At 49.7% G+C, this 71039-nt stretch overlaps 1 protein-coding gene and 1 long non-coding RNA gene across 2 annotated transcripts; one reads left to right on the top strand and one right to left on the bottom strand.

Moving 5' to 3' along the window:
• Positions 1-40114: 40114 nt before the first annotated feature.
• Positions 40115-49529, bottom strand: LOC122727676. The gene is made up of 3 exons (XR_006353178.1): positions 49422-49529; positions 44070-44218; positions 40115-41395 (listed from the first exon to the last, which is right to left on the bottom strand). It is a non-coding gene; the product is annotated as an uncharacterized LOC122727676 (long non-coding RNA).
• Positions 49530-52545: 3016 nt separating this feature from the next.
• On the top strand, positions 52546-69571 carry SOX10 (SRY-box transcription factor 10). Its single transcript, XM_043965029.1, has 4 exons — positions 52546-52759; positions 53536-54041; positions 62299-62564; positions 67681-69571. The coding sequence occupies exons 2-4, from the start codon at positions 53629-53631 to the stop codon at positions 68391-68393; spliced, it is 1392 nt and encodes a 463-aa protein (XP_043820964.1). The 5' UTR covers positions 52546-52759; positions 53536-53628; the 3' UTR covers positions 68394-69571.
• Positions 69572-71039: the final 1468 nt, after the last annotated feature.

Raw genomic sequence — 71039 nt, 5'->3', positions numbered from 1 at the left:
TCTGGACCAGAGGCGGTCCTTACACACTGCTTCAAGCTGATTGGTTATCATCATCTAAATCCATTGGTTCACTGGACTTGAAGGTGGTCTCCAGTTGAGTTCAAAGTCTTTAGCTTCTGAGAACAATACCTCCTTAAGGGCCAGTCAAGTGTGATTACAATCTAATTGACTTGAAGTAGGCTAATTAGCAAAGTCAATCACTCTCACTTAATTCAATCAGTTTAGATTAATCTCCAGGTGGGCCTTTGAGTATCTGCCAAATCCCATTATTTTCTCACATCTCCTATATCCCTATTGATAAGATAGAGTTCTATACCCAATTCGCTGTGTGTGTGTGTGTGTGTGTGTGTGTATTCTTCCCTCTTTGAACTAATTCTGATGAGAGTGAGGTTCAAGTATTGTTCTCCACTCTGCCATTTTTCCTTCCACTGTAAAAGTTCTTTCTTTGTGTGCCACTTTAATATGAGAAAATTTCCCCTATTCTACCTCTCCCTCCCCCTTCTCCCAGTGCATTCCTCCTTTTCACTGCTTCATTTTTTCCTTCCTTTCTTCCTTTTTTTCTTTTTGAGACCATCCCAACATAATTGATTCAAATTCATGCTTCTTATGTAGACTCCTTCTAACTGCCCTAATAATGACAAAGTTCTTAGGAGATACATGTATCATCTTCCCACATGGGAATGTAAATGGTTTAACTTTATTGACTCTCATGATTACTGTTTCATGTTTCCTTTTTTTTATATTTCTCTTGAGTCTTATGTTTGAGTGTCAATTTTTTTTATTTGTCTTTTCATCAGGAATGCTTGAAAGTCCTCCATTTCATTAAACTTCATTTTTTTCCTTTAAAGATTATACACAGGCAGCTAGGTGGCACAGTGGATAAAGCACTGGCCCTAGATTCAGGAGTACCTGAGTTCAAATCTGGCCTCAGACACTTGACACTTACTAGCTGTGTGGCCCTGGGCAAGTCACTGAACCCTCATTGCCCCGCAAAAAAAAATATATATATATATACACGGTTTTGCTGGGTAGGTTATTCTAGATTGCGATTGTAGAACTTTTGCCCTCTGGAATATCATACTCTAAGCCTTCTGCTCCTTTAATGAGAAGAAGCTAAATCTTGTGTGATCCTGACTATGACTCCATGATATTTGAATTGGTTTTTTTTTTTTCCCCTTGGCTGCTTGCAGTAGTTTCTTCTTGACCTTGGAGCTCTGGAATTTGGCAATTATATTCCTGGGAGTTTTCAATTTGGGATCTCTTTCAGGAAATGATCAGTGGATTCTTTCAATTTCTATTTTAGCCTCAGGATCTAAGACATCAAGGAAGCTTTCCTTTATAATCTTGAAATATGATGTCTGGGGCGGCTAGGTGGCGCAGTGGATAGAGCACCGGCCCTGGATTCAGGAGTTCCTGAGTTCAAATCCGGCCTCAGACACTTGACACTTACTGGCTGTGTGACCCTGGGCAAGTCACTTAACCCCATTGCCCCATAAAAAAAAAAGAAAAAAAAAAGAAATATGATGTCTGGTCTTTTTTTTTTGATCATGGTTTTCAGGCAGTCCAATAATTCTTAAATTATTTCACTCCAGTCTATTTTTAGGTTAGTTGTTTTTCCAATGAGAGAATTCACATTTTCTTCTAATTTTTTGCATACTTTTGACTTTATTTTATTGTATCTTGATGTCTCATGGAGGCATTAGCTTCCACTTGGCCGATTCTAATTTTTAAGAAATTATTTTCTTCAGTGAGCTTTTGTACTTCTTTTTCTATTTTCCCAATTCTGCCTTTTATGGAGTTCTTTTCTTCAATGAATTTTGTGCCTCTTTTACCAGTGCTGTTTTAAAGGTGTTATTTTCTTCAGTTATTTTTTGTCTTTGTCTCTTTTACCAAGCTGTTGATTCTCCTTTCAAAATTTTCTTGAATCACTGTCATTTCTTTCCCCAATTTTTCCTCTATCACTCTTATTTCTTGATTTAACTCTTCCAGGAATTTTTGTTGGGCTTGGGTCCAATTAGCATTTTTCTTTGAGGCTTTGGTTTTAGCTGTTTTCACACTGTAGTCTTCTGAATTTATTTCTTGGTCTTCCCTGCCATCATAGTAGCTTTTTATAGTTAAATCCTTTTTTGTTGTTGTTTGCTCATTTTTAAGTCTATTTGTTGATTTTGAACTTTATGTTTTTGTTTTTGTTTTTGTTTTTGTTTTTGCGGGGCAATGGGGGTTAAGTGACTTGCCCAGGGTCACACAGCTAGTAAGTGTTAAGTGTTTGAGGCTGGATTTGAACTCAGGCACTCCTGAATCCAGGGCTGGTGCTTTATCCACTGCACCACCTAGCTGCCCCGATTTTGAACTTTATGTTAAAGGAGGGCTTTGATCACTTGGGAATGAGGAGGCATTATGCCAAGTTTCAGACTTTTTGTGCTACTGTTTTCTGAACTAGTTCTGGGAGCACAAATTATTAGTGCTTCCAAGGTGGTGTAGTCCTGGGAGAGGTGTGGTCACTGCTTTCTTGGTCTATGCTTTGGTCTTTACAAAGGAAGGGCACCTGGTCCCTTTCAGCTACATGGGCCAGCACTCCTCTTTGCCTTAGAACCATAACAAAGGCCCCAGCTCCCTTGTGACTGACCACTAGTGACCCTCTCCACCCTAAAACTGTGACCCAGAACTGTCTAAGAGCAATAGAATTGCCAATCAGTGACAGCTACACCCCGTGTCAGCAAAGGGTCCCCTATAATCTCTTTCTGAGCAGTTGTCTGGCCCCCTTACTCTATCAGGGCTCCTGTTGACATGGCCACTTTCAAGGCCTACCACTGATGCTACTGCCACACTCCTGGCCACATTACATATAAGGATAGTTTTCAACATTTGTTTACACTGGATTTTTAGTTCCAAATTTTTTTTCTCCCCCCTCTTTCCCTCCCTTCTCCCGAAGTTGGAAAGCTGTCTGATATAGGTTGTATATGTACAGTCATATCAAACATATGAAGAATTTTTTTCAAAGTTTTTTGGAGGGGATTGTTGGGAGAGTTCATCTGGGTTGCCACCTCTACTCTACCATCTTGGCTTCACCTGTTGAAGGACTGTTTTTTGGCCTTTCTTTTTATCCCCAATGCTTAGAACAGTCCCTTGCACATAATAAGAGTCTAAAAAATGCTTGTGGGTTTGACTTGACTTGCCCACACTCATCTAGCTAGTGTCTTAGACAGGATTTGAACCACCTAGTTGTTGTCTCTTTAGGTAAAATGACTGGTCCAAGGTAGGGTGCTGTAAGCTGGATCAGTTTTCAAACCCAAGCCCTCTGGTGCCAAATCCAGGCTGTTTTCACAACAAGACTCTACCTTTCCACCCCACCCAAATCACTGCTAAGGTCCTGTGCCCTAAAACCTCTAAACTTTCCTCTCCCTTGACTAAGCTAATTAACCCTACTGATGGGTTTAGTGGATGCTAATGAGTTTAACATACTCTCCCACCCCAGGATCACTTTATTTATTTTTTTATTTAAAAAAAAATTTTTTTTTTAGGTGAAGCAATTGGGGTTAAGTGACTTGCCCAGGGTCACATAGCTAGTAAGTGTTAAGTGACTGAGGCCAGATTTGAACTCAGGTCCTCCTGACTCCAGGGTCAGTGCTCTATCCACTGCACCACCTAGCTGCCCTCTCCCAGGATCACTTTAACACATCATTAAACAGGAACCTTCAATTCCTTGACCCATAGGAGACATGAATGGTGGACATCTCAGACATAGGAATAGATATGTGGGAATTCACAGTAGCCCAACAAAAGGCCTGAGTGGGGGCTGGTGGCTTGGGCAATCACAGTGAAGCCAGGCATAGGAATGGAGAGGAGAGGGAAGAGGAGAGGATTCTTTTGTAGGAAAAGGGGATGGGACTTGGTGACTGCCTGTTTATGGGAGATGAAGGACGAGTCAAAGATGACTCCAAGGTTCAGGGCCTGAGTGGCTGGGAGAACAGTGGCATCATTGACAGGAACAGGAAGGCTGGGAGGGGGAGATACTAGAAGCTCTTTTTGGTTTTGTACATGGAGTCCTAAGACTCTAATGGCCGGCAGGAATCTGAATGATCAGAAGGAAGCACCTGTCCTGGACTCAGGAGCTCTGGGTTCAAATCCCATCTCTCTTGTTTGCTCCCCGTGTGACCTTGTGATTTAAATTCTTTGAACCTCAATCAACAAACCTTTTTTGAGCACCTACTATGTGCTGGCCACTGTGCTAAGCCTTGTTTTCCTCATCTGTAAAATGGGAAGAGTGGGGGGAGGGGACTAGGTGGCCTCCATGATCTCTTCCAGCTCCAGATCTGATGTCCCTCTGCTTCTACTCCTTCCCCACAGAACCGCAACCTGTAAAACAATGGTCGCAAGCAGTCAGAGGCACAGCTGGGACTAGAATCTTTTGGGTCACTGTTTTTGACACAGGTTAAGTTAGATGTCCAGGTAAGATCTGTCCAGTGGCCCTCCCAGGGGGCCTCTTGCTATTGTGTCAGTCCTTATACACACATGTGTGCATGCACACACATACATGCAAACGCATATGTAAACACACATGTACACACATTATCCAGGTCCCCAACATGGTTCTCCACTTAACCTGTGCCCTCACCCCTTAGCAGTGAACCCTACCCTTCCTGTCCTGTTCCCCTCTCTTTCCAGTCCCAGCTATTTGGCCCCCAGATCAGCAAAGGCACCAATGTGTTCACTGGAGTCTAGAATGAGGGTGACACCCACCCGGAGCAGAATCAGGATTCTTGCTGCCCTGGTCTGACCACAGTTGGAATCTTGTACTCACTGGAAGCCGTCCAGTGGAGGGTGGCCAGGGTGATGAGCAGAGTGCGAATCATACTCTACAAGGATCAGTCTAGGGCCCAGCTTCTTAAGCTGTGGGTCAGGATCCCATATGGGTTCACATAACTGAATGTGGGAGTCAAGAAAAATTTGGCAACAGTAAAAGGTTCTGTCTGCCTATTTTCTATACCTATATACCCGGGATCATGTAAAAAAAAATATCAGGAAAAAAGGGGTCGAGAGTGGTAAAAGTTTAAGAAGCCCTGGGCTAGGGAACTAGAGATATTTAGCCTTGAGAACAGATGTCTCGGAGGGGCATGAGGGCTGTCTTCCCAATACTAGGAGGGCTGCCATGAGGAAGGGACGATGCTGCACTGGTGATGCAAAGACAAAAGTGAAGTCGTTCCCACCCTCTAAGAGCTTCCATTCTAGGGAGAGGGGGAGAAAATTCCAGGGTAGGATTTGCCCAAAGGGGGCTGAGAGGTAGGGTCACAGAATCTCAGCTCTAGGAGGGTTCCAATGTTCTAGGTTCTCTAACATTCTAGGCTTCTAGGTGTGGCTCCCATGCCTCATCATTCTCTCCATCCTGAATCTTCTCCCTCCCACTCCTTCCTAATTCACTGATCTAACAAAGACCTGGCCCCAAGCCCTCGACTCTCCCTACAACACTACAGCATCTTTCTCTTGTTCACCCCCAGCCCAGCCCAGCCCAGTCCAGCCCAGTCTGAGCCATTTACTGTCTACATCACTCACTGGGTCCTTAGCACACTCTTCCTGCTAGAATCGTGAAAAATCTTTTCATCTATTGGTCTCTTCCTTCCCTCACTCTGCTCCAGACTATGAGTGACTTGAGGTGAAGGGCTGCCCGGGACAGGGAAGATGCTGGGGACCCTGCTTTCCTGGGAATCATCCCAGCCACCCTTTGGTCCCCGCCTCTTCTGCTCGACACAGGATGCGCCTTCTCTCCCGGCCTCCTTCCTCCGCCCTCTGCTCCCTCAGCACCCCCAGGGCCAAACTGCCACATCCCCTTCTTATCCCAGCAATGGCCTCACCCACAAGAAGGCTGTCTGTGCCGATGTGGATAGGGGAGGAGATTGTGTCTGGTTTCTCCCCAGCCCACGCAGAAGATTAGGATGAACGGTGGTGTTATGGGAGGGCAACCGGTATCCTCTCTCCAAACGCCCTCCCTCTCTCCCCACTCCCCTCCTGACATCATGTGTGCAAACACACAGGGACCATTCTGAAATCACTCATAGACCCCTGCGCGCTGCTTTCACCTGTCCCAGAATCGCAGACTCTCACAGCCGTAGCCTCAGCAGGTTCCTCATCCAACCTGTACCCAAGGAGCCCCCCAAGATTCCTCATAAGGTGTCATCCGGCCTGGGCTGCAAGGCCTCTAAGGAAGGGGAGCCCACTGGCCACCCAAGCATCCCTCCCACACGCAGAACAGACACGTTCATTCCTCCTTCCTCATGCAATTCCTGCCCCCTCCCCGACCCAAAGATCTCCATTTCTCCCTTATTATTATTGCTCAGTCATGTCCAACTCTTTGTGTTCCCATTTGGGGTTTTCTTGACAAAAATACTGGAGTGATTTGCCACTTCTTTTCCCAGCTCATTTTACAGACAAGGAAACTGAGGCAAAGAGAGTTAAGTGACAGTGAGTGTCTGAGGCTGGATTTGAACTCAGGCCTCCCTGACTTCTGGCCCTGTGCTCTATCCACTGAGTCACCTCATTTCTCCTGCTTACTTCTGTAATTCTTTCCCATGGTTCATGCTCCGGCTCTGAGTGAAGCCTTTTCTGACTTTTCCACCCCAGCATCTCTCTCCCTCCCCTACATTCCTGTAGCCTTTACTGTTCCTCTGGACCCCTCATAGCACTGAGCAGAGGCCCCTGGACCCTCAGTTATCTTTCATTCACCTCTCCCACCTCCCCTAACTGGATTGTGCATTACATTGGAGTGAGAGCAATGACTCATTCAACGCTGCCTCTCCTAAGGTGCCCGGTCCAGGGTCCTGCCCACCATGGGTGACCATCATTCACTGATGCCTCTGTCTGGTCCCACATTCCCCCCTCCCCATCCCCTGAACTTTATTTCATGTTACGGTCTTCACCGGGCCAACGGAACCAAAGTGAGATAGTTCATCCCCACAACCTCAAAAAAAAATCTGTACAGCAAAGTTCATTTTGCAAAATCTTATGAAAAACCTTGTGGCACCTCAGAAAGAGTTCTACTATTGGAGTCAGAGGGCCTGGGTTCAGATTCACCTCTCTGCAACCTCCAGTCATCATAGCTGGCATTTAGAAAGCACTTAAAGCTTGCAGGACTTTACAAATAATCTCTGATCCTCACAACAACCTTGGGTGGTAGGTACCCCCATTTTACAGATGAAGAAACTGAGACCCAGGGTAAGTGTCTTGCCCAAGGTCACACAGCCAGTAAGAATCTGAGGCTGGGTTTGAACTCAGGTCTCTCTGACTCCAGGCCCAGCGCTCTATCCACTGTACCAGACTAGGTATGTGACTTTGGGGGAGACACCCTCCCCCCGCACCTCATCTTCCTCTTCTGTAAAGTGAAGTAGGGAGGGGGGGTTAAACTAGATGATCTTGGTGATGCCTCCCAGCACTCGATGGATAATCTCATGATCACTCTTGCTCAAGCCCCCAGCTCCGGGCTCACATGGAAGACTGCCTGACATGCCCGCCTGGTTCACACACTCCTCATATGACCCATATAAACCCCAACGGCAGGCCCATCTGGGCACATGACCTGCCCAAACTGACTTGGGGCTCCCTGTCATACCACAGCAAACGTTCTTCTCCCCTCCCCCCAGATGCTGACTTTGAGATGGGGGTGGCATGGGGGCTGGTGGGGAACAGATAAAACAAGGAGATGAGAAGGGGCTTCAGGGAGTGTGGGGGTGGGGGGCTGGGAAAATCTCTGCCCCCAGCCAGCATGGAGGGGATCTGGGGAGGGGAGGGGCCGGGCTGTACAGCTGCAGGCCTGCTCCCCAGTGGGCCGCCCTGGCTCAGAATGCCCTCTTTGTTCCCAAGCTTTAAAGGGTAAGAGAAGCACTTCTGCATGGCAAATAACCCCCAAATGGATTTCTCTAAAACACCCAATTGTCTCAGCAGGCCTGCAGCTGCAGGGAAGTTCCAGAGAGAGGAGGGGAGGGGGTGGCTTTGGGGTGATCCGGGGCTGGGGGCTGGAGAGAGGGCCATTTCATCTTCCCACCTCCCTCCAAGGAAGCAGACAATTCTAGGATTGAGGAGCTGGAAGCAGCCCAGAGGCCCCCGGCCACCCCCCTCCCTTTACAGAGGAGGAAAGGGAGGCCCTGGCAGGGAAGGGACTCACCCAAGGTCAAACACATGCGTTAAATGGCAGCCCTGGAGCCCAACTCAGAGCCTCTCTTCTTAAGTTATCGTCAAACAGAGTCTCATTCAAACCAGGAGGGAAAGCAGCTCAGGACGCCCAAACTAAGGGCCATCCCAATGCTGAGATGTGGCATTCTAAGGTCCCTCTGAGGGTCTGGCATTCTCTGTTCTAAGGGCCCTTCTACTTCTAGCATCCTCTGTTCCAAGCTTCCTTCCAGCTCTGACATCCTACGATCTCAGTCCCAGACCTGACACTACCCCTGCCACCACAGCCCTGTCATCCCTTGTTCCAAGGCCCCTCCCAGCTGACATCCCTTGTTCTAAGCTTCTCCCAGCCCTGACATTCCTTATTCTAAAGCCCTTCTAGCTCTGACATTCCCTGTTCTAAGGCCCCTCCCAGTTCTGACATCCCTTGTTCTAAGCTTCCTCTCAGCTCTGACATCCCTTGTTCCAAGGCCCCTCCCAGCTCTGACATTCCTTGTTCTAAAGCCCTTCTAGCTCTGACATCCCCTGTTCTAAGGCCCCTCCAGCCCTGATGTTCCCTGTTATAAGATCCCTCCCAGATCTGACAGTCTATCATCCTTTCTGTGCTTTCCCATGAGGAGCAGGTTCTAAGACAGGACTATCTATCTCCTCCTTGATGGGACCTCCCAGGGAGGCTCAATTAGAGGGCAGCTGGCCCTTGGGGCATCTCTCTGCCCTAAGGCTGTCTCCACCCAATGGCCCAAAGCCAAGTGTCAGCAGTAGAGGCTGTGGGTGTAGACTGGGAGTCAGAGGACCTGGGTTCTAATCCCAGACCCAACATTGCACGGTGTGACCTTGGGCAAATCTCTTCAGTTTCTTACTCTGAACTTAACCCCAGTGCCTGAAAGATCAACCTTCTGCTGCAGATTGTGACCTCTCCGTGCCTGCTTAAATGCCATGAGCTATCATGGCAGCCCCTGATGGCCCAGCCGCTGGGTCTGGGGCCCTCCGCACACAGGCTCCTCAATCCCTTTACGGGGCCTGCACTGGAAACCTTGTGGTGCCCATCAGAGGTGCTGGCACAGCTTTGGAGAAGCTGAGGCCACCGTGGGGAAAATCATTCAGCCTCCTGAGCCTCAGTTTCCTTCTGTGTCCAGTGAGAATAATCATCAATCCATTTGTCTATGAAGACAAGCTCAGAGCTGTGCCCTCAGTGGAAAGATAATGGCGCAGGGAGTCAGTGAACGTGGGTTTGACTCTCAGTTCCACTTCTTGACTTACTGCCCTTGTGACCCTGCCCCTCTCTGTGCCCCAGTTTCTCCCTCTGTAAAATAAAATAAAGAGACCAGGTTGGATCAAGGATCTGTCAGCCAGGTTAATGAGGCCCTTCTCAGAATCATGGTCTGAAATGCAGCAAATGAAACTCACTGGATTCTTACTGAGCACCTACTGTGTGCCCTGACCTCCATAGGCATTTCAGAGGATGCAGAGATGAATTATGCCCATAAGACTGCAAAGGAAGCCAAAGGTTATCAAAAATAAGGAAGTGATTTTTTCCATCCAAATTCATGGATTCCCTGAAATCAATCCATGGACCTTAGGGATCTCGGGAACTGGGAGGAATAGGATAACCTTGAAGGTCCCTCCCCATTCGCCTTCTCAGACGCTCTGATCCCAAGGATCTGGGGGCGGGGCCACAGTGAAAGGCTAAGAGAAGGGATTCGTCTCTTCTGAGACAGGAGGTCCAGACGAACAATGCACGGGTCTGAGCAGATCACTCCTTCCTTCAAAAAAACTTTTGGTGGCTCCCTATGGCTTTGGAGTAAAAATAAAGTAAAATTTGGCAGTAAATGTTTGGTTTGTAAACCTATTTTATATGCCTATATGCCCAGGGTGGCAGAAAATTTTCTCAGGTGAAAAGGGGTCATGAGCAGAAGTTGAGAAAGCCCTCCCTGCTCTAGACAAACTTGCCTATTAGTTGTGCTCCCAGCTGGACACCTGAGCTCCCACCTCCAAGCAATAGCCCACGAAGCCCCTTCTGCCTGAAGCACCCTCCCTCCTCATCTCTGCCTGTTCAAATCCTTCTCTTCTCTTCTTTAGGGGCCCCACCCACCAGCCCCCTCCTCTATGAAGCTGAAAATGCTCTCTCCTTCTTGAAACTTCTCTCGAGTGCTTTCTCTGGAATCTGCCATACTTTATTTAGTCAATAAAGTGTCTTACCGTGTCATTCAATGCCCATCTACTCCCTACAACTCCAATGGTTGGCTCCCTATTGCAGTCCTGTTTGGCGTTGAAAACCTTCATAACCTGGCCCCCTCCTACCTTTCCAGTATCCTTTCACCCTACTCCCTATCATGTGTTCTTCAGTCCAGTGACACTGGCCTCCTGACTATACCAAGACCAAGACCCTCCATCTCTTGGCTCCAGCATATTCTCTCTCTCTCTCTTTTGGTGAGGCAATTGGGGTTAAGTGACTTGCCCAGGGTCACACAGCTAGTGAGTGTCAAGTGTCTGAGGCTGGATTTGAATTCAGGTCCTCCTGAATCCAGGGCCGGTGCTTTATCCACTACACCACCCTAGCTGCTCCCCACTCTCCCCCTTTCCCAAAACTTTGTAGCCATTTCCTTTGGACTGTTCTTTTTCCTTCCTGGGCAAATGTGTGGCTAGAGCACTTGAGGGAGTCACCACTGGAGATGAGCTAGGATGGAAGAGATTGGCCTTCCCCAAGCTGGGGAGTCTATAGTGGAACTTGGAAGTCAATAGACCAGCTTGTGACCTAAACAAGTTATGTCTCTGGATTTCAGTTTCTCCATCTGTAAAATGAGGACATTGAACTAAATGGTCTCCAATTTCCTTCTTAGCTCTGACATTCCTTATTCTAAAGTGCCTCCCAGCCCTGACATTCTATGAGTCATTGAGGCTCAGTGGGTGGTTCTGGTGACAATAACTGGTCATCCTTCGGTCCCCTTTCCCCACCTCAGCCATCTCTCAACAGACGGTGAGGAGATCATGTGATTTCTCCCCAAGGGACTCTTGGAAGCTGTCTAGCTCCGAGCAGGAGCAGGTCACAGGATCTCAGCTGATGAAGCATCCCCTAGAGGTCAGACTCCACTGGGCACCGAGTCATATGAGAGACGCGCCAGGTCCCCAAAGCATCGGAGTCAGGGACAGTCCCTTCCTAGAGCACCTTACCTACTTTCAGGGGTTTGAATCAAGGTTCAGGTTAATGTACCTATTCACAAAGACAAAGGTGTGTGTGGGCACAGCCCAGTCACATCTCTCTCTGCTCATCAATTTCCCAACGCACACACCCCTGTCCCAATAAACCCCACACATACACACATCAATATCCTAATGAACCACCCACATACTTAAGGGTATAGAACAGAGAATGGTAGAACTGGGAGGGACTTTAGAACGTGGGATGTCACAGGAGACTTTAGAAGAGAGAAGATCAGAATGGACAGAAACCTCTAGTCCCTTCTTGCCATCCCAACCACATGCAGCCTGGCTCCACCAAGTAAGCTGAAATGGGGTTGGTCGTGCAGAATGACCCTGAAGGCGGCCAATGAACATTTATTAGGCACCTCTGGGTGCCTGGCACAGCTAAGCACTATGCATACAAAGAAAGGGCAGAGACAGACCCTGCCCTGGGGAATCTCCCAGTCCAATGGCAGCCCGCGTTCATCAGCCCAGTGGAGCGAGCTGCTCAGTCTAGATGTACACAATGATGTCTCTTCTTAGCGGGGTTTCCTGTTGACGCTGGGCCTGCTAACATTGCTCAACAACTGAAATCGAACCAAAATTAATCAAAGCCACAGGAAATGAATATTAGAGCGCCCCCTCCCCCTTCCTTCCCCCTCCCCCCCCCAGCAGCTGGCACGATGGGTGCAGGAGGACACGCCCACTCACACCCACACCCTGGGCATCGCGCCACACAGGTGATGATGGTGGCCTAGGAGCCCTGCTCAGCATGACAGCGGAACCTTGGGAGGGCCTCACTAGTGTTTTCAGAGTGAGGAGTTTTCTCTTCATCCTGGGGCCTCCCCAAATCCTCTCAGTCAACAAACACCTTCTTCCTCAGGCTTCAGAGTAGTATTTGTCCTGTTCTAACGGTGTCTATTACTAATGCCTCTTTGGGACTTTAAAGCAGGCAGGGTCCCCTCCGTTCGAGACCTGGTGTGATTTTTACAACAACCATGTGAGGTGGATATTGTAGCCATTATTATTCCTATTTTCCAGAAAAATAGAAGAAACTGAGGCTCAGACCAGTCAATAGTGGTGACATGGGAAAAGTGCTGCTTTCAGAGTCTGAGGACTAGCTCTGACATCCCCTGTTCTCAGGCCCCTCCCAGCTCTGACATCCCCTGTTCTAAGAGCCCCTCCAGCTCTAACATCCCCTGTTCTAAGGGCCCTCCCAGCTCTGACATCCCCTGTTCTCAGGCCCCTCCCAGCTCTGACATCCCCTGTTCTAAGAGCCCTTCCAGCTCTGACATCCCCTGTTCTAAGCTCCCTCTCATCTCTGACATCCCCTGTTCTAAGGGCCCTCCCAGCTCTGACATCCCTTGCTTTGAGGTCCCCCCCAATTCTAATCTCTTCTCTCCCTTCCCCTCTCCTCACCTCCCCTCCCTTCCCCTTCCTCTCCTCTCTTCTCCTCCACTATAGAGGCCTTCATCCCTCTTCTAATAATCAGGATCCCTAATCCCCAGACCCCTCCTCTCCAGGCTTTCAACAGGGGCAAGATCTCACTCTGGAAATCCCCCACCCATGCCTTTCAGTAGACAGCAAACATGCCTTTCCACCCTAAATTTTCTACCTTCCTTCATGCACATGCTACAAGCCCCTTTCTCTTTCTTTGGCTTATGTAGGTGGGCACTCCCATTAGGGGTTAGCCTCATCTATCCATTTGGGCTTCAGCTGGTACCATGGGATGGAATTCTCTGGACACTGGGAAGCAAGGGATGCTACCAATGACTCACTTGTATTGGCGAGTTCAGTGGTTAGAGCTCCAAGGATCTGTGACCATGGGGCCATCCCTTACTAGTGACCTGACATCAGTTCTGTCTCACAAATGGGCCTCCTAACCTTGGTCACAGACCAACATCTAACCTCAAACAGATTCCCAAAACAGGCTATGTATGGAGTGGTTTCTAACCCCCAACACAGACTAACCCTCTTCCAAAACAACAACAACTGGGCCACAGAATGGAGACAGTCATTTAACCTTTGTCAGTCTCAGTTTCCCCATCTGTAAAATGATGAATTTAGATGAGATGGCCTCAAAGGTTCCCTCTGTGATTCTTGATGGGCCGCTAGGTGGCACAGTGGATAGAGCACCAGGCCTGGAGTCAAGAAGACCTGAATTCAAATCCAGCCCACAACACTTACTAGCTGGGTGGCCCTGGGCAGGTCACTTAACCCTGTTTGTCTCAGTTTTCTCATCTATAAAATGAGCTGGAGAGGGGGCGGCTAGGTGGCGCAGTGGATAGAGCACCGGCCCTGGATTCAGGAGTACTTAAGTTCAAATCCGGCCTCAGACACTTGACACTTACTAGCTGTGTGACCCTGGGCAAGTAACTTAACCCCCATTGCCCCCCCCCCAAAAAAAAATGAACTGGAAAAGAAAATAGCAAACCACTCTAGTATTTCTGCCAAGAAACCCCAAATGGGGTCACCAAGAGTCAGACCTGATTGGAATGACTGAACAACAATGATCCTCGATGCCTGATTCTGGCTAAAAGCTGGCCACAGACCATTCTTTTAACTTAATTCCATAAACACTTCTAGGGGCAGCTAGGTGGCGCAGTGGATAAAGCACTGACCTTGGATTCAGGAGTATCTGAGTTCAAATCCGGCTTCAGACACTTGACACTTACTAGCTGTGTGATCCTGGGCAAGTCACTTAACCCTCATTGCCCTGCCAAAACAAACAAACAAAAAAAAACAACAACAAAAAAAACAAACCATGAACACTTCTTATTGATATATTTTATGCTGATATCACCTTCACTTAAAAATGTATATTTCTTTCCTTCCCAGAGAGCTCTCCGTTATAATAATAAAAATAAATAGAAAGAACAAATATAATAATAAATGTGAATAGATATAACAAATATAAATAATAAAAGAGAGATGGGAGAAGAAAAACCAGTTTGATAAAACCGACAAAGATATACTCTGAGTCCAATCATGTATGCAACATTTCACACCCCTTGATCCCCACCTCTGCAATCAATAAGAATTTCTTTGGCAGCCTCCTTTGAGCCAGGCTTGATACTAGGGGTGCAAACATAGAAAAGCCATATCCCCACCTACAAGGAGTTAACTCAGATTTCCCCAAAACCCTAACCCTAGTCAAGAACAGCTTCCTCACGCAGTCCACAGATCTATCCCTTCTCACTTTTACCAACCTCGAAGCACATCCTTGAATTCCAGCCACAGACTGAGTTCTGATCCTGGCCAACAACCTTCCAAAACCTGGGCCCCTGTCCACAAGACAGAACAGGCAAGGAGGTTATACATGGCTCCCCATCCTAAAAACGAAATATGTCTGTGTTTTTGTCCTTCAGTCATTTCAGTCGTGTCTGACTCTCCATCACCTCCTTTGGAATTTTCTTCGCAAAGATACTGGAATGGTTTGCCATTTCCTTCTCCAGCTCATTTTACAGATAAAGAAACTGAGGCAATCAGGGTTAGAGGACTTAACCCAGGTCGCACAACTAGAAAATGTCTAAGGCTGGATTTGAACTCAAGTCTTCCTGACTCCAGGCCCAGTGCTCTATCCACTGCACCACTTAGTTGCCCTGGATATGTTAGTTAAACATATAGAGCCTATGTAACGGGCTGAGTTTTGGACCCATGTCCCCTGACTCAGGTCCAATGTGCCTTCAACAATACCAGGCTGCTTCCAGGCCCAAGGAGGTCCCAAAATGGAATTGGGACAGAGGCCTAGGTGTAGTTATATTGTGAATCACCCAAGAAACATTAGGCTGAGGTACAACCATTTCTTGAATATTCATAAGCTGGTGATTTATCTCAGGCAACATTCAGAGAACCAGGACACCTGCTTTCTGTGAGACCTTGGGCAAGTCACATCCTTTTTCAGGTCTCAGTTTCCCCCTTGGTAATGTAAAGGGCAAGAAAAGTGGGAGAGAGGGAATAAGCATTTATTTAGTGCCTACTGTGTACCCAGCACTGTACTAAGTGGTTTGCAGATATTATCTCAGTTGATGATATGTCCTACAGACAGTGTATCAGGAAGTGCACCTTTGGGCTGGAAGGTCACAGGGTCTTGTATCACTCACCAGTGGCCTCTCAGGAGCCTAATTGGGGCCTGGGAGGAACCAGCTCACTGGAACACCCTGACACCATGCTCCAGAAACCATTCAGCCAAAAGCTACAAACTCTCGTCCTCCCAACAAGCCAGGACAGGAGGCCAGAAGGGACCGATGGAAACATCACTTCTTGTCCCTAGTCCCATCCTGTGGCTGAGGTGCTAACAACCCCCTGGCCTGGGCCCAGGTAGCTGCTCCAGCAAAGGCATTTACAGGGATGGGGAAGGGGCGGAGGCAGAGACATTCTGGGCCAACATACATCTTCCTTTCACTGACATGTCCCCTGGATGATCTGGGGCATCCTGGTGGGTGAGGTGTGACAGAGATGGCGTCTACCCCAGTCCCATACGGTTTGGTGTTGGGGAAAAGGGGCACACAATGATTGCAGGACCCTCAGTCAGGAGTGGTCTGGGACTATAAGTGAGGGAGTAGACAGATGGGGCCAAGGAAACGTGAGGATGGCTGCAGGAGGAAACATCTCCCCCCTCCCTCCCAAGTGAGTACTCTGAGAAAAGCGCGTCACCCTGTGAGAGTTCCAGCTCCAGCCAACAATCCAGCTTCCTGTTCTTGGAGCTGATGAATTTTCCACTGATGATTGCCCCAAAATGGTATCGAGGAAAGGGAAAGAGAAGCCAGCAGCCTGGACCCTAGCCCCAGAAAGCAGAGTCAGGGGTTCAATCCAATTCAATAAACATTTATGAAGAATCCACTATATGCCAGGCACTGTGCTAAGTGCCAGGGTTACAAAAAGAGGCAAAAGACAGTCTCTGCTCTCAAGGAGCTTACAATCTAGTGGGGGAGATAACAAATAGACACAAAGGAAGCTATACGCAGGATAAATGAATAGGAGATAATTCAGAGAGGGAAGGCATTGGAATTAAGAAGGGTTGGGGAAGATTTCCTGTACAAGGTAGGATTTTAGTTGGGACTTGAAGGAAGTCAGAGGGGTCAGAGGGGAGGAGGAGAGGGAGTCTGGATGCTGCTTCTGTGGGCATGGTCCCCTGACCGTTATTCTTCCTCCTCTATAAAATGGGGGTAACAATACCTGTACACTTCTCTGGGGTGTTATAAGGAAGTTGCTATAAGATGTCGGTGGGTGTCTAGACAAGGCCAGTGCCTTGACATTGATCATAGAATCGGTCCTAGGAGACAGAGCTGGAAGAGACCCACCTTAGAGACTCTAGCTTATCTGCCTAATGTTTTTACAGATGCGGAAACTGAGGCCCACCTAGAGAGGTGAAATGACTTGTCTAAGGTCACACAGCTAAGAAAGACCAGGGCATAGGGGTAGAAGGTTGATTACAAGTGCGCTGACTCCTTTCCTGCCTTTCTGTGTCTAGTCCCCTTCATTTGAGCTGCGCACGCAGTAGGGCAGCGGTGATTCTCCACACTTAAAAGATGAAGAAGCTGAGACTCCGGGCATTAAAGCAACTTGTCCAAGATCACCCAGCAAGGGAATGGCAGAGCTAGACGGAGAATCCGGGTTTTCTTGAAAACAAACCCAAGGTTCTTCCCGTTGAATGACACATACGCGCAGCCTTTCTAGAAGGCCCACAGAGCATCAGAACTGGCAGGACCTGGGAGATCATGTAATCTAAAACCCTTTACATTGCCAAGGGGGAAACTGAGGACTGAGAAAGGATGTGACTTGCCCAAGGTCTCACAGAAAGCAGGTGTCCTGGTTCTCCGAATGTTGCCTGAGACAAATCACCAGCTTATGAATATTCAAGAACTGGTTGTGCCTCAGCCTAATGTCTGTTGGGTGATTCACAATATAACTATACCCAGGCCTCTGTCCCAATTCCATTTTGGGACCTCCTTGGGCCTGGAAGCAGCCTGGTATTGTTGAAGGCACATTGGACCTGAGTCAGGGGACATGGATCCAAAACTCGGCCCGTTACATAGGCTCTATAACTTTGTGCTAGTCACCTCCCCATTTCGTGCCTCAGTTTCCCCTTCTGTAAAATGGGGTGATATAATAAATCCTAAACTATCTTCTTCATCAGATGGCTTGTGAGTAAAGTGCTTCTTAATTCGTCGTTAATGAACTATGATCATATTTGGTATGATCTTTATTTAAGGCCAGCCTGAATGAGAGGATAGATGCGATGGAGAGGCAGGGGCCCTGTGGATGTCCCCAGCCCACTCAGTGGGAGGATGGCAGGGGGACCTGGTGCCAGGCATCAGGAGGTGAGGCTGGGAAAGGAGCTGGCTCCCCTCCGCCCCGTCCCTCGGGGCACCCTGGCCCGGCTCCGTTCAGGCCCGTCCTTCCCCAGCTGCGGACACATCCGCTCAGGGCCCAGACAACAATCTCCACCGAGTCCCCTCCGCCATTCTCTTTCTTTTGATCCCCCCCCCTTTTTTTCCCTGGAGCATATCATTACAGTAGAAACAGAAAGGGATGGGACAATACAGGCATTGATGAGGGGGAGCCCCCCCCTCCGGCTGCCTCCTCCCCCCCCCATGGTGCGTGCCAGAATTTTTTCCACCCGCCCAGGGCTGAAATCTCTGCCAAACAACCTCAGCTAATAAACAAGAGGAACCAGATAAACCGGGAACACAATAGAGGGATTTGTTGGCCTTGTAGATGGTGGAAACAATGTCAATGTCGGCCCAGCTGCTTCGGGCCAACTGCCCCCCCACCCCAAAGGCTCACCAATCTCTCCTCCTCCTCGCTAACCCCCTCGGTTCCCAACCCTGCCACTGTGATTTACCAAAGGTCAAAGTGCATCCCATTTTAAGGGGCCCCTTCCTTGCCTTGCTTATTAACCCTTCTGAGACAATGGCCTCCTTCTTTGGGATGAGGAAAGAGGTAGGGGTGACATGAATGGTACTTCCTGGAGGATCATGGGACTCACTGGTGCATGGCATGGAGGCAGTGACTCTAAGCCCAAAGGGAGGAGCTGGCCTCAGGGATCTTCACAGAGGTGGGAGTGGAGGCAGTCCTGGGACTGGTCTCTTTTCCCAGAGCCAAGGGAGAACTGTCTCAATGAGCATGGCCAAATGGCAAGTGATGACAGTAACAGGGTCAGCAATGGAAATCTGGGATAGGCCAGAGATGATGGTGTTGACATCAATGAGGTTATGAGTTAAGCCAGAGATGATTGTGTTAATGTCAAGAGGGGTCTAGACAAGACCAGTGATGATGGTGGTGATAACATTGAAGTCTAGACAAGGCCAGCGATGAGGGTGGTGATAACAATGGAGTCTAGACAAGGCCAGTGATGATGGTAGTGATAACATTGAAGTCTAGACAAGGCCAGTGATGATGGTGGTGATAACATTGAAGTCTAGACAAGGCCAGTGATGAGGGTGGTGATAACATTGAAGTCTAGACAAGGCCAGTGATGATGGTGGTGATAACAATGGAGTCTAGACAAGGCCAGTGATGATGGTGGTGATAACATGGAAGTCTAGACAAGACCAGTGATGATGGTGGTGATAACATTGAAGTCTAGACAAGGCCAGTGATGATGGTGGTGATAACAATGGAGTCTAGACAAGGCCAGTGATGATGATGGTGATAACAATGGAGTCTAGACAAGGCCATTGATGAGGGTGTTGATGTCAGTGAGTATCTAGACAAGGCCAGTGATGATGGTGGTGACATCAGTGAATATCTGAATAAAGCCAGTGATGGTTTTAACATCAATGGGATTTAGACAATGCTAGTGGTGACACCCATGGGCAAGACCAGTTACGATAATGTTGGCATCTATGGAGATCTTAGCAAGACCGCTGGTAATGATTGTGGCAACAACATTGGTCTAGGTTTGCTCCAGGGCAGTGAATTTGATAATGATATCAACTGGGATTGGAGCAAGGTCACTCTCCAACAATGATGAAAAAAGCAACCAAAGACTAGAAAATTTAACTGCCAATGGAGGAGAAGATTTCAGAAAACAAAACCAAGGAGACCAGGTCCGTTGCCCATGCATCAGGTCAAAGGGGCACTGTGGCAATGGGCCTGAGGGTCCCAGCAGGCAAATCACTGATACTGCCACATAGTAATAAGGAAGCACAGAACCTCAGAGCTGAAAAGAACCTCAGAAATCACCTTGTCCAACATCTACATCCAATCCACTACAAATGTCATCTAATCGCAACTGGTCCTCACTCTTCCCTGAGTCTCTCTAACCCACTCTTCCCAGTATCTGTTCCAAACCTTCTCTCCTCAAGCTACACCCCACCCCTTATTCAACATCACAGCTGAAGACCTTGACTCGTAGTTTATAGAGAAGACAGAGAATATTCATTCTCCTTGGGCTCCCCCATCACCCTTTCTCTGCATCTTATAACCCCTTGACATCCTCCTCCATTTTCTCTTTCATTCTAGTCTCCGATGAAGTGGTCCTTCTCTTTGCCAAAGTCAGGCCCCTCTCCATGTGTTCTTACCCATCCATTCTTGCCTTATTCAGCAGATTATCTGCACAGTCATCCCCATCTCTTGATAATTTTTCATCTCTCTCAACTACTCTTTCCTTCTCTGCTCCCTATGAAGCACATCTATCTCCCAGCTTTAAAAAAAACTTTCCCTAGGGGCAGCTAGGTGGCGCAGTGGATAGAGCACCGGCCCTGGAGTCAGGAGTACCTGAGTTCAAATCCGACCTCAGACACTTAACACTTACTAGCTGTGTGACCCTGGGCAAGTCACTTAACCCCAATTGCCTCACTTAAAAAAAAATTTAAATAATAAAAATTAAAAAACAAAAACAAAAACTTTCCCTACCATCCCTCCCCCTCAAGTTATCATCCTCTTTTTTTTCTTCCCTTCCTCAGCCAAGTTCCTAGAAAAGGCTGTCTAGTGGCATGGTCTCCACTTCTCCTCCCACTCACTTCTCGACCCTTTGTAATCTAGCTTCTGAGCATCTCACCCTGCCAGAACTGCACTCCCCAGATTACCAATGACCCTTCCTGGTTACTCTTTCCCCATCTCAGTTTTCTTGATTCTTCTCCCTCTAGGTTCTCCTCCTACATGACTGAGTACACCTTCTGTCTCCTTTGCTAACCCATCATCCAGATCACGTTCCCTAATCATAGATGGTGACCAAGGATTTTGTCTATTTCCTTCTCTTCTCTCTATACTCTCAGTGGCCTCAACAGCTTCCATGGATTTAATCATCATCTCTACACAAATGATTGTGAGGTCTACAAATCCAGCTCATGTCTCTCTCCTGAGCTTCCTCCAGATCTGTGTCACCAGTTGCTTATTTGATATTTCAAACAGGATGACTGTGGACACTTCCAATGTAACATGTCCAAAATGGAATTTTTTCTCTCCTCGCTCTTTCCCTCAAACCCACCTCTTCTCCAAACTTTGCAATTTCTTCTAAGGGAACCCCATTTTTTCAATCACCCAGGTTCTAAACCTTGGTGTGTCATTCTCACCTTCCCATTTTCTCCACCCCCATGTATCTAATCAGGAACCATATGTTGCCATGTGGTTCTCCCATCTGACCCCTTCCTTCCACCTGCATCACTAACACCTTCATACCCCCTATTTCCTGGACTTTTGTAATAGCTTCCTAATAGATTTCCCTGCCCCAAGTCTCTCCCTATTTCAAACCATCTTCCACCCAGTCACCAATGGGATTTTCCCAAAACATGGGTCGGATCATCACTCCCCTTTCTTGGTAAACTGTAGGTGCTCCCTATTAGCTCTAGGTCCAAATATGAATTTCTCTATTAGGCACATAAAGCTCTTCACAGCATGACCCCTTCCTCATTCTCCAATATAATTACATGTCATACCCCTTTGTGTGCTCTCTAGTCTGGCCAAATTGGTCTTCCTACTGCTCCCTCCATACAGCACTCCATTTCCCATGTTAGGGACAGCCTTTGCATCAGCTGTCCCTCTATCCCATCAGCAGTGTGTTGCCTTCTCCCCTCTGCCTTGTCACCTTCAAGACCCATCTCAGTTATCACCTTCTACATGAAGTCTTTCTGGATTCCTCAACTGTTAAAGTCTTACACACACACACACACACACATACCACATCATCATATCATCATCACAGTATAGTCATCATTATGTGTATGAATACACTTATGTGTGTATGGATCTTATCTCCCTGATAGAAAGTCAGCTCCCTGAAGGCAGACAGGAGCTAAATATTCCCTTTTGTTTTTCTATGCCCAGTGCCTTTCACTGCCCTTAAAGGGCAGGAGATGGAGAAGTGTGTGCCGGTAAACGCTTAGTAACCAATTCTCTCATTTATTCATTCATTCACTCACTCATTCATCTATTTACTTATATATTTGTTTGTTTGTTTTAAAAATTAATATTTTTATTTTAAGTTTTGCATTCTGAATTTTATCCCTCCCCTCCTTCCTCCCTGAGGTGGTGAGCAATCAGATATAGGTTATACACATTAGTAACCAATTCTCAAAACCAAACTGCACATAAAACATTTTGAAGATTAACCCACAATATTCACATGTTCACCATGGCTTTCTGAAGTCTAGAATAATCATCAAAATAATGAACCAAGACCTGGTTTGTAGCGTTTGCCAATTTCTGAGGTGGAAATGCCCGCCCTGACAATTTAACAATTGGCTCTCAGGTCTCTGGGAGCTGGCTCCATGACACCCTTGGGTGCTGGTCCAGATTCTGGGACATTAGTAATGTGAAAGACTGTGGGAGCCCAGCTCTAGGGCTGGAAGGGATCTCAGAAGTCATTTGAGTCCAATCCTCTCATTTTACAGATGGAGAAACTGAGGCCCCAGTGGATTGAGGTAGGGAAGTATGAAGGTAGGATTCCAGAACAACAGCTATAGAGCGGGAAGGTCCCTCAGGGGGCACCTAGTCCCACCTCCTCATTTTACTGAGAAGAAAACTGGCACACAAGGAAATCAAGTGACTTATCCAAGGTCACCCAAACATAGGAAGATCAGAGGTTTAGAAAAGAAGGGGCCTCAGAGGCCATGCAGTCCAACCCACTCACTTTACAGATATAGAAACCAAGACCTCAGGTCCCACAGGATTTGAATCCGGGTTCTGTGACTCCCAAGCCAAAGCACTTTCCACTGTGCCATGTGAAGACCTAGAACTGACATGTGCTGTTATTTTTTTAACAGTTTCTAAGGCCCGACTAAGACCATCCCTGTTGAACCTCTCGCCCCAGAAAACAACAGGAATGATAATGTGGTTTGTTTTGGTTTTTACAGACTTGTTCTAACAGTGACCGAGGAATGCTGGTGTTTGGCTGAAGAGGAACTTAACCATCTACCCGCTCCCCTATTCCTGGTCCCCACCCTCAGTGCGACTTCACTGGCATAAGGAAAGGTCATCAGTCAAAGCATGGGCACTTAGTCTTCAACCCATAGCCTTAGAAAGTGTGTGACTTGCCCAGGGTGTATCAGACAAGACTTGAATCCAGGTCTTCCTGACTCCAAGGCTGGCCTTCTACACACTCTGCTGCTCAATAGTTATAGATATAGTAAGAGGCAGAGTTTAGAAAGTACTTTTCTCACATCTGTAGGTGGTACAAGCAAGCAGTCAACAAGCATTATTTAAGCACCTACTGTGTGTCAGGCACTGTGGTAATGCCTAGGGATACAAAGGAAGGTGAGAACACAGTCCCTCCCCTCAAGGAGCTTACCTTCTAGTGGAGAGACAACATGAAGAATGTATAAAATGAGTATGAGGCAATTGGAGGAGGGGGAAGGGAGTAACAGCTGGGGTAATCGAGGAAAGTTTCCTGGAAGAGACAATGTTTGAGCCTAGCTCAGGAGGAAACCTAAGGGGTGTAAGAAAGCAGAACAAGAACATTCCAGGCCCAGGAAACAGCTAATGGCTGATGCGGAGACAGAGTAAAGGAGGCCACGTGGGCTGGACTAAAGAGGGTATGAAGGATTCAAGAGATAAACTGGGTAATGTATAACAAAGTCAGGTCCTAAAAGGCTTCGAATGTCAAAACTTTCTACTAAAGCATGAGGCTCCAGGCCAGTGGTGTCAGATTTAAATAGAAAGAAGAGCCACTAAACCATATGTACAAGGATCCCTGTGGGCCCCATGTTGACTTAGAAAACCACACATGTTTATATATTTCCTTTTTTATTAATAGATCAACACAATATAATCGGAGAGGAACTACGTTTTAATCTGGTTCAGGATAAACAAGGGAGTGCTATGGGCTGCATCGTAAGTAGCAGAGCAGGATTTGAACCTGGCTCCCCTGCGTGGGACTCCAGTGTTCTTCCCTCCAACACTGATCTCCAGCTGACTTTGATATTTGCCCACCTGGACATCCCGGATCAAACCCATTGGCTTGTTCTATAATCCCAAGCTCACTCTCAGCCAATCAGGAAACATCTTGATTGTACTCCACTCATGTTACCCTTTGATCACTGATGACCAGATATGTCCTCTGCCGCTGCATCCCACAGCAAAAGGAAAACCAACCTTCCGGGAAAGCAGAAGGATCCTTTCCAACAAACACACTGGGTCACCAGTCAGTCAATAAACATTTATCAAGTGCCTACTACGTGCCAAGCAGTGTGCTAAGAGCTGGGAATACAGAGAAAGGTAATATCCTTCCCTTCCCTTCCCCACTACAACACACCCAATGAGAGCCACAGAAACAATAGGAACAAACATTTCACTAGAGTTTATGACACCCATGAAGAATGTATGACACATACAGGCATAATTCCCACTGACAGGTAAACCAAGAGCATTTCTTTTCACTCTGCATGTGCCCAGATCATGCTGTACCCAGAAGTGGTGGGATGGGAGGAAGGGGAGGAACAAAGACAAATTATATCTGATATTCAAATAGACATTTATGGTTTGCGAAGCTCTTCACGTATATTTATTTTCTCATTTGACAATCCTCAGAACAGCCCTGTCAGTCTGACATTATTCTGTGATAATAGGTGAGGTGGCATTGTCCCCATTTTGCAGATGAGAAAACTGAGGCTGAGAAGGATGAAGTATTAGTAGCGTGGTGCTGTAAATATCAGGCTGGCCTGGGAACTCAGGAGGGGCCTGAATTAAAATTTTCCCTCAGAATCCCAGCTGTGTAACCCCAGGAAAAGTCTCCCGGTCTCAGTTTCTTCATTTGCAAAATGAGATCAGCTTCTCCTCCAAGCACTCACGCCAAAGGGCTATTGTTAGGTTCAAATGAGCATGCCAATGTATGTGTCAGATATTTAAACAGTACGTTATGTTGTTAAGGTACATATTGTATGTTACATTGTACATTACATTGTATATTCTATATTATATGTTATGTTATATGACATGTTACATTATATTGCATAGTACATTCCATTTTATATCAAACCTATCATATTACACATTATATCACATGTAATATATCATTATAATTATGTGTATATCATTATATAGCAATTCTATCATGTTTGATATATTGTACTCTTTTATGTCACATTTCATATATATATGTTATAGCATAGCATAGTATCTTGTGTGTGGTTATATTGTATGATAATCATGCAATATAATTAGCTGTTGTATCTTGCTATATCACACTCCATTATATTTATTCTAGTATGGAGGGACATAGTATTTACAGCTGCCCTGAGAGTCAGGGAACCTGGGTTCAAGTCCCACTTCTGATGCACACTAGCCATGGAATCCCAGCCAAATCACTTGACTTGTCAGCACTCTAGGCAATATTTTAATACCAAAGTTGCAGAGCAGTTGCCCATCCCTGGTGACAGAGGAAACTTCTACCAGGGAATTCCCTCTACCGGATCCATCCCTCCCAGGGTCAGTGAACAGAATGCTAAGCCTGGAGCCAGAAATACCTGAGTTCAAATCCAACCTCAAATAAGTCACTTAACTGCCTCAGTTTCCTCACCTATAAAATGGGGATAATTATAGCACCCACCTCCCAGGGTTGTAAAGAGCTTAGACCAGTGCCTGCCACATAGTAGGCACCATATAAATATTAGCTTTTATTAAAATTATTGGAGGTAGGATTTGAACTCAGATCTTCCCAACTCCAAGCCCAGCACTTCTGCTACTCTGGGCCTGGGAGATGGAAAACTCAAACAAAAGGGTTAGATTAAACACTAACCAATAATATTGTAAGACAGAATACCAGCCCTCTGAAAACTTAAGAGTCTAACTGGAGAGACAAAACAAATCCCAGAATCCTAAAGGCAGTAGGTGGCACAGTAGAGTGATAGGTTAGGAGTCAGGTGGAACTGAGTTCAAATCCAGATCAGTCACTTATTAGCTGTGTGACCCTGGGTAAGTCACTTAACCCCTCTTTTCCTCAGTTTCCTCATCTGTAAAATGGGGGTAATAACAGCACCTACTTCCCAGGGCAGTTGTGAGGATCAAATGAGATAATATTTATAAAGTGCTTAGCAAAATGCCTGGCACATAGTAAGTGCAATATAAATGTTAGCAGTTGTTGTTGTTGTTGTTGTAAACAAGTTGTGAAACATGCATATGATGGAATGGATTATTGCAGTGCTGAAAGAAACAAAGAATGTGATGAATGAAGGGAAGGTCAGACGACATCTACAAACTGATGTAGAGTGAAAGAAGAGCCAGGAAAACAACAGACACAAAGTCAATAATGTAAATAGAAAGAAAGACACTGTCGAGTGCTCAGTGATTATCATGACTGAACTGGGCCTAAAGAACAAATATAAGAAGGCACCTCCCTGTCTTCTTTGCAGAAGTGGAGAACTATGGGTATTGAACACTACACATACCATCATACTTGGTTGATGTGTTGGTTGGTTTGCTGATCTGATTTTCTCTCTCCCCATATACTCTCCTCTCATCTCTTCCCTTCTCTCCCTCTTCTTCTTCTTTCTTTCTTTCTCTCTCTCTCTCATAAAGAGAGGACATGATATACTCCAAAATGAAAGTGATATAAAAGCAAAAATATCAATTTTTGAATTTTGATACATTAAGTCCAATCTCCCATCCAAGACCGGTATCCCTTCCTTGGCTTCCTGACAATGCAAAAAAATCTCCTGAGGAGATTCATTCAAAGAAGCATTGATGGAGCAGCTAGGTGGCACAGTAGATAAAGCACCGGCCCTGGATTCAGGAGGACTTGAGTTCAAATCCAGCCTCAGATACTTGACACTTACTAGCTGTGTGACCCTGGGCAAGTCACTTAACCCCCATTGCCCCACAAAAAAAGAAGCATTGATTAAGCACCTATGGTGCCCCAGGCTCTGGGCTGGGCTGGGAATACAAGGTACAAACCAGTCTCTGCCTTCAAGAAGCTCTGCCCTCTATCACTAACAACACCAGACAGCAGAGGGTAAGGACCAGAGAAGGACTCCAAACAGCTGAGGCAGCAGGTGTTCAGAGAAGGGGTTGGTTAAATTAGGGGAACCATTCGCAAAGTTGGAGTAGGGGGAGGGACTTGATTTGCAACCAGACATGGTAGGCATAGGAAAGAAGAGGGAAGGACATTCCAGGTTGGAAGAATGAATGTTCCCAGGAAAAGCCCAACTCTGATGTCCTGCACATAGTAGGTGCTTAATGAATATTTAATTGTTAAATGTTTTTAAATATGTATTAAATCATTAAATGCTTACTGATCATTTATTAAGCCTCTAATGTATTCCGGGCTTTGCTGGGTCCTGGGAGAGAGACAAAATTTAGATAAAATGCAATTCCTGCTTTCATGGAGTTAACAGTCTGATAGGGAGAAAAGGCACAGAGAGGTCTAGGATAGCAAGACTATGTAACAAGGGCATTAGAAACCTACTGAATGCTGTGTGAGATCCAAGAGAAAGGTTCGCTACTGACTGAAGAAATCAAGGAAGACTTCCTGGAAGAGATGGCATTGGAGTTGAGCTTTAAATAAGAATGGGTAAGAATTCAGCAGGTAAAGAAGGGAAAGGAAGGCATTCCGGGTATGGGGTATGCCATAAACAAAGGCATGGGAGCTGGAGAAAACAGAGTGGTTTGGGGACAAAGAGTTATCCAGTTTGGCTGAACCATAGAGTGTGGGAGAGGCTGGAAAAGTTTTGCTCTCCAGGCAATTGGGCTCTAACATACCCCTAAAGGTTCCCAGAATTGCTCTGCTCCGGGTCTTCATGGCAGTCCACTCCTCTGATCAAGCAAGCAAACAAAAAAACATTGGTTGGTTATGCAGGGGTTGGGGCATAGGCTGGAGTCTGACCCCAGGGAATTAATTAGTGGGCAAATGCATTTATTCATCCATCATCCATTACTGGTATGTGCAGGGCTGGAGGAAATGCCAAGAGTAATAAAACATGATTTCTGCCCTCAAGGAGTTTATAGTCTAGTAGAGATCCTAGGATGTAGAGCTAGAAACAGCCTTAGAGATCATCTAGTCTAATCCTCTCATTTAGGAAGGATACTGGCAAACAGGAGAAAGGCAACTAGATGCCGAAGGGACTGGAGACCAGGATGATCCCTGAAGTTCCTTTAGTTGAAAGAACTGAAGACTTTCAACCTGAAAAAGAGCATACTTAGGGGGTACATGTGACTTTTCTTTGAAGGGTTACCATTGGTAGACTTGGTCTTCTTTAATAAGATAGAAAGGTTTTTCTTCTTTCTTTTTCTTTCTTTCTTTCATTCATTCATTCATTCATTCATTCTTCCTTCCTTCCTGTCTTCATTTCTTTCTTTCTTCCTTCCTTCCTTCCTTCCTTCCTTCCTTCCTTTATTTCTAACAATCAGTGTTTTCCAAACATTAGAATGGGGGGCCTCAATAGGTAGTGAATTCCCCATCATTGAAGATCTTCAGGCAAAACCTGGATGACATGTCAGAAATACTGCAGAGAGGTTCCTATACTGGTATGGATTGGACTAAGTTGGCCACAAGGTCTCTTTCAGATCTGATATTTTGATGTCCTATGATTCTATTGGTTGAACTGAAATAAATCAAAGAATAGAGAGAGGCTTTCTCCCAAGTTGAGACTTGGCCACTGCAGTCATCTTGGAAGAGATGATGTTGGAAAAGGTGACCTCAAGCCACTGCTATTCCAAGAATCTGCCCTATTTAGATCCACCAAGAGCCATCCAGATACCCTCAGACACTCACGAAGCTCCCCCTAAGACACGCACTCACTCAGGCTTTGTCTAAGGCTTAGCTCATCATTACCCCACCATTTGAAATAGCTTCTTCCTGTGAAGTGCCCCCATCTTCCCAGTCACTGAGGCTCAAAGGCTGAGTCATCTTCCTCTTCCCTTTAGAATTTTAGAGCAAGAGCTGAAAGGGGTCTCAGAAGCCATCTAGTCCAGCCCCTTCATTTCACAGATGAGGAAACTGAAACCCAGGAAGATGAAGGGACTTGTCCAAGATCAGAAAGGCAGTAAGTTTCAGAGGTGAGATCTGAACCCAGATCCTCTGACTCCCAAGCTCTTTTCTCATCCCCTGACTCAATTGCCAAGTCTTGCTGATTTTTCCCTTACAATATCTCTTACATCTGTCCTCACCACCTTGTTCCCTAATATTATATAAGGCTGGAAAGGTAAGGTTGATAGCAGACTGAGTCAGCACCTCTGATAGCCAGGCTCCAATATACCTCAAGCAGGTTCCCGAATAGGTATACCTCAGGTCTTCACAGCAGCCCATCTCTCTGACCACTTAGGCTTATAGAGAAAGAAAGCCAATAGTTAGGTTCTTATGGAGTGGGGGGTGATAGAATGGTTTTAGGTTGGAGTCTGGCCTCAATGAATTAGTGAGCAAATCCATTCATTCATTCATCCATCCATCCATCCACCCATCTTTCTATCCAATAACGTCCTACTAGTCCCTTTGCTTCCACTTTCTCCTTTCTCATAGAATCTACACACCCAACCATGTGGCTCTTCCTACCAAAGACCTTACTTCCCTGATCAACAATCTCCAGCAGCTCCCTGTTGTGTGTATAACATTCCAGTTCTTCATGTGAACCATCAAGGCCTTTCATGAAATGTTCCCAACATCTCACTCCAGTCCCGTCATGTATTTTATGCCACGGCCAACTTGGACCATCCAACACTCCGTGTCTGTGGCTTGGCTCCCTAGAATGCTCCCTCTTCCTGCTATATCTTCCCTCCACCTTCAAGGCTCAGCTCAAGCACTCGGATTTCCCTCTTCTCTGAATTCCTGAAGCTTTTAAAGTCCTTTCCCATCTTCTGACCTTTTCCTAGCCTGCCTTGTGGTATAAGCAATCTTTGGGTCTTTGTCCTTCTTCCCCTTCTTAGAAAGTAATCCCCCTGAGGGTAGGGACAATGTCTTATATGGTGTCAGCAGAGGGTAATGAAAAGGATACTGAACTGAGTTTGAATCCTGCCTCTCACACGTACTCATTGTGTGACCAAAGTCAAGTCATTTAACCAGTCTGAGCCCCAGTTAAGGAGATTGAGAGGTCACTAGAAAAGAGGTCACCGGTCAAGGAAAAAGGCCTTCAACTGTGAATCAGGATACCAGAGCATCTAGAGCAACAAGCATTTATTATGCACCTACTGCGTGGCAGGTACTATGCTAAGTGCTGAGGATACCAAAAAGGGCAAAAATTTGTCCATTCCCTCAAGAAAACTTACAATCCAATGTCTTGCCTCTAACATTATCTCCAATTTATTCTGTACATATCCTGTTTATGTGGTCATTTGCATTGTTGTCTCCCCCATTAGACTGTGAACTCCTTGAGGGCAGGGATTGTCTTTTGCATTTCTTTGTATCCCTTTGCAGAGTGTCTGGCAAATAGTAGGTGCTTAACAAATGCTTGTTGATTTAACTTTAGAAATTATCTAGTTCAATACCCATTACAGATGAGGAAACTGAGATTCAGAGAGAGAGAATGACCTAGGTAGTAAGTGTCAGAGCTGGGATTTGAACTACAGTCCTCAAACTCTAAAACCAGAGTTCTTCCCACTGCACCATGAAGAACACACAGATGCAGATGCATACTTGGGCATACATATAGAACAGACATACAACATATAAATATATACACACAGAATATAAATATTTCAGACAGACATAACACAAACTCTCAGACACATAGACACAGGATTGAACCCGGTCTCTGTAAACCCAGAGGGTCTCTAGGATTTTTATCCATCCATCCATCCATCCATCCATCTATCCATCCATCCAGCCATCCATCCATCCATCCATCCATCCATCCACCCATCCATCCATCCATCCACCCATCCATCCATCTATCATCTATCTATCCAGGTATTCAGGTATCCATCTGTGCATCTATCATCTATCTAACCATTTATCCATCCATTTATCATATATCAATTGATCCAGTTATCTATCCATTCATCTCCCTAACTATCCAGTTCTCCACCCATCCATTCATCCATCCATCTATCCATTTATCTATCATCCATCTATTCATCGATCCCTCCAGCTCTCCACATGGTGACACAGTGAACAGAGAGCTCTGTTGTCCCTGGCTCCAAGGTGGTCCTAGGAGCAGGGCCAGGTTCTGGGCCTCAGGGGCAGAGAGAAGAACACTATCAATTCAATTCAGTAATTTAATCAGATCAACAAATTAAACCCAGGAGGTAGACATAGTACAGTGGATAGAGAGCTGGCCTCCCAGTCTCAGGAAGACCTGAGTTCAAAAACCTGTCTATGACACATCCTGGCTGCGTGATCTTGGACAAGTAATTGTTTAACCTCTCAGTACTGCCCCTCTTCACCCCACGCCTATGCTGCCCCCAGAAATGTTATAAGTCCAAGACCATATTGCAGAGAAGGTGCTGATATTGGTAGAAGGGTCTTCTGGCTGGGAAGGTCCCTACACCAAAGAAATCACAGGTCTGGACCCAAGAAAATAAACTTCTGTGAGCCTCAGTTTTCTTATCTGTAAAATGGGGACTATTATATCCCCAAAATAGAATAGTATTATACTTATAGCACCTCCATTGTGGTGAGGTTCATATAGTACGTTTCAAATGAGCGCTTTGCACACCTTAAAACACTAGAGAAATGTCGGTTTATTATTCTCTCTCTCCCTCATCCTCTGCATCAGATTGGCCCTGCAGTCAGGAGGACATGAGTACAAATCCAGCCTCAGATACTTGACACTTACTAGCTGTGTGACCCTGGGCAAGTCACTTAACCCCCCTTGCCCCGCCAAAAAAAAAAAGAAAAGAAAAGAATGAAGAAAAACAACTAATTCTCTCTGTCTCTCTCTTTCTCTTTCTCTCTCTCTCTCTCTCTCTCTCTCTCTCTCTCTCTCTCTCTCTCTCTCTCTTTCTCTCTCTTTCTGTCTCTGTCTCTCTCTTTCTGTCTCTGTCTCTGTCTCTCTCTCTTTCTCTGTCTCTGTCTCTTTCTCTCTTGTAATCAGACACTTACAACCTCTTCAGAACTTAAATGGTCTTGAAGAAAGGCTATGGCCAAACAATTCCTCCCTACCCCCACTTCCCATGCCCCAGCTCTCCCAACTCAGCTAAGCTGGTCCTCAGAGATCAGAATTACATCCCACAGCCTTCTTTCCTCATCCACCTCTATTATCTCTACCTCCCTCTACCATCTGTCATTTAGTCATTTGCCCATCTATGTATCTGTTTTCAATCTCTTTCCCTCTCTCTTGTTCCTCAAGCTTCCCTCTGGGATCCTGAGTCTCTCCTGAGCTCAGAGCTGACCTGGCCACCTTCCCCTTGCCCTGCCTTCAGGCGAGCCTTCTCTCAAGCATCAATTCCCAGACTTACTTGCAACTGCTACCTAACTGTGCTGTCTGGCCTTTGTCTGTTTTCAAAGGAAATGCATTGAAATTATTTTCCCTTTGAGAATTTTATGAGGATCTCACCCCCCCTTCCCCTAACCCCTGTGCTGACCCTGAACTAGACTTGAGAATTGCCAGGCTGGGCGGGGGTGGGGGCGCATCGACAGCGTTCTCAGAGGCATGCAAGGAGTATTTCATCTCCCTAGGGAAGCCTTTGGTAATGACCTCTCACCCTTGGAGAAAAGGGAGGAGTGAGAAAAAGGACAAGAAAGGAGAAAGGAACATCCCCTGTCACCAAGAGAAGATAGAAAGGAATAGGTTCCCATTGCAGTGAGAGGGATTCACATTGGACTCCAAAATAGGGTTGAGAATGCAGTGCACAACTTCTTTTCTTCTTGGAGGTGGAAGACTAGGGGCATGGAATATTACTGCTTTTATCAAACTCTGATGATGTGTTGGTTAGTTTGGCTGAATGAACTGTTTTTCCCTATCTTATTTATTTTTTAATTCTTTGTTATTAGGGAATGGAGACAGCTAGGCAGCTCAGTGGATTTGGTGCCAGACCTGGAGTCATGAAGACTCATCTTCCTGAGTTCAATCTGGCCTCTGACACTTTCTAGCTGTGTGACCTTAGGCAAGTCACTGAACCCTGTTTGCCTCAGTTTCCTCGTCTGTAAAATGATCTACAGAAGGAAATGGCGAACCACTCCAGTATCCTTGCCAAGAAAGCCCCAAATGGGGTCACAGAGACTCAGACATGACTGAAATGACTGAAGAACAAGTAGAGAATGGTGAAAAATGGAGGTGACATTTTAAAATCATTTTTAAAAAGAAAAAACAGAGCAAAGAAAAGAAAACAGGGCTTGGAGGGAGAAGATCTGGGTTCCAGTCCTGGCTTTGCCACTTCTTGGGCCCAATCCATCCATACCTGAACAACTTCCTCTGTCATCATCATCCATTTGCCATGCTACTTCCAGTAATGGTGAGTTCACTACCTTCCTAGGTATCCCATCTTGCTCTGGGATAGCTGTTACTCAGTACCTCAAGATTAAATCTGTCTCTCTGCAAGCACTGCCCTCTGAGGCCAAGCAGTGCCCTTGTCCCTCCTTGAGGATGTGAGGTTTTTTTCCCTTGTATTTCATTGGGCATAAGGAATATTCATTGAATTGAATTATATTCCATGGAACATCCAGCCCTTCAAGTACTTGGAAAGGTATCTTGTGTTCCCCCGCCACCGCCCCCCTAAGCTTTCTCTTCTACAAATTAAAAATCCCTAATTCCTTCAGCCAGCCCCTCCCAGTGTCCTATCTAGACACACTCCCGTTAGTCACTATTCTTCCTAAAATGGGCTACCTAGAGCAGAATGCGGTCCTCCGGAAACACTCCAACCAGAGCAGAAGAAGCCATCATTTCCACTCCCCGGGCTTCGACTTTAAAATCTCTCTTAGGGGCAGCTAGATGGCGCAGTGGATAGGTCATTGGCCCTGGATTCAGGAAGACCTGAGTTCAAATCCAGCCTCAGACACTTGACACTCAACTAGCTGTGTGACCTTGGGCAAGTCACTTAACCCCAATTGCCTCACCAAAAACAAAAACAAAACAAAACAAACCCCTCTCTTAATGAAACCTAAAATTACAAGTTATTGGTGTGTTTTTTTTCTGACATCTCACACCATTGATTCATATTAGCTGACTTACTAGCTGTGTGACCCTAGGCAAGTCATTTCTTCCCTGATCCTCAGTTTTCCCTGATAAGGGCTAAGGATTGATGTAAAGCTTCTAAACACCTAGAACACAGTCTCAGAAAGTGAGGGAATTGTAGCCCAGGAACGCAGTCCTCTATCAGACCCCAAGAGAGCCAGGCTTAAGCTTTCCCACCAGTTACTGCCAAGGGCAGAGGGCTGAGTTCTAGGGAGTGTGTGTAGGGGGCGGGGTGGGGGGGGAGGATGAAAGGGACATACTTGCTGAGGGGAGCACTGAGCAGACAGGGTGCCCACTGTAGCGAGCACAGATGCCTAATTAATGTCGATTAATTGACGGAGCGATGGTTGACCCATGGGGCCAGCCCAGAGGGAAATCAGTGAGCCGAAAGGGAGTATAGAGGAGGATCACTGAGGTTTACACGGTCTTCTGCACACAATAGGTGCTTAATAAATGTGGATTGATTGGTGGATTGAGAAAGGAATTAGTGAGCTGGCAGGAAAGCCTCTGGGGATAATTAACCTTTAGATCAGGCCTATGCTGAGGGGAGAATCTGTGGATTAGCTAAAGCTAATCCTAATGAGTTCTGCACTCATTAGGTGCTTAATCATTGCTGATTCATCAGTTGATTGAGGGGGAATCATCAAACCGATTACACACAGACTGGGGGTCCTGAAGGCAGTCCTGAGTGAGCACGGGCAAGGACACAGTGCAGTGGTAGAGATGAGGCCCCGGTGAGGGTCCCCATCCTGGGGTGGGGGGGCATGGCCGTGTTTGGCCTGAAAAGTAGGAATGTCTAAAGTCTTTGTGGCCCATCAGGCATGGAAGGCTCTGGTTACCAATCGGACTGTGGGCCTCTCCACCCCCCCACCCCCACCCCCGCCCCGTCTGTCTCTCTCTCCCTCACATTCCTCCGGGAGCTGATTAGGGCTTGAATGACACCCCAGATGAGTCTTCACTATTAATTCCCACAGACAGAATGGGTCCCTTGTTCTCCAGTTCCTACACTTGGGGAAGAATGGTCAGCACCAACCCAAGAGTTAACCCTTCTCCCGGCTTCTCTGGTGCCTTGCCAAGGCTGATGAGGGTGGAAGGAGCCCCCAGAGAGGCTGAGGGTCTATAGGGAGTTCAGAGCGACATAGGACGCTCTCACCAACCAGCCTCCCCCCCCACCACCATCCCAAGGTAGGGTCCCTCAGAGAAGAGAATCAGAGAGACCCCATTATTCCCTTCAAGGGGCCCCTCGGGGAGCTTTGTTGGGGAGTTAGGGCTGTTTGCCCCGGAGTGACGAGCCTTTAGCGCCCTAGAGCCTCACCCAAGTCCACCCGGGCCTCTCTGGCCCACTTCGTGTCACCCAGAGGAGGGGGAGACCTGAACTAGGTGCTCCACTCTTGCTCTCACACCAGAGGGGGTTAAAAGCACAGGGACAAGACGCCACCTGCCAGGGCAGGTAGCTGAGAAGAAACACTCGGGCCCAGTGGCTCTTCTGGTCCTCCAAGGCCCCCAAGAATAGAGGAGAAAGGGCTCAATTTAGGAAAAAAAAATCCCCTTCCTTTCAATTCTGTAACCCTGCCCCACCCCACTACCTCCTCCGCCTCTGCCTTACCCAGAGCCACACACTATAGGCAGTCAGAGCTGGGAGGAACCTGGAGTACTGGACAGCCAGCATGATGAGCTGGCATTTCAAGTCAGGGTAGTCCAGCCATTTTAGAGATGAGGCAACAGAGGCCGAGAGGAAGGGAAATGACTTTCCCAAGGTCACACTGTAGAAGCTAAATGACGACTAGACTCCGAGTCACCTGGCTTCTGTGGCATGTTGCTGTCTCCCTTATGAAGGGGCCTTCTCCCCACCCTGCCCCCCGCCAGGGCCGAGCCAGGCCCACCCCGGCTTTCCCAAGTCTCCACCCAACGTTGGCTTCTTCTCTCCTTGAAGCAGGCAGCCTTTCGCCTCTCCAAGGTCTCAGTGTCCAGGATGGACTCTCTCCTCCTTCCCCTGACCTTCCACCACCTTCCAGAGACCTGGAGGACAGTGTCAAGGGGACCGTGGCCAAGCCATCTGACTAGAACTGGACCTGGTTCAGGGGAACGGCCCCTGCCCTGCCCACTTCCGCCTTTGCCTGGCTCAGTCCCCTGGGCACCTGAGCTCCACCAGGCAGGCTCTGCCACGGCCTAAGAAGCCTAAGGCTGGGGGTAGAGGAGACCTGGTTTCTGACACTACTGACACCGGGGGCTCTCAGGCAGCTCACTTCAGACATTTGGGGCTGGTTTTTTCATCTTCAAGGTTCTGCTTCTCTCTTACTGGACAGGAAGACTAGCTGCCCACGACGGCCCTGCCTAAATCTGACATCCCCTGTTCTCAGGCCCCTCCCAGCTCTGACATTCCATGTTCTAAGCTCCCTCCCAGCTGTGACATCCCCTGTTCTAAGGGCCTTCCCAGCTTTACAACTCTCTATGATCCTCTGATCTCTGGGCCTCAGTTTCTTTGTAAAATGGGGAGTGCTGAACTCTCCACATTGTCCTGAAGATCTGATTGCCCTTGTCTAGGGACAAGGCCCACCTTCAAGACCCTCCACAATCTGGTTCCCACCTTCCATTCACACAGGATACCCTTGGATCTAGGCAAAATGGTTTCCTAGCTGTTTCCCACACACCAATTCTCCAATTCTCTTTTAGAGTCTATGCAAAACTGACTCCTGCTCGCTCACACACACACACACACACACACACACACACACACACACACACACACACACACCAGAGGAGAGTGATATTGGGAACCCCAGATCCACTGCCTGAACCAAACTAGACCCTTTTGTTCCAGCCTTGGCCTGGCCTGAAATGTCCTCTTCATCTTCCTGGCCACCTCCTGTCCCACCCATCCTAGGAAGCCCCTCTACTCAGCCCTGTCTATAGAAATTCCTCCCTTCTCCCTTCTCCCTTCTCCCTTCCCTTCCCTTCCCTCCTATAGCCTGGGGTCTCTGGGGCTCTCTCTGATCCCTTAGACCTTATCGTGATCTTTCCAGATGCTTCTTATCACCCTGCCTAGACTGTGATCTGAGACTGGCATACAGTAGGTGCTGCATACATGCTCATTACATTCATCAGCATTTGTTGAATTGACAAATGTGTTTGCTGGGTTCCCACAATAAATAGGAAACTTCTTGGCTTGGACATCCCTGTTCTTGGGCCAACCCCAACACTAGTCTGTTCTAATCCATGATCCTGGGCACTCCCCTCCCCAGGCACTCAGGCTTTCCCCTCCAAGGTTACCTTCCTTCTATTTATAGACAGTCTCCCCCATTAGAGCATAAGATTCCTGAAGGCAGGAACTGCTTTCACTTTTCCTTTGTGCACACAGTGAGCTCTAATAAATGCTTGTTGACTGACCAAAGAAAAAGATCCTGAAAAGAGGGGCTGATGCTGGGCATGGGGGACCCCCAAGTACGTGTCCTGGAAGGTCCCTTGCCTCTTTTCCACAGAGGAGCGAGGAGCTCTCCAGGGATAGCACAAGGGCTCCTGGGAGCCCAGCACCCCAGTATGGAGCAAGGAGGAGGCGGTGCCTAGCCCAGGACTTCTCCCAGGCTCTAACTGACTTTGCCTTTGACACTTTCCCTGGTGCACTCAGGCCCCCAGGAAAACCCCCCCTTCTGCCACTGGTCGAAGTTAGAGAAAGGGAAATTGTGTCAGCCTGGAGGGAGGCTGGGGACCAATAATTTGACTAGGAGTTCTTCCATTCCCTTCAACAAACACACATTAAGTATCTCCCTGGAGCCAGGCACTCAGCTAAGGACTTTACAAATATCTCATTTGTTCTAAGAAGAGACAGGCTGACAGACAGACTGAAAGGTGGAAAGAATACTCGGTAAAGAAAATGGTGAGAATGATGGATGGGTGAGGAGTGGAAAGACCTGGGTTCAAATCCTACCTCTGATGCTCCCTAGGTGCCTTTAAGTAAGTCACTCTTCTCTGTGCCTCAGTTTCCTCATCTGTACAATGAGGAAGTGGGACGGGGGGCCCCTGAGGTGGCCCCAGCTCTACAGCTGGAGTCCTTTTGGATTTGGGAGATGGCAGCAGAAGGAGCAGGAGAGAAATAGAGAGGGGGTGGTGAAGGCTTGGAAGAGGAAACAGTTGGATAGTAGGGAGCGGAAAGAGCAGGTTGTGAAGGCAGAAAGACCTCCCATCTCTACAGAACCTTATGGAGCATTTTGGCACAGACTTCCCTCTGACAATTATGTGGCAGCTGGGGGGGGTCACCCAAATAGGACAGAGGGGATTCAGTTCAAGCCATCTAGACCATGTTTTGATCTTTGGGGGGACCTTTATTCAGGACCCCCAAAATTTCAGGGTCTGCTTAGGCAGTAGCTCCATCAGGGCTTGGCCCCCAGCTCAGCCCCAGCCCAGTCAGGACCCAGAGGCATGATTTCTGTCTCTCCTGCCCCCCTCCCCACTACACACACACACACACACACACACACACACACACACACACACACACCCCTGATGTTCTTCCCTTAACCTTCCGGCTGATGTGGAGAACTTTGAGCCAAGGCCCCAGGGCTGCACGTTCTGAGCCAGAGGTGGGGGTGGAGGGTGGGGCAAGGAGGTGGGGTGGAGGGGCCGGGGTGCTTCCTGTCTGCTGGGTCCCACTAGGTGCTCAGGGCTGGGTCCCCTGGGGCACTGGTGTCTGAAGGAGAAACATCTGCCGGCTCAAGGTGGGGAGAGTCGAGCCCGGGACAAGCCTCTATCCCCCCAAGCATCATCTGTCATTCCTTGGTTTGACACCAATGCTTGCCTCCTGCATCCCTGGCACTCAGGACCCTCGCCCTTTTCATCCTAAAGTGAGCTCTGCCCCCAACCCAGGGCAGCTGAGTTCCAGGCTCACTTCCACTGCAAGCAGAGGCCACAGTTTTCTTATATGCAAAATGAAAGACCCCATAAGAGGGCCTCTCGAATCACCAGCTGTAACCTTCTCTGTTCTACCATCCCTTCCAGCTCCATCATTCCATGTTCTAAGGTTCCCTTCTAGCCCTGACATTCCCTGTCCTAAGCTCTCCCCAGCTCTAACACTCCCTGTCCTAAGCTCCGCCCCCCAGCTCTGACATCCCCTGTCCTAAGCTCCCCCCCCAGCTCTGACATTCCCTGTTCTAAGCTCCCTCCCAACTCTGACATCCCCTGTCCTAAGCTCTCCCCCAGTTCTGACATTCCCTGTTCTAAACTCCCTCCCAACTCTGACATCCCCTGTTCTAAGCTCCACCTCCAGCTCTGACATTCTTCAATTCTTTAATTTGTTAAATGGAGGTGAGCCATCCAATAATACTTAGTGCTCCTAGCCCTGAGACTCCATAAACTCTGTGTGGTAGGAGAGAAGGCTTCCCAGCCTGGAGACTGCCTCAGACAGAGGCAGGGAGAACTTAGACCCAGACCCTGAGGGTTCCTGGGGATAACTCAGGCCCCGTCTCCCGCACCCTGGTCTCTGCTTCCCCTCTCCTGTCCTCTGTTGAAGAAGCAGGATTGGATTCCACCTCAGGAGAGGGAGCCTTCCTTGGGGCCTGGAGGTTACCTTACCACTCCCTCCTCCAGGAAGCTCTCCTGACTGAACCACCCCCTGATGGCTCCTTCCTCCCTTGTCCCCGAGACACCTGAGCGCTCAGTCCTCATTGCCCCTGTTTTCACTTCCGCTTTATGTCCCAGATCCTCTTTTTCACAAGTGTTTCTTTCATCTCCTACCCCTAGACTCAGCCCCGTGAAGAGCACCATGTTTTAAAGCAGGTGGTGTTCTCAAGGCATCAAACAGCTTGTACTGAGTACCCTGTGTGCCACGCACCGATGATCTCTGAAACCATTGAATCCTTCCCCTTATTTTGTTTGTTTGTTTGTTTTTGCAGGGCAATGAGGGTTAAGTGACTTGCCCAGGGTCACACAGCTAGTAAGTGTCAAGTGTCTGAGGCTCGATTTGAACTCATGTCCTATTGAATCCAGGGCCGGTGCTTTATCCATGGCGCCACTTAGCTGCCCCCTTCCTTCCCCTTATTTTAAAGAAACTGAGGCACAGAAAGAGAAGAGGACTTGGCTGAACTCAGAGCAAATTAGCGACAAAGTCGGGTCTCCTGACTCTGTCTACCCAGCCACCTCAGCATCATCTGAATGTGAAGGCAAACTTCTATCAGGTATTGATCTTGGGTCACTGGCAGGGGGTGGGGGTGGTCCTAGAGTATCGAGCATTGCTTACAACCTCTGTCAATCACATCACAGAGTTCTACTGAAAGGCTGGGAGGGTTCACCCGGGAGCCACTGACCGAGGGGGTCCTTGAACCTGGATGGGAAAATCATTCCATCTTTTTTCAGTGGGATTGGTTTTCTTTGTAACTGTTTGTCTTTTAGTTTCTGAATTTAAAAACAGAATCCTGAGAAGGGTTCTGCTGGAGACATCCGGGACACCCACAAAAATGTGAAGAAGCCCCACGACCAGAAGCTTCGAAGGCTCCTTCCTGCTCTCAAGTCCTCCCAGCTTGAGCCGTGAGCCCATCTCCAACTTTGTGCTTGTATTTTTTTTTAGTGAGGCAATTGGGGTTAAGTGACTTGCCTAGGGTCACACAGCTAGTAAGTGTTAAGTGTCTGAGGCCGGATTTGAACTCAGGTACTCCTGACTCCAGGGCCGGTGCTCTATCCACTGTGCCATCTAGCTGCCCCTTGTGCTTGTATTTTTGACTCTTTGGATTCAACGCCTCCTCACACTTGAAAGGAGAAAGATTTTCTTCCATTTGCATTTACATTGACTCTTGAACGTTAGCCAACCCCTCTGGCTAATGACAGACATGAAACCTGCTGTTAACATTAACAGTTATAAATACAGATGTAAGGAGTCACATAATCATACAGGGTGAAGGCTGGAAAGAACCTCTGGGTTCACTGAGGCCATCCCCCTCATTTCACATCGCAAGACGATAAGGGTACGCGGGGGAAGTGACTTGTCCAGGGTCACACAGTGAATTGCAGAGTGGGGAGCAGAGTCCAGATTTGGGGCCTGCCTGGTCAGGGTTCTCTCCAGCACGCACACCACTGAGGCCAGACCTAAGTTCCCTGGTACACGCAAATCCTAATCATTAATAATGAGTACACCACAAAAAGTGTAAGGAATCAACTCAGTCCCAAAGAAAAATTAAGAGGTGGGACTCTACAGGTGCAGAGCAGTACAGATAAATGTTGGGTTTTTTCAATATGTCGAACAGTTTTGCAAATTTCTTTCTCTTCCATTTAAAAAAAAAATCTTTGCCATAAGGAGATGGATCTCAGGGAAGAAGGTAGGAGGGACACGGGGGGTGGGGGAGAGTCTGGGTTATTGAAAAGCAAAAACAATCAGTAAAATTCTTATTAAGAAGCAATAAATGAACTACAAGACATCGAGTATCTGTGACTTGGTCAGTATCGGCATGTCCTCTACCAAAGCAGAGAGTGATTCCACCTGGTCATGAGGCTCTCTGAACATAGCAAGGCCGGTCCTGGGATGACAGACACATGGTCTACTGGTGGGTCCATGCTCCAAGTCTTTCCAACTCGATAGGCCCTGCTAGTACAACCTTCAAGAAGAGAAGTAGGGCAGTCAGAGTTCTGAATTTGGAGTTGGAAAGGACCTGGGTTCAAATCCCAGAACTGGTGACTTTCTAGTTTTGTGATCTTAGATAAGTCCTTCAATCTCTCTCTCTCTCTCTCTCTCTCTCTCTCTCTCTCTCTCTCTCTCTCTCTCTCTCTCTCTCTCTCTCTCTCTCACACACACACACACACACACACACACACACACACACACACACACACACTGGGCCTCGATTTCTCCTCTATAAAGCAAGGGAATTGGGCTGAATGGCTTCTGAGATAATTTGTAGCTCTACTCTATTATCTACTTGTCTCTTCCCTTCCTTGGGCCTCACTTTCCTCTTCTGTAAAGTGAGGTGGGACTAGTTATCCTCTGCCATCTCTTCCCACTTCTAGAACTAGGATTCTATGAACTCCGACTCAGCTCCATGGTATGCCGAGGCACCAGGGGAAGGACCTGAGTGGAGGATTCATCAGTGAAAATAACATAACTCACATTCATGTAGTGACCTGAAATATATGATCTCCTTTGAGCCTCACAGCAAGCCATCAGATCAGGGACCACTGGAGATGTGAGACGAGCTTGGAAGAGAGCTTGAGGCAGGATGGGTAGGTGTGAGAATCACCTGGGAGCTGATTAGATCACTGACTAAAGTGACGGGTTAGAGGGTGAGATGTGGAGGAGGAGCCAGCAAAAGAGACTGAGGAGTGGTCAGGGAGGTAGGAGGAGAAGCAGGTGAGGGGGTGGACGGGTGTCCCAAAAACCCAGAGAGAAGAGAGTATCAGGGGGGAGACAGTGATCAGCAGTGCCAAAAGCTGAACAGAGGCCAAGGAGAGGGAGGAGGGAGAAAAGGCCATCGGATTTTGCCGTGGAGATCACTGGTAACTTTGGAGAGAGCTTCTTTGGTGGAATAATGAGGCTGGAAGTTGGGCTGTAAGGGGTTAAGAAGAGAGGAAGTGGAGGCACCTGTTGCAGGTAGACTTTTCATGGCAGAAGATAGAGAGAACCATCGTTATTGTGGATGGAAGGATCAAGGGAGGGTTTTTTAGAATGAGGGGAGGTACGCCTCCCATGGGCATGTATATCTGCAGCCAGTAGAGAGAGCGATTGAAAATAAGTGAAATAGTGGGGATGGCAGAGGAGGCAAGCTGTTGGAAGAGACGAGATGGAATGGCATGACTTGAACAACTGAACAACCACCTCATCACATGAGCCAGGAGTGAAGGAGAGAGGGGCAGAAGGAATATGAGGAATGGGAGATGAGGAAGAGGGGACAAGAGGGAGCTCGTGCTGAGAAGTCACAATTGTTTTCTGTAAAATATGAGGCAAGGGCCTCAGCTGGGAGCATGGGGAGAGGGGAAGCCATGGGCCATTTGAAGAGGGATGGAAAGTTTTGGAAGAGCCACAGTGAAGAGTGGGCTGGTGGGTCGATGAGGGTCGATGCTGAACAGCAGTGAAGGTCCGGTTGAGGATCTGTAACAAAATCTGTAGTGGCCCCAACCAGAACAGTTTGGTGACTTTCTCCATATTCATTCAGAAGCACATATATTGAAGCAAAGGTGGCAATGTGAGTGATCCGAGGCTGATAACCCTCCTCAAGAGAGAATAGTGTAGAGAGCAATTGGTTCACCAAGGAGTCAAGATGGAGAAGAGAGGATCGAGTGGTTAGTGCAGGGGAAGAACACCTGCGAGAGAACTGAGCTGTCAAGAGATTGGAGTTCTTGGTGCAGATGAAGAGTAGGGTTACTTTGTAAAAGAAAACAGAGGGAGAGTGAAAACCCAGTAGATTTGGGTTGGATTAAAGGGATTTCAGAATTCTTGAACAAAGAGATGGTACATTTGTGTGATGGCATCTTTGTGTGTGGCTGAGGTGGCGTGGATGAGTAGTAGCTCATGCAAAGTGAGTAGGTTGAGGCACTGAGTGATTAGTATGTTTGAGGGAGGGGCAGTATGTATAGCGATATCCCCTAGAATGAGGGCAAGAGTTGGGGAGGAGAGAAAAATCTTGAGCCTTGCACAGAGAACTGCACTCAAGTTTGTCTCCAGGGTATGAAGCCAACCCTGGGTTCTCAAAGGCCACAAATTCTGGTCACTCCCACTAAGACTGGAAAGATTTAAAGTTAACAGCTCCAGCTTTCTGAGCCCACAGACAAGCCCAGTCTGGCCAAGTGTGGAGAGGCTCATGACCAGAAGCTTGGCCAGTGAGCAATGAGTTTATTTAAGCATGGTGGCTCATGCAGATCAGCCACTGGGATCTGTATGGGTAGGAAATGAGAGATCCTGGAAGTCCTGAAAGAGCTTCTCTGCTCATGAAACCCTTGATGTAGAAGAAAATACAAATTCCTCTGTTTGGCATTTAAAACTTAACAACCTGGTTCCGGTTTCTTTTTCTAGCCTTATTATATATTTTCTTCCTCCATGTTCTCTACAATCCAACCATTCTGTCACTCCTCAAAGATAGCACTCCATCTCCTACCTCCCTGACTTTGCACTGGCACTCCCCCATGCCTGAAGTGCCATCCCTCCTCATTTCCACTGCTTACAATCCCCAGTTTCCCTCAAAGCTCAGCTCCAATGCTATCCTCTACATGAGACCTTTCCTGATCAATCCCTGCTAACAGTTCTTTCCTCTCTTCCCAAAAAAATTACTTTATACTTACTTGGCATATATATTGCATGTGTGTACATGGAGAGTCAATGTAGCACAGCATCAAGGACATCACTGGGCTTGGGTTCAAATCTCAGTTCAGCCACTTATGACCTATATGACCTTGGGTAAGTCACTCTCTCTGGGCCTTGGTTACCTTATCTGTAAAATACAGGGTTTGGAGTAGGTCAGGGGCTTGTAACATGTGTTTGCTTTCAAAAAATTTTTTATCTCCATATTTTAATATAATTGGTTTCCTTTGTAATCCTATGTGTGTGTGTGGGGGGGGGGGGTTATTCTTTTTTTTTTTTTTTGGCTAGGCAATGGGGGTTAAATGACTTGCCCAGGGTCACACCGCTAGTAACTGTCAAGTGTCTGAGGCTGGATTTGAACTCAGGTCCTCCTGAATCCAGGGCCAGTGCTTTATCTACTGCACCATCTAGCTTCCCCCTATGTGGGTTTTTTAATGCATTTAAAAATACGATTCGGAGAGGAGGTCCAAAAGCTTTGTCAGACTGATTCCCAGAGGGGTCCGGATCACAAAAAATAAAGGTGAGGAACCCCTAGATGAGATGACATTTAAATCTATGACCCTGTGTTGTTTCACCCAGTAGAATACAAAGCAGCCAGAGACTGGCTAGTTTTGGGTTTTTTTTTTCATTTGTACCCTTATTTCCCCAGCAATATCATTAACAGATTCTTCCTCAATTCAGTTCAATAAACTTCAAATGCTATGTACCAAGCACCATGCCAAGAGATCAAAGAAAGATGAAGATCCTATATGAGCCAAAAGAACATATGGCATCTCTTTCTGTGATGGCCAAGAACTGGAAACTAAAGGGGTGCTCATCCCCTGGGGAGCTGGAGTCTCTGAATGTAGCAAAATACTCCTGGGCTGTAGGAAATGATGAGACGCTTTCAGAGAAACTTAGGAAGACTTGTATAAACAGATGCAAAGCTAAGTGAGTAGAACCAGAACACTTTCTACAAAGACAAGATGGTAAATATAAACAGCTCTGGAAGACAAGAACTCTGGTCAATCGGAGGTGAACCTGAAGTCACCTCCCAACAGAGAGGAAATGGACCAATAATCAGAATGAGACACGCATTTTGGGAAACAACCAACGTGGGAGTTTGTGCTGCTTGATCATGTTTGTTCAAAAGGTTTTGCTTTTTCTCTTTTTCCAGTTTGGGAGTGATGGGTTAAGAGGAATGGGGGGAAAGGTAGATAATTGAAAAAAAATTTAATTTAGAAGTGTGTATCTCTAGCTTTTAACATTGTGCCTGGCACATAGTAGGCACTTAATAAATGCTTTTGAATTGATTGTTTGAAGTTCAGATGAGGAAAATCAGGCTCAGAGAGGTCATGACTGGTCCACAGTCAATCGCCTCATAAGCAGCAGGGCTGAGATTGGTGTATGGGTTCTCTGACTCCAAGAGAAAAAAGGAACCAGTTAGTTTTCTGTCCCTTCCCCCACCCCAAGAAAGTACATGGAGGGACAGCTCAATGTTATAACGAAGGGGATTCTGTTGGGACAACAGGAAAGTGAGGGCTGTGTGATCCAGGAAGGTGGCAGCATGTTCTCAGATTTCCAAGAAGCAGGCAGACGTCAGCCCTCCTCCCTCCCAGTGCCCAGTGCCCAGCCAGGGAGACAGGAAGGCTGTTTTACCCCAATCTCAGGACACCCAGGAGTGCCAGCCTGCTCTGGCTCTGCATGACCCCCAGCATCCCCTGGCGTGGGACCCCCTTGGGGGAAAAATTGGGGTACAGTGCTGCAGACCCACAGAGGGTTAGACCAAGGGCCGGGGAGAGAGAGTGCCTTTGGCTGAGGGCAACACTGCCTTCCTTACATGGATCTCAGTCCCCTTCAGCCTCAAGTGCCTTCCTCCAGGAAGCCTCCCTTGGCTGACCTTGGATCGACTCACAGATTGTTGTTCGTTCTTCTTTCTCAAAGAGGACTGGTCCGAAAAAAAAGAAAGAAAAGAAAGAAAGAAAAAGAAAAAAAAGAGGACTGGTGCTAGACTTGGAAGTAAGGGAGTTCCAGGGTGGCGGTCCTGCCTCAGGCACTTCCTAGCTGAGTGACCCTGGGCAAGTCACCTGCCTTTTATAGACCTCAGTCTGTAAAGACGGGAGGTTGAACTCAATGAACCCCAAGGTCCCTTGCAGCTCTAAATCTAGAATCCTGTGGTCCCTCTGAGCTCCTCCAGGGTTCATCAGCTGGGTAAACTGGATTAAGCCCCAGCTCAGCCACGTACCAGTGGTATGACCCTGGGGAAGTCACTTCCATGTTGTTCATAGCTTCTCCTATCTCACTCACAGGACCTGGGATGGGGTGCCCCCAAAGTAATGACTGATTAGAACTGGATTAAGTTCACTTGAATTAAGAAGCCCCTTCTTCACTTTACAAGAAGGTACACCGGTGCTTAGACACAGTGGGCGTGGGGTGGGGGTGGGGTCTCATTGCAGCTTCCTCCTTAAACGAGGTATCATCCAGGGCTTCGCTTTTGTTTCTGCCACAGATATATTCGTGGGGTGGGGGTCGGAGGGAACCCTTTTCTGACCAAGGTATTCCCTCCCATACCAAAGTCCCCAAGTCTCTACCCTCAAACACCCCTTACAAACCCTGACCACACAAACCTGCAAGTAGTAGTAATAGTAGTAGTAGTAGTAGTAGTAGTAGTAGTAGTAGTAGTAGTAGTAGTAGTAGTAGTAGTAGTAACAGCATTTACTTTTTTTTTTTGGTGAGGCATTTGGGGTTAAGTGACTTGCCTAGGGTCACACAGCTAGTAAGTGTTAAGTGTCTGAGGCCGGATTTGAACTCAGGTACTCCTGACTCCAGGGCCGGTGCTCTATCCACTGCGCCACCTAGCTGCCCCAGTAACAGCATTTAAATGGTGAGTTCGTTTGCCAAGCATTCTACATATGTTTTCTCTCCTTCGATCCTCACAACAAGCCTGGGAGGTGGGTGCCGTCATTATCCCAGTTTTACAGATGAGGAAACTGAGGCTGAGAGAACTTAAGACTCTGTTCATGGACACACCCCAGCACATAGCCAACAGAGCACACAATAAATTCCCATGCACACATCCCTGGGACTAACAACACACAAACATACACCCCGCCAAAGGCCACAACACTGCCTCCCCACTCCCCAATATTTCCAAATTCAGTAACTCCAAGGTCATGAAGCCCATCCAGGTTCAAAATGACAAGCTTCCTATGCCCCAACCCTGCCATCCACATTCCTTGAAATAGACCCAATCCCCAGAACATTGCCTTCTCCTCCAACTTCTGGGGAAACCCTCCCATTCTCTGACTCGATCTTGGAGCCCCCTGCCCCAGGGTCCCTATTCTGACTCTGGTCATTCCCCCCCTCCCTCTATGTCCCTATGCTGAAATGTCCCTGGCTGGGTTGGGGGCGATGCTCGTGCTCTGGGGGTGGGAGGGGCAGCCATTCCCAGCCTCTGGGAACACCCATGGCAGCCCGTGGGGATCGGGGTGGGGTTCCCTTTAAGCAAGCCAAGCCTGGCAAAAACACATTAGAGGGAGGGGACCGGTTGCTTGCTAAGCCTCCGTTTACAAAAGGCTCCTTCACAGACCAGGAAAGATAGAGGGATGGGGAGGAGAAGAGAGATGCTGGGAACTAGAGGGTTAAGAATCGAGGACCTTAGAGGAGCAAGGACAGTCTAGGGGAGAGTAAGAAGCAAATTATAGACATTTGATTTACCCACTAGCTCTCAAGATCGTGGTAGGCCATTTCGGGCATCTGGGGCCAACCTTATGAGTAAATGGAGAAGAATCATAGAAATGCAGAAAAAAGATTCGGGTCTGCAAGAGACCTTAGAACATGGAATGGCAGAGCTGGGAGGGAGCTTAGAACAGGGACTGGCAGAGCTGGGAGGGGCCTTAGAACAGGGACTGGCAGAGCTGGGAGGGGCCTTAGAACAGGGAATGTTAAAACTGGAAAGGGCCTTAGAACAGGGAATGGCAGAGCTGAGAAGAACCTCAGAAATTGGAACAGAATTAGGAAGAGACAGAACTTAGCCTGTCAGAGCCTGGAAACACCATAGAGCATCAGCTGTCGGATCAAGGGACGGTAGAGATCAGCTAGTCTTGTGCCTTCGTTTTACAGACCTGGAAAGTGGGAGTGACTTGCCCCCTCCTGGAATCAGTGGCCAGCTGGAGTTTGAGCCCTTCCTCAGGGTGCTGGAGGCCTCCTTCCGTCCCCAGCCCCTCTAACTCCCCCATTGGATGATGGGGGTATTTCAGTCATCTAAAGCCCACCCGTAGAGACTGATCCCTCTGGCTTAAGATTCCGTGCTCTGTTAAAATCCAAGATGGTGGGGAAGAGATCATTAGATTCCTATGGGCCATTGAAACCTGACTGAATGAAGGTGTCAGACCCTCTTCTGGGAGCATGTGCTGTGGGTGGGCAGAAAGAATGGCAGGGAACGGCGGGGGGGGGCAAGGTTAAATGGGGGGAAGGTTATGATTTGTTTTTCAGTCATCCCTGGAGAGTTGTTCTTTTGGGGTTCACTTTTCTTCCCTCTATACCCCAAACTTCTACAGGGACAGATGCATGGCTTGGCCCCACTCCCCAAACAGGGCCAAGCCTGCACCCCTCAAACTCAGCTCCCTAAACTAAATGAGAATTTCCATCCCTTCTTCCTCCCAAAAAAGACTGATTGGCCCCTGCTGGAGAGGGAAGAGTAAGAGAGGGGCCGCAGACAACTTCAGCATTGTAGAATCTCAGATCTAGAGCCAGAAGGGACCTCTGAGGCCACGTATTCCAATCCTCTCATTTTACAGATAGAAAAACTGAGGCCAAGGGAGTTGTGACTGGCCCAAAGTCACGAATAGAGGTAGGATTTGAATCCACATCCTTTTAACTCCAGAGACAAAAATCTATGGAGTAAGAGAAGGCAGCCCTATGAATGGGGCTTGGGGAGAGGTTAGAAAGATTCTTCTCCCCACCTCTAGTCATTCTGGTGAGACGTTCATTCCCTCTGCCTACTCTGACCACACACACACACACACACACACACACACACACCCCTCCACCAACCAACAATTCTTTTGCGAACAGAAAGACCAACCTTTGGCAGTGTATGACCTCAGTCTGATGGTCAGGGGTAGGGGCTCCCCCCAGCTCTGGACCCTCCTGGGTCATCAGATCCACCATCCACCCTCTGTCCAGACCAGAAGATGGAAGAAGGGGTGCCCCAAAGGGGAAAAGGTCAGGTGCACCCTCCTTTCCCAGGCTCCCCCAAACAAGGATCTCTCTATTCCTGCCCTGCCCCAAGGCCCTGGGACTGAGGGCCCCAAGAGCTAAGGGGGAAAAGAAATGGAAAACAGGGGACCCACCGGGAGCAAGAAGCCGGGGCTGGAGGCTGTCAGCGGCACGGGGATGGAAGGAGGGAGGAAGGGAGGCCAGGCCGGGAGGCTGCCTCTGGCTGGGGCGCCTGTCCCATCGGTTCTGAGGCTGGCCCGCCGGCCGCTCTCAAAAAGCTTTTTATGTGAGAGAGTGTGTGTGTGTGAGTGTGTGTGGTGCACATCACATGATTGCCGTTCACCTGTATTTCGAACAAAGACGGCTCACTGTTTCAAGGCCCCAAACCCGAGCCCAGGCACCGGGAAGAAAGGCGGGTAGAAGGGGTGGGGGTTGGCTGCACTGGGGGTGGTGTTGAGGAAAACTGGGGGGGGATTGTCAGAGTACAGCGAGGCAGAGAAAGAGAAAACCCGTATCAAACTCCTAATTCATTGGTCTCCTGAGCCCCAACACACTGGTTTGATTGTCTGGTCCGTTGTGTGTGTGTGTGTGTGTGTGTGTGTGTGTGTGTGTGTCTGTGTGTGGGGTTTTACAGTGTCCATCCCCCCCCTACACACCCCTTGGCCTTCTCTGTATGTGACTCTTTCATTGTGATCTACCCCCCCCTTAATCTGGCCTTGCCTGGGCATGGATTGGCCTATGCCCCCTGCCCCAGACAGGACCCCAGGACTGAGCGATCTGCTCTCTCCCAGCTTCTGGTAGGGCACTCAGGTGTCCGGGATCCCTGCTCTCCTGCCCCACACTCCAGCTTAAAGGGGCCTCCCCACCTCTCCTTCCTCCTCTTCCTTTTCCACCTACCCCAAGCCTGAGGACCCCTGGAAAGGACATTCAAGGACTAGGCCTGGAGACCAGAGTGGGCTAGGCTTTGGGGGAGCTCCAGGGTGAAGTCCCAATGGTCCAGAGACCATGTACCATATGGGCAAGATAGGAGAAAAGAGCATGGGCAAGTTAGCAGAGAAAGAGTGCTTGGGGTCTGGGTTCAAATCCTCCTCTGATACTATCTGTGTGACCCTAAGCAAGTCTCTCCAGCCTCTCCAGGCCTCAGTTTCTCAGCTGTAAAATAAAGGGTTTGGGATTAAAAGATCTCCGATGTCCCTTCCAGACTTTATGAGGGAGGGCAAAGGGAACCAGCATGAGAAGAGAGGGCTACAGAGGAGGCGGCGTGGGGGATAGAGGGGGATCCTGGGAAAGTAGAAGCAGGAAGAGCCGTGTATGAAGAAGGACAGGTTAAGAGCAGACTGGGGGTGGGGTGGCCCTGGGGACCCCTGGAGAAGCAGGAAGGGACAGAGACCTGGATCCTAGGGCCTTGAGTGGCCCTCAGGTTCAAATGAACTCGGCGCTGGAGTGATCCAAGATCACGCAGTGACTCAGTAACAGGGCCAGGCTAGAGCCCGCTACAATGTCCCCAGGGGGGACCGTGAGGGGTGTGAGCTTAAGTCTCCCTCCCCCTGTGCCCCCACGCCTCCTGTTCACTTTGCCTGTGGGGAGCCAGGGCTGAGGTCGGCAGAAGCAGGGAAGGGGGGCGGCTGTCTCTTCCCTCCTCTCCCTCCTCCGTAGCCTGCAGAAACCCTTGACTACTCCAAGGCCCAGGAACCAGAAATTCTGTTGGGGCGGGGGGAGACCCCTGACTTTAGAAAGTGAAAATCCCATCCCCTCCCCCCCTACCCCAGTCTTAATTCCCCAGCTGGACCAGAGAGCAGGCATGTGATGGCAAAACATTGGCCACACCCCTCTCCCCCACCCCATCCTGCTCATCCCTTTCCCTTGCCCCAGGTTAGGTCTCACTAGTGAACTGGGGGCAGGGAGCACAGGGGGGAGGAGAAACAATCGACTCAGTGTTCCCGGACTGGGACCACCTCCCCAAAGGCTGGGAAACAGGACTCCCACAGGAGCCCCCTCCCAACCCACCTCCACCTCAATACCCAGGGCATGAGCATAGGAGACCCAGACCCACTGAATGTCAGAGCTGGGAGGAGCTTTAGAACAGGGGATGTCAGGGCTGCGAGGGCCCTTAGAACAGGGGATGTCAGGGCTGAGAGGGCCCTCAGAACAGAGGATGTCAGGGTTGGCAGGGCCCTTAGAACAGGGGCTGTCAGGGCTGGGGGCAGGGCGCCTCAGAAAAAGCTCAGAACTTGTCAGAACTTTAAAACATGGAATATCAAGTCTGAGAAGAACCTTAGAATAAAGAACACCAGGGCTGGAGAGGAAGACTAAAACTGGTGAATGTCCAAGATTTGACCCCAGGTCCCCTAACCAGAAGGGTTCATTACACTAACTACATCTCAAGGACCCTTTGGTCTTTCCCTTCCTTTCTCCTCCTTCCCCCAATCCTCGGCCACCATGCGCCTCAGGTTTGGCAGGGGGTCAGCCCTTTTTCACATGGGCCCTGGGGTGGCAGCCAGACACCCCACCACAAATTAAGGGACTCCCCCCGCCAAACCCCCTGGGTAAAGATAATCAGACACTCCTCTCCTCTCTTTGCTTCAGCTGTGCTGGTCCTCACCACAAGCCCTATCTCCCCCACTTTCCCTCTGGGGGCCTCAGTTTCCTTGTCTGTTAAATGGAGGAGTTGGATCAGATGGTCTGCCTCGAAGGCCTCTCCCAGCTCTGACATTCCATGTTCTGCTAGCATTAACATTCTTCGGTCTAAATTTCTGGGTGCTAAGTCCTTCCCAGCTCCAACACCCTTTAGGTCTGTGATCACTTAGCCCAACTGCTACTTGAGACTCTAAACCCAGGAAGAAATTGCCTCCCCCTGCACCCCCCCTGCTTCATCCCCGAGGGCTACCATACCCCGAGGGGCCTTCACTTTAAAAAGAGGGCTGGGGGCGGGGGGAGCAGACAACTGGAGCCCAGGAAGGCCCTTTGGAATCCCCTAAGCCATAGGGCCCCACTTCCCAGTGGAACATCTTCCACCCAAGGTCACACATCTCTGTGGCCCCAGCACCCCAACTGTCGTCTCCCCAAAATGAAGAAGGAGAAGAGGAGCCAGGGCAGGCAGGGCGGGCTGAGGGAGTGGGGGGCCTGGGGGGACCTGGAGGAGCCCAACGTGTCAGGGATAGCAAAAGAGCAAGTGACTCCACCTTCTGCCCTTCCTGCGCTCCCTCCCCCTCCCTCCTTCCCCAGCCCTCAGCAGCGGGCGGCACAGTCAGTCAGCGCCGTCCAGCCGGAGAGGTGGGGAGCACACGGAGCTGGTTTCTCTGCTGCATGGCAGCAGCCTGAGGCCCTCTGGGCCCCCCATCTTCCTCCCTCAGAAGCCAGAGGGACCCCATCCTCCCCAGCCTGAAGCTGGACCACGGGCCCTGGGATCCCCTCGGCATCGCCCCACCTTGGGACTAGCTGCTGCTCCAGACGGGACCAGAGGCCAACCGAGGTGAGCTCCCTCCCTGCCACTGAAGTGCCCCTCTCTGGGCCACCTCATACCCTGCTCCCTCTTCTGCTGGTGGACAGCAAGGGAGTCTGGGGGAGGCTGCTGAGGGCCAACCCCCCGGCCCATGCCCGATCTCCTTTGCCCAGACGGGCGCCAGGGTGAGAGGGTGGGTACGGGAGCGGAGAGTCGCCTACCCCCTTCCCTCTCTTTGCCACCTGCCCGGTGCCCCTGCTCTTGTCTCTGAATCTTGCTGGGGGAGAAGGTGAGGTTGATGGGAGTATGTCCCTCTCCCACTTCCCCTCATCCCCATCCCCTCTGCCCAGATGGGGCACCGGCGAGGGGAAGAAGGTGAGAAAACGGGAAATTCCCAGAGTGAGAGATTCTATTCTTTAGGGAGCCCGTTTTTCTTTCTCTCCACAAACCACCACCTGAAAGCAGAAACAAACCCCCCAAATCCTCAAATCCACCCACACCAAGAAACGGTTGGGACAGGTTTGGGGGGAGGGGAAGGGGGAGGAGGTCTTTCCCTGTCTGGGAGGGACTTGCAGGGCTGGAGTCAGATCCCCTGGGCCGCCGGGACTGGAGCTCACTCTCTGCCAAGGTGGGGACCCGGGGGCTGGCCTAGGGCTCTGGCCCGGTCTCCCTCTCTTTCTCTCTCTCTCTCTCTCTCCCCTCTGCCACCCAGCTGGGCTGGGAGCCAGGGCTGGGGGAAGGGAGGACCTGAGGGTGCTCCCCAGGAGCAAGGCACTTTGCCTCCATCTCTCTCTTCCCCTTTCTAGTCCAGAGGCAAAGGGTTTCCCTGGCAGAAGGGCCCAGAGGAGGAAGACGAGGAAGAGCAAGAGGACGAGGAGGAGGAGGAGGGAGGAGGCACGATGAGTGAGGAGCAGGACCTTTCGGAGGTCGAGTTGAGCCCCGTAGGCTCCGAAGACCCTCGGTGCCTGTCTCCTGGAGGTCCCTCCGTGGGGCCGGACGGCTCAGCCCTCCATGCCAGCCCTGGGCCCGGGGAGCTGGGCAAGGTGAAGAAGGAGCAGCAGGACTCCGAGGTGGATGACGACAAGTTTCCCGTGTGCATCCGGGAGGCCGTCAGTCAGGTGCTCAGCGGCTACGACTGGACCCTGGTGCCCATGCCCGTCCGGGTCAATGGCAGCAGCAAGAGCAAGCCTCACGTGAAGCGGCCCATGAATGCCTTCATGGTGTGGGCACAGGCTGCCCGGAGGAAACTGGCCGACCAGTACCCGCACCTCCACAACGCTGAGCTCAGCAAGACCCTGGGAAAGCTGTGGAGGTGAGCTGCCGGGGTGGGTGGGCAGGCACACCGGGCAGAAGCAGGGGCTCGGCCCATTGGACGGGATGCCAGCCTGGGGGGATGCGGGCAGCCCCCTCGCTGGGGGCCGTCCCACACTTGGCTCCCCCTTCACGGGTTCATGGGCCCTAGAGCTGGGAGGGAACTTTGGAAATCATGTTATCGACAGCAGAAACTGAGGTCGGAGAAAGGAAAGGACTTGTCCAAGGTCACTCTGGTACTAGGTGGCAGAGCCCAGATTTGAACCCTGGTTCTCTGACTCCAAATCCAGTGCTTTTCCCCCTCGGCCATGTTGCTCTCTCCCCTCCCCCAGGGGTAAGAAGCTAAGGGGGCCTTCTTCGCCTCACTCTCACTCGTACACACTCAGTTCAGCTGCCCCCAGAATATTTGAACCCAAGCCTCTTGCTACCTCTAAGGCTGGAGTCAGCAGAGCCGCCAGCGCCCCCTGGTGGCTGGTATTCTGTTGGGGGAGGGAGGGAGGGGCCGGGGAGCTGGGTTGGGGACCTCAGAACTACAGGCTGGGAGGGCCCTTTGAAAGTAGCTGTGGAGTCCAACCACCTCACTTTACAGATGGGGGAACTGAGTCCTCATACCACGCGTCCCCCCTCATGAAATAGCATTCTCTGCCTACCGAGTCCTCCATACTTGCCAACCTTGAGGCCAGAATAGGGCTGGGAGCCGGGGCAGAGTGGGATGAGAAATGCAATACGCTGGACAGAAGCCGCGGGGAGAATTGGGCCCACAGTCTAGCTCCGCCATGAACTAGCCAGGGGACGTTGGACAGGCAGCCTTTGGGGCTCAGTTTCTTCATCAGTAAATTGTGGGGAGGGTTGGGCTCGAGATCGCTAAGAACCCTTCCGGGTTTGGCAACTGGTTCTATGACCGAATAAGGATAGAGATGGCGTTTGTGTGTGTGGAGATACTGGGAAGGGCGGAGGGAAGGATGGAAAGAGGGTGAACATTTCTCCCCGCCGAGTCCTCAGGGCCAGGGACGGTCCCAGGCAGCCAAGGAGGCAAAAGATGAGAAAAGAGTTAAAGGAAAGAAGCCAGAAGGTGAAAATCGGGTGCAGGCCTGTCCCCGCTCCCCCGCTCTCCCGCTCTCCCTTCCTTCGGCACCCCTATCCCTGGGCATTCCTCAGAAAGGCTGGTCCCAATTCCTTCGTGGCACTGGTTGGCACAGGCTTCCCCAGGCCTGGCTTCCTGTTCTGCCAACATGCCCTGACCCTGCTTCTGGTCTCCAGGCTTCCTAGACTTCCCTTTCTTCCCTCAAGAACTAAGCCCAAAAGTAGCCCCCAAAGGAAGAGCTGGGCACCCATCCCTATGGCAGAGACAGAGACAGTCTCTTGATCCAGTAATTCCCTTAAGGCCTCCTGCCAGCCAGCCTGCCTCCTGGGCACCCTCAGGTCATCTTCCCTCCTGGTGCCATCTTTCCCTCTTAGGACCCTACCCAGAGACTACTGATTCCTTCCTCTCCATCCCAAGTCTGGGCCGTGACAGCACTGCCCACCTGGCACTGCCCAGGACGGGTATATGCCCCCTCATCCCACCGCCCCTCTAGACACCCTCCCCCAAACAGGGGACTCCAGCCCAGAGAGCCCCCTCCCCCACTGCCCCATCCCCCAGTCTCTATGTGGAAAAGGGCAGGTCTTCAGATCCGGGGATCTGGGCGGGTCCCTCCTGGCAAAGTGCCCTGTCCCACAATCCCCCACCTCTGCTCCCTTCTTTCCAGCGCCTGGGCTTTCAGAGAGTGCTAGTGGGTCCCTCAAGGTCACTGGAGTTGAGAATTGGACTCCTCATTCCCAGGCCCATCGTGGTGAGGACATGAGTGACTCACCTTCCCTCTTAAGCATACTTTTCCCATTTGTAAAATCCAGGATTTGACCTGGCTCCCGTGTTCCCTGTTCTAGGGCTCCTCCCCACTCAGGTATTCCATATTCTAAGGTGCTCCAAGTTCTAGGGTTGTGACCAAGTGTGATTACCCATGTTCCAGACTCCCGCCCTGGCCCCATTTCTCTGCTTTTAAACACAGCCCCACAAGTGGCAATGGTGGGGAGGGTCCCCTCAGCCCTCTACCCACTCTGGCCTGCTCACGCTAGCCTGTCCCTGCCTATCCCCTCCACTAACATAAAGCAACCACTCCCCCCGCATAGGGCCCAGGTAGGAGAGGGCACAATGAAGGACCCTGAGGGGTATGAGTTTGAACCCCATTATCTTCGGCCGTTTTATGAGAGCCCCGTTCCATGTCACCCAAATCTGGGGTTTTCCCTCCATTGCAGTCCCAAGGCTTGGAGGACACCAGGCAAGAAGCAGCCCAGAGATCCCTCAGAGCTGCCGGGCCAGGCTTAGTGGCCCCAAGACCCCTTGGAACTCAACGGAGGATAAACAGCAGAGCCTGGCTGGGGGCATGAGGGTCCTTGGCCCTGCTCCTCTCATTCTGATCTATGTCTGGGCAGAGGTGGGCCCTGAATAGTTGGCCAGGAAAGCTTACCCTTGGGGCCAGAAAAAGAAAGCGTATGAGAGAAAGAGAAATGGAGAACGTGCAGGCCTTGGGGAGCAGGGGAGCAGCCAGGATGTGGGGGTGGGCAGCGCAGAGTAGGAGAAAGAGGCAGTATGTTAGGGGAAGCAGAAAGCAGAGCAATAAAGACCACTAACTGTGAGACCCTGGGCAAGTCACTTAACTAAACTCTCTGAGCCTGTTTCTTCTAAAACAGGGGAAACACTTAGCAAGGCAGTGTGGTAGAGAGCGCATGCTCTAGGGTCAAAGGGCTTGGGTTCGAATCCCACCTCAGCTTCTTGCTTGCCTGTATGCCGTTGGATAGATCATTAGCTTCCCCTGGGCCTCAGTTTCCTCCTCTGTAAAATGAATCCCTTTAGCTCCCTATTTATAACCTGATGATCCTACTTGCATCACCTACCATCTACTAGATGGTTGGAAGGAAAACACTTAGTAAACCACTAGGAGTTATAGTTATATAGTTATGATTATGGTCAATCAACAAGTATTTATTAAGCACCTACTGTGTGCCAGGCACTGCAGATACAATCAATTAACAAAGATTTATTAAGCACTTACTGTATGCAAGACACTAGGGATGTAATCAATAAAGAAGCATTTATTAAGAGCCTCCTGTGTGCCAAGCTTTGTGCTCAGCATAGGAGATAAAAGATATGGTGTCACCAGAAGTGACCCTCTATGCATATGTAGGTACATAATAGACACTAGGGGTAGGGGGAAGGAGGGCGCTGGCAGCTGTGGTCAGGGAGGCTTGTGCCTTCCATAGCCTTCCAGGCTGAGAATTTGCCCACCCAACCACAGCTTCCAAATGTCGAGCCTCCTTGACATTCCCCAACTCGACTCCCCCTCACCCCAGGATCTGACAGAATGGGTAAGACCCAGGCCCCTTTTTGGACACAAGACGCCATCCCACCTCCTCTATGTACCATCCCACCTGAGCTAACCAGACTCAGAGGATGGGTAGGGGTAAGTGAGGGGAGGAAATGAGGAAGGACAGAGCACTGGGTGTGGCTGCAGGCCTGGGGCAGGGCCTGGGGGTGCTGCCAGGCAGGCTTTGTTGGGCAGACACTCAAGGAAGTTGGTTTATTTGGCGTAGCAGGTTTGGGAGTAGGGGGTCGTGGGTGCGTGGAGTCCGATGGTCAGCCCACCAAACTTCTGCGTCTTAGGGGTCCTGGGGGAGGTTGGAAAGCGGAGCTAGCCAGCTTCCCCCTCTCCACTCCCCCCCTCAGCTCCCGGGAGCCCCCAGGAGCTTGCTAGCTCAGGACCCTAGGGGAACAGGGGTTTCGATGGAGACCCTAGGAACATCTCCCTTTTCCCTCTGCTGGGCATGTAGCCTTCCAGGAAGATCCTCGGAAGGGGTGAACAGTCCCAGGACTGGCTGCTAGCGCAGGAAAGAAGCAGCTGAGGTTGCCTATGCCCCGCAAGGATTCTGCTTCCCCAACCCCACCTTCCTTCCTGGAGCTTTCTAGAAGTAACTGAGGATGAGAAGAGAGAGAGTCTGGGCCCTCCCCGGTCAGCCCCAGCCCCCTTGTTTAGGCTACTTTCTGTCCAGTCCCTTTGGCCCGAAGGATGAGCTGGGCTCATGAGGACAGTGAGAGTGGGGGAGCTGTCATTGGGGGGGGGCGGGGAGCTACTGGGAAAGGAGGTAACCTCTCCCCCTCCACCCCTCCCTCCAACCCCCAGCCCCCTGCCCAGGAGACCTCAGATGTGGCTTTGCTTCCTCACCCCAAATCTCCTGAGAACCCAGATGCTTAGAAGCAGGGGCTGGCACCCATTAGGAGCGGGGCTCAGGTCAGAATGCCCCCTCCCTTAAGTGATTTCCCCAGCGTCACACAGGAAGTAAGGGATGGAGCAGAGATTCAAACCCGGGTCCCCTGATTCCAAACCCTGCCCCCTTTCTCTACTCTTCTGTCCTCCCCAAGGGCAAGAGGCAAGAGAAGCGGGGCAAGAGGGTCCGAGGCAGAGCAGGTCAGTTGAAGGAAGACTGGACTGGGCAAGAGTTCCCGAATTTGAACCCCAATCCTGCCTCGAGCCACCCCTGTGACCTTGGGCGAGTTATTTGTCCCATGGGCCTCAGTTTCCTCACCTATAAAATAAGGACAGTTAATCTAAATGATCCTTCTGAAACCCTGAGGATTCCAGCCTGGAGCAGACACCAGAATGACTTAGGCTGGGGACTGGATTTCGGGGGGGGGGGGGAGGCGGGGGGCTTGAGGTTGGGGGTTGTACCTAAGGCTAGTGTTGAATTGGGGTCAGAGTTAGGGCTGGAGGTAGGATTAGGGTCGAGGTGGGGGAGGGCAATGCTTCAATCACCTCCCCCCAGCTGACATCCTTCAATCCATTCAAGTGGCCTTGAACTCAGATCCCAGGAGTAAGGAGAGGTCTGGGGGCCTCATTCCCTCATCTATTCCCACCCAACCAAAAAAGCTCAAGCTGGTGAGAGGGGGCTCTGTTCTCCATGCTTGATGCTGGGACTGTGACATTCCTACGCCAAACATCCCCAGATTCTACAGCCAGGTGGTGTAGGGGATAGAGCACTGGATCTGGAGTCAGGAAGATCTGAGTTCAAATCCTAGTTGTGTAACTCCCGACAAGTCCCTAAACCTCTGACTGCTCCAGTTTCCTCATCTGTAAAACTGGAATAATGATAGCGCCGACCTCCCAGAGCTGTGAGGATCAAATGAGCCAACAGATGTCAATTTGAAAGTGTTATATAGATGCTAGCTATGATTGCTGTTGTCCATATTTCCCTGTTCTGGAATGGAGTCAGAAGGTGATACTGGAGTAAAAATAAGAACTTCGGAGCAGCTAGGTGGCGCAGTGGATAGAGCACCGGCCCTGGAGTCGGGAGTACCTGAGTTCAAATCCGGCCTCAGACACTTAACACTTACTAGCTGTGTGACCCTGGGCAAGTCACTTAACTCCAACTGCCTCACTTAAAAAAAAATAATAATAATAATAAGAGCTGACATTTCCAGAACACCTTAAGGGTTTGCAAACGCTTTACACGCATGACAACTGTTGACCCCACTTTACTGATGGGGAAACCGAGGCTCAAAATGTTAAGTGGCTTGACTAGGATCACTCACCTAGGGCACGTCTGAGGATGGATTCGGACTCAGGTCATCCTGACTCTGTGGCCAGTGTTCTCTCTTACTCCAGGGTGCGAAGGCTCTGTTCATTACTTTTCTCTGGGGCCCATGGGCTCTGTATACACATTCTATATCTCCTGATAGCACTCAGCCCAGAGGGGAATGGCAAAGCCCTAGGCTTTGATGGGCAGCAGGTATCGGGGACACGGGCTGGCGACCAATGGACCTTAGTCCATTAGCCTACTTCCCTCACTTTATAGAGGAGGAAACTGAGGCCGGCAGAGAGAGAAGGGATTTGTCTGAGGTCAAACAGGTAGTAAATCACATGGACGGGACTCATGCCCAAGGCCTCTCTCCACTCTGTGCCACCTCCAGCCTGGAGGGCGGGGGTGGGGGTGGGGAGGGGGGAGGAAGCTGGCAGCGGAGGGGAGCAGCTGGTCTGTGGGCCAGCTCCTGGCAGCTCCGAGGTTTAAGGCTCAGGAATGAAAGTCTCCTAGGAATGCTGGCCCTAGGAATGCTGGCCGGACGGGGATGCCTGGTGTGACCACTCCCTGGGGGGGGGGCAGACAAAGCTAGTGGGGGAGGGGGAGGCATACAGCTAGTGGGGGAGGGGCCATCTCCTAGAAAGAAAAAGAAGTGCGGGTACAGCTGCCCAGTGGGTCCTTTCCAGGAGAGATTAGCACAGAGATGAACACGCTCAGCACTCAAGGTGCCCCCAGTCCCTGGTCTCTGCCCTCACAGTTAGGGACGGGTCCCTTCCACATAGAGATCCCTCCCCCCCACCCCGAAGGCTTTGGGAAGGAAAGGAAAAGGGTCCTCTAGTGAATTCTCCTTGGTATTCTTTACCTGAGCCCCCAGCCTTGATGTGAGCAGTGTGGGACAATGGTTAGAACACCAGCAGGGTAGGAAGAGGCCCAGCACACCGAGTTCCTTATTCCCCTGGATGGTCTTTTTAGCAACTCTTCACCCAGTCCCCTCTCATAACATGAAGAAGACTTCTCTCTCTAGTCCATCCCGCTCCTTCCTATAGTTGGAAAGAACCCTTGCACATCATCTGGCCACTCTCTCATTTCACAAATGAAAAAACTGAGTCCCAAGGACTCAGTAGCAGAGCCAAGATTTGAACACAGATCCTTTGACTCCAAATCCAAAATGGGGTTTTCCAACTGCAATGCTAACATGGGCTCCTGCTTACAGAGGCAAACACGTGGCCTTGGGCACACCCTGGCACTAAAATGGTCTCACTTGGGATGGAGTTCATTGGATCCAGGAAAGTAAACCAGCTCCAACCTTGCCCTCTACCATCACCCCCTCCCGCCCCCACAAGTGACCCCAGCCTCATGGTGTATTTCCTTCCTGGCAGCTGAGAGATGGGCTAAAAGACTTCTGGGGTTCTCTCTGTAGGCATGGGGAATTTTGGGAAGCTCTGGCCTGTCCTCAGAGGGAAAGATAGATGGGGTGGGGAGCCTGGGGGCAGGGAAAGCAGAAGAGAGAGAATCAAACTCTGGAGTCAGGAAGTAACAGACAGACAGACAGACAGACACAGGCTTCTGCTCCCTGAGTCCAAGGCAGGAGTTTGCCGGGAGGGGAAGGTTTGAGAGTTGCAGAGAGATGGAGAAGGGGAGGAGAGGACCCCCAAGAATCAGAGGATCTTGGTGCAGAAGGCACCTCAGGGGGTCATTGACCTAGCCCCATCCTTTCACAGAGGATGAGGCTGTGTCCTAGAGAGTGGCAGTGACGTCAGAGACCCGCCTAGGGTCACGCCCTTCTGTCTGCCTTTTGGAAAGAAGGAACGGAGGAAAGATGGGTTTCTGGAGGCAGGGAGGGGGCAGTTGAAAGCTGCTCTGAGGTTTCTTGCCACTCTCCACAACCTCTGGTTCCTCCCCCTCCCAACAAGAAAAGAAAAGACTTGGGCGGGGGGGGGGGGGACCCGCAACATCAAGGATTCTGAAGGGCCCTCTCTAGCCTCGATCTGCTTGGGTCCTTTGGGGCAGAGCTGGGAGATATGGAAGGGAAGGAGGCAGAAAAACAGATTCCCAACAATGAAACTGCCTGGGAGTGTGATAGGCTGCCTGGCGGGGGAGGGGGCGGGGGGGATCGTCCCATCACTGGATACCATCATTGTAAGTTGGATGCTCACTGAGCTGGGCATTCATTGTAAGAGGTTCCTCTATGGGGAATGGGTGTGCACTCCATGACCACTGAGAGCCTAACACCCTAAGGCACAGAACAAAGGGCCAGACCCGGAGTGGGGGCAGGGATAATGACGATGATAAATAATAACGCGCATCTTACAGTGCTCCAGAGGAGTTTAGATTTAGGGACCCTCTAGTTTAACCTTCTCACTTTGCAGATGAGAAAACTGAGGAAAAGAGGTTAAGAGACTTGCCCAAGATCACATGGGTTGCTGGTGACGTAGGCAGGATTCGAACCCCGGTCCTCTGGCTCCCAATGGCTCGTGCCACTGTAGGGCACCCACAGGATTTCTTTTGAGCCCACAACAACCCTCTGAGGCAGGACCCGAAGATTCTACAACTCACACCCTGTTCTGTCCTCTTCTCCCTTCCCTTTCTCCCCTCTTCCTCCTGTTCCCCCACCCCACCCTCCTCCCTTCTTCCTCCGGGGCACCCAGGCTGCTGAATGAGAGTGACAAGCGACCCTTTATCGAGGAGGCTGAGCGCCTGAGGATGCAGCACAAGAAAGATCACCCCGACTACAAATACCAGCCCCGGCGTAGGAAGAATGGGAAGGCGGCCTCGGGGGAGGGGGAGGCTCCCGGAGAGGGAGAGCCCGGAGGGGCGGCTGCCATCCAGGCCCACTACAAGAATTCCCACCTGGACCACAGGCACCCCGGCGAGGGCTCTCCCATGTCTGACGGGAACCCAGAGCACTCCTCAGGTGAGGACTGGACCGCGACGGGCGGGTGATGAGCTGTGGGGCTGGGGGTGGGGCCGGGGGTTGTGAGAAACAGAATGATCCTCCAGGGCGGGGGGGCGGGGCCCAGGAGCCCGAAGGACGGGATCTGATTGGAGGGATGAGGTGGAGTGTGGGGCCTTCGCTCCCTGGATCCTGACCCGGCTTCCCGAGGGGTGCCAGCCTGCTCAGGTAGACCGGCTCTTTGGGAAACTCGGGGGAGCCGTCATTCTTCTGGGGAAGGAGTTGGAGGGGGAGATGCGACCCATGAGGAGTAGCCAGGAAGGCCCCAGACAGGGACCGAAGGATAGGGCAGGCTTCCGACAGGAGAGCATAGTCTCTTATCTCGGTGAAACCCAGATATGATGAGGAAACACCCCCCCTCCCGCAGAGGTCTGGGTATGAAGAGGGAGACACAGTCCCTGCCCCTGGGGAGAGAGACACAAGGCCAGGTGCTGCCCCCGGCCCTCCCACAGCTTCCTTCAGCCTCTTGGACAACCCGAAGGGGACATCATCATCTACGTGTGGCCCTCCTCCTGTTTAACAGGAGGTTCTAGGGGCACCTAGGTGCCACAGTAGATAAAGCACTGGCCTTGGATTCAGGAGGACCTGAGTTCAAATCCAGCCTCAGACACTTGACACTTACTAGCTGTGTGACCCTGGGCAAGTCACTTAACCCTCATTGCCCCACCGAAAAACAAAAACAAAACAGGAGGTTCTAACATACAGTCCAATCCTTAGGCAGTCCTATCTCTGAAGGCCCAGGACACGTGGCCACACTGAGGAAGCCCCTCAATGTGTTCCCAATCACCTAGGAGAGCTCCTCCGGAAGAGCCCATTCCAATAAAGGAGACACAGGGAGACCCCAGCTTTAAAAATCCACACGTGATTCATCTGCTCCTCTCTGGTCTGTCTCTGATGGGGTCCCCAAGTGACATGGAATTAAGAGCTAGAAGGTTCCTTGCTTGGGGACCACCCACTCCCAACCCATTTTACAGATGAGAAAACTGATTCCCAAAGAGGGAAAGTGACCCAAGGTCACACAAGTAATAAGGAACAGAGCCAGAATTCAAACCCAGGACTGCAAACTCCAAACTGAATTCCCCTTTTCTTATTTCCTGCATCTTCCCTTAAAAGGGTCCAATCATCTTTTCTGAAGGTGGGTTGGGAACTTCCCTAATGGCTATTAACAGAGGTGGGCATAGCGGCTGTGGCAGAAACATCCGTAAGACCACAAACAAGGTTGTGCCGATAAAAGGCAGGCGTGTGGGTTTGAGGAAAGAAGACATGGCATGAGACTTGTTCAGCCAGTGTTCCTCATTCCCAGCTTGTGCTGCGGAGAAAGAGGAGACAGACAGACAGACAGACAGACAGACAGACAGACAGACAGAAGGAAAGAAAGAAAGAAAGACAGAAAGACAGAGACAGAGAAGAAAAAAAGAGAGGGAGGGAGGGAGAGAGAGACAAAGACAGAAAGAGAGGGAAGAAGGGAGGGGGAGAGAGAGAGAAAGGAAGGGAGGGAGAGAAAGAGAGACAGAGACAGGAAAAGAGAGGGAGGGAGGGAAGGATGGGGAGAGAGGAAGAAATAGAGACAGGGAACACAAACTGGCCCCCAGCCTTCAAGCTCATGAAATACCCGGAGAAAATACACAAGCAAGCATCTATATATGTGGTGGGGCAGACTCTCCTAAGTACCTTAGGAAGACCAATGCTCCTTGTGAGCTTGGCCACCTTCCTGGAGGAGGCAGTGCTTGAGCTGAGGCTCAAGCTGGGAAGGCTGTAGCTCTCAGGTAAAGGGGAAGAGAGGAGGCAGTGCAGAAAAGGGAATCATCTGAGCAAAGGGACTGACCAGGAGTGATCCACTTGAGTGGAGGGAGGGTCTGTGGAAGGGAAGAAAATCTCAGAGGAGATAAAACAAATCAAGTCCACTGGGGCCAGGCTGGAGGACCTCGAATGTTAGAGGGATGTAAAGATTCAAGGGGTAGAATTCAGTGAGCATTTATTAAACGCCAACTGTGTGCAGGGCTCTTTTCTCCCTACTGGGGATTCAAAAATAGGAAAACAAACAAACAGGGTGTCTGCCTTCAGGAAGCTTTCAATCTACTTGCGGAGGGGGACTGGGAAGGGTTTGTAAATAGATAAATCCATAATGCAAGGTAAAATGTGCTAAGAATATAGGAGAGGTCCAAAGTGCTCTAGGAAAGGTGGAGGAAGCAAGCCACATCAGGCAAGTCAGTTGGTTCAGTGACTGACTGATTGAATTTCTGGAATTCCAGAAAGTTACAGGGGCTTCAAGCATCCTTCTTTCTGAGCCATGAGTTCTGTTCAGCAGTGGGATGTGAGATGGTGGTAAATGTTTAACATCTGGCTTTCTGGTGGGGGGAAATAAGCTTATAAGGAACATTTAAGTTTAATCTGCAAAGTTAACTTTTTCTCTATCACTTTCTAAAGTCTAGACAATCCACACAACAACAAACTGAGCTATCATTTGTAGCATTTGTGGATTCCCAATGTGTAAATGCTCACTCTGAAAAATTTAACCATCAGCTTGAAGTTCAAACTGACTCCAGCACACTCCTGGTAGTGAGCTCCTTGTCACTGGTGATCATAAAGGGACCTCTGAAGCTATTTAGTACAACTTTCATTTTACAGACCAATCAATAAACACTTATTGAGCACCCACTGTAAGAACGGTCCCTGAATCCAAGGAGTAGAAGCTGAAAAGCAGGCCGTCAGAAGCATAAATAAGATTAGAATCTCTACAGACACTTGACACTTACTAGCTGTGTGACCCTGGGCGAGTCACTTAACCCTCATTGTCCTACCAAAAAAAATGTCATTAAGATTAGAATCTCTCGGGGCAGCTAGGTGGCCCAGTGGATAAAGCACCGGCCTTGGATTCAGGAGGACCTGAGTTCAATTCCAACCTCAGACACTTGACACTTGCTAGCTGTGTGACCCTGGGCAAGTCACTTAACCCCCATTGCCTTGCCAAAAAAACCCCAAACAAACAAGATTAGAATCTCTGAGGCAGCACACTGTACTGGAAAGGGGACAAGCTGTGACTCTGCCATCTACCAGCTATGGGCGAGTCCCTGGGCCTCAGTTTCCCCATATGTAAAATGAGAGGCCTCCTGGCTCTAGAGCAGTGATCCCCTAGGAGCTCATGGAGTGGTCCCAAGTGCCTGGCACGCATTCCAGGAAGGCTTCTTGGAGGAAGCTTTCTCTCTCCAGAGAAAATAAACCATCAGAGCTAAATCTGATCCAAGTAACTCGGTAGAATGAGACCATCCTTTACTAAACATCAGCTGTTTGCTGGGCACCAGGATATGAAGACAGATCACAGACTGTCCCTGTCCTGGGGTCCTAGATGGAAGCTTCCATAGTTCTGTATAAGGAGGCCCTGTGGAGCCTGAATTGTTCCTTGAGTCAATCAGTTAATGAGCATTTATTTAATACCTGCTGTATCTGGGGCCTGGCACTACAAAGACAACAATACCTGCCCTCTAGGATCTGACATTTTAAGGTGGAGGGACAGGAGGGGGAGTGAGGAAGAGCCCGATGTCCTCTCCCATTAGAGTGTAAGGTCCTTGAGGGCAGGGGTTGTCACACTTATTTCTTTGTATCCAAAGGTTTAGCATGGTAGGCGCTTAATAAATGCTGATTAATTGCTTGCTCACTCGATTGGGGGATGGTGCAAGCAAAGGCACAAAACCAGGAGAAGCTCAGGGTGGATGGAGAATGGAGAGCAGTCCTTCAAGGATCCAGCATTTATTAAGTGCTTCTCATGTGCCTTTGGCCTCAAAGGGGAAGGCGGGGTGGAACCAGACTGAGATGGCCCTTGGCATTTTTAGTCAGTTCCAGAGGCCATAGGGAGCCACAGAAGGTTAATGAGCCAAGGAGGATCAGAGTGGTGCCTTTGGAAGGTCACTCATGCATGGAAGGATGGATGGGACAGGGGAGAGACTGGAGGCAAGGAGATCAGCTAGGAGGTAGTTACAGAGGATGGGGGGGGGAGGGTGGAAGGAGGAGACACAGAGCAAGGGACACGTTTCCACCCAGTGAGGTCAGTTGTTCAAGGACTACTAGGGCCATTTGACTGATGAGAAAACTGAGGCTCCCAGAAAAGTGACCTACCTGTGTCTGAGCCAAGACAAATACATGGTGTTTTTTTCTGTTGTTTTTTTTTCTAATTTTGGGGGGGGTTTTAATCATAAAAGTATTTTATTATTTCCCAGTTACATGTTTTCATGAGATTTTTAGTTCCAAATTTTTTCTCCCCGCCCCTTCCCTCCCCTCTCCCCAAGACAGCAAGAAATCCGATATATGTTATATATGTACAATCACATCAAAGATATTTCTGCATTAGTCACATTGTGAAAGAAGAATCAGAACACAAGGGGAAACCTCAAAAACAAAAGTAGAAACAGTATGGTTCAATCTGCATTCAGAATCCATAGTTCTTTTTTCTGGATGTGGAGAACATTTTCCATCATGAGTTCTTTGGAATTGTCTTGGATCCAAATACATGTTTTCTGATGACGATCCATCAGTCTGTCGATGAATAAGCATCTATTAATCACCGACTGTGTGCCAGGCATTGTTCTAGGTGCCAGGGATACTAAGACCAAAAAAAAATCATCCCTGCTTTGTTACTATCTAGCCAAGGAAGATGATGTGACATAGTATCATTACATCCAAAATATAGGCCAGATAAATACAAGGTGATCGTAGAGGAAGGATTTAGTGTCTTGGAGATCAGGCGAGGTTTCAGGTAGAAAAAGTTATGTCTTGAAGAAAGAGAAGGATTCTCTGAATTACAGATGAGTAGGGAGGGCATTCCAGGCCTGGGGGACAGCCAGGGTAAAGGTGTGGAGGTGGTAGATGGAGGAGAGTAAGAAGGCCAGTTTGGCTGGCCCATAGTGTTCATGGAAGGGGGGGGGATGTGTAATGGGAAGAGGAGCTTGGAGCCAGTTTGTTGAAGGCTTGCGGTGTCAGAGGGATTTCCCTGTAATCCCAGAGGTGAGAGGGTCCTGAACCCACAAGCTTTGTGACTCAGTGTTCCTGTTCTCTCTCTCCTCCCTCTACCCCACAACCCTAGGCCAGAGCCATGGCCCCCCCACCCCTCCGACCACCCCAAAGACAGAGCTGCAGTCGGGCAAGGCAGATTCCAAGCGGGATGGGCGCTCGCTGGGGGAGAGCGGGAAGCCCCACATCGACTTCGGAACCATGGACATTGGCGAGATTAGCCACGAGGTGATGTCCAACATGGAGACCTTCGACGTGGCCGAGTTTGACCAATACCTGCCACCTAATGGACACGCTGGCCACCCCGGCCATGTGGGGGGCTATGCCACGGCCGGTTACGGGCTAGGCAGCGCCCTGGCAGTGGCCAGCGGACACTCGGCCTGGATCTCGAAGCCGCCCGGCGTGAGCCTGCCTGCCACCTCGCCACCCGGCGTGGATGCCAAGGCCCAGGTGAAGACGGAGGCCTCTGGGCCGCCTGGCCCCCCCCACTATGCAGACCAGCCCTCCACCTCGCAGATTGCTTATACCTCCCTCAGCCTGCCTCACTATGGCTCGGCTTTCCCTTCCATCTCTCGCCCCCAGTTCGACTACTCTGACCACCAGCCCTCAGGACCCTACTACGGCCACTCGGGCCAGGCCTCTGGCCTCTACTCGGCTTTCTCCTACATGGGGCCTTCCCAGCGGCCGCTCTACACGGCCATCTCTGACCCCAGCCCCTCGGGGCCTCAGTCCCACAGCCCCACACACTGGGAGCAGCCTGTGTACACGACGCTGTCCAGACCCTAGAGGGGGCCCTCTGGGGGGCTGTGGAGGCCAAGGACTGCTGTCGGCTTCCTCCTATGGGAGGCTCTCTGCATCCCTCTTACCTCGATGACTGTGCCTCCTTGCCTCCCCTGGTCCACACTGGGCCTTGTCTGGCCAGGACCTCAGTGGGACACTAATCTTGGCCTGTTGTGGGGGGCGGGGTGGGAGGCGGTGGCCCCTGCTCCTTCTAAGGCAGCCCTTCTTCCTTCCTTCTGGCCTACAGACTTTGCTTATCTCCGTCCGCCAAGGAGGGAGGATGCCTGCCCTGTATCCCACATAGCCCAGTGGTACCAGCCCAATACTCAGGGCTGGCCAAAGACCTGAGAACTGACCACACTGACTGAGATGTCTGGGAGGGAGGCAGAGACCCTTGCAGGGCCGTGTGAGTCAGCCATGTGTGCAAGGGGATGGCGGGAAGGCTTATGGGGCCTCCCCCTCCCCACCAACCTGATTACACACAGAGGGGGCTGCAGAGAGGAACCCCTTGGGATAGATTCGGTACCGATACCCTCACTGCCTGCTGCCTAAGCAAGGACAAGAGACTCCTAGCCTTCCTTCTGCTTTCTTTGCTAAATGAACTGGGGGCTTCACCCCAGGCCGTGATGAGGACAGGAGCTAGCAGGGAGGTAGGAGGGAGGATTTAGAAACAACTAATGGAGGTGTTGTTAATTGGTCACTCCTGCCCCTCAAACCTTGCCCACCCAACCAAGCTGCCCATCCCACATCCCCACTCTTTCCCTACAATAGTTCCCACTTCCCTGACCACATCCTAGGCCCCTGGACTTCCAGATTGGAGAGGTTGGGCCCACCTACCCCCAGAGTTCAGCTCCCAGTCCTGAGGGGAAGGTAAAGTCCCCTGGGGTCTGTCAGCCAGGACCTCCCTGAAGACACCAAAATATTGATATATACATTCTCCTTTCCCTTGCCGTCAGCCCTATCCACTCAGACGCCCAGCCCCAACCCCAACCCGCGTGTTTGAATAAAATATATAGCTGTGTCTGTCCTCCTGTTCCCCCTCCCCCAGCCCCACAGTCCACATATAACGCATTATTGCCCCTTTCCCCCTATTTATCTCAGTAGCCCCTTGCCCATCCCTCTGCCCAGCCCCTATTAACTCTGCATTAAGCAATCCAGAATAATAAAGTTAAAGGTTTCAGTTACTGGCCTCCTGGGCCTGGCCTTAGTCTGTCTGTTGGGAATAGGGTGGGACAACAGGCAGCCCTTAGATCTTAGACCCACACAAGGGCAGAGTTGGAAGCTCACAGGTCTGTGGGGCCCTCCTCAGGGGATCTAGCACAGGTGGGTACCAAAGCCAAATGCTTTCTCCTGGTTGGGCTGGGGATGGGGCAATGACTTTGGAGCTGACCTAAGGGTGGACCCATGGGAGAACACACACACACACACACACACACACACACACACATATGTACACACACACATACACACGCATGTATACACATTCATACTCACACACGTACACAATCACACACATACACACATGTACACACTCATATTCACATACATGTACACAGACATACGCGTGTACACAATCACACTCATACACACACACACACACATCTCCAGCTATGGGTAAGGTCACAGGTGGCTCTCTTTAGGGGATGTTGCTCTATCTCCATCCACCCTTCTATCATCTCTCCCCTTTACATAATCTCAGAGGCTGAGGACCCCAGCTCCTACTTCCACACCCTGAGGGAGATGACAGAGGGACAGCTTGTTGGGGGAGAGGTTCAGCAGGCCCAGAGGCAAGAATGCCCCAAAGAATGCTGGGAGGTGAGGGGCTCAAGGTTCAAAGGGTCCGGAAGTCTCTGAGTCTATTCACCAAGCTTGGGGATAAAGAGTTCATGAGCCTGGATCCTCAGAAACCCAGCACCCAGCTGCCTTGGATGACTGCAGACCACCTGGCCCAGATGAATTACAACCTCAGGTCACAGAGGAAATGGAAGATGTGATTGCTGAGCCATCGTTAGTGCTATTGAAAGGAGAATGGGAAACACAAGGTTGGAGGACAAATGTCCCAATTCATAAGTGACTGACCCAGATTCATAGGGGCAGAAACCCAGAGCTACAAGGGACCCTCAAAGTCGCTGAATCTACCCCTCCCCCTCATTTCGCAGACAAGGAAAAGGAGGCTGAGAAATTAAGTGACTTGCCCAGGTACACAGAGTTAGTAAGGGTCTAAAGTGGGATTCGAACCCAGGTCTTCCTGACACCAAGTCGAGTGCTCTGTCTCTTGGGACATGCTGCCTTTCTATAACTTGGGTTTAGGGTGGAATCTGACATCCACAGGCATAGACTTAGGGTTAGAAGAGACAGCACAGTGCCTGGCATGGTGGTTATTGTCATTTGGTCCAACCTCCCACCAATGCAGGAATTCCTATTACTAAAACGCTGACCAGTGCTCATCTAACTTGAATGCCTCCAGTGACAAGGAGCTCACTACCTAAAAAGCAGTCTTCTCCATAGCTGGTTAGATCTAACTGCAAGGAAGTTTGTCTTCCTACCAAGCTGAAGTCTGCATCCAAGTCCCTTCCTCTGATGTTCCAAGTTCTGCCCCTTGGGGCCAAGCAGAATTAACCCGACTTGGCTTTCACAACACATTCCTTCAAA

Source organism: Dromiciops gliroides, chromosome 5 (genome assembly GCF_019393635.1).
Source record: "Dromiciops gliroides isolate mDroGli1 chromosome 5, mDroGli1.pri, whole genome shotgun sequence".
Lineage (NCBI taxonomy): Eukaryota > Metazoa > Chordata > Mammalia > Microbiotheria > Microbiotheriidae > Dromiciops > Dromiciops gliroides.
The sequence above is the reverse complement of the archived record's forward strand: the minus strand, read 5'-3'. Positions and strand labels throughout refer to the sequence as shown.

What these genes read in the sequence shown, in the direction of transcription:
- SOX10 (XM_043965029.1), top strand. Translation starts at nt 53,629, where the DNA reads ATGAGTGAGGAGCAGGACCTTTCGGAGGTCGAGTTGAGCCCCGTAGGC. An exon ending in ACCCTGGGAAAGCTGTGGAG is followed by an intron (nt 54,042 to 62,298) that starts GTGAGCTGCCGG and finishes CGGGGCACCCAG; the next exon opens with GCTGCTGAATGAGAGTGACA. An exon ending in GAACCCAGAGCACTCCTCAG is followed by an intron (nt 62,565 to 67,680) that starts GTGAGGACTGGA and finishes CCACAACCCTAG; the next exon opens with GCCAGAGCCATGGCCCCCCC.